The sequence below is a fragment of the Grampus griseus genome, assembly GCF_964374135.1.
Source record: "Grampus griseus genome assembly, chromosome: 8".
Lineage (NCBI taxonomy): Eukaryota > Metazoa > Chordata > Mammalia > Artiodactyla > Delphinidae > Grampus > Grampus griseus.
In genome coordinates this window covers 105057567-105122240 of record NC_139002.1, presented here as the reverse complement: position 1 = coordinate 105122240, position 64674 = coordinate 105057567, and the positions used below count along the sequence as shown (strand labels likewise).

Here is a 64674-nt window from a genome sequence, read left to right as displayed (position 1 = left end):
AGGAGGGTTATCTGGTTGGGTGTGGCCCTCGTTGTAATTCCACCCTCGGGTTTGTGTCCTGGTGTAGGTGCCCCTGGCAGGTCCCTCGCCAAAGGTCAACCCAGAGGCCTGGTCAGTGTGGCAGTTTATCCTTAGCTCTAGACACTACATGTATCCCCTAACTACCTCTCCCTCCCCCTTCCCCATCCCCTGTCTACCTGAGCTTGAGAAGTGTTGGCCAAGTCGCAAGAACCTATCCCAGACTCTGGACGTTTCACTAGTCCATAAGCCTTTATTTGGAGAGGGACGCTTATGGAGCTGTCCACCTCCCGCGCAGCACAGAGGCAGCGTTCTTAAAGCAGCCTCCCCTGAATGAGGGAGGGAGTGTAGAGTCTCCTCTGCCAATGCTAGTTAGGTGTGCCTGAGGCCAAAGCACCAAAGCTTGGTGGATAAGGTGCATAGTGCACGGGAGGGGTGTTCACATGTCTCAGGGCCACATATAGGAGGTGAGTGGGGCCTGGAAGCTGAGTGGGCAGGTACAACTTAGTAAAAGCAGAAACCTGGACGTTGCATCTTGTCCCTCGACTCTTCATCCGCTGTGGTATGACATTGAGGCAGTGGCTTTTCCTCTCTGAGCCTGCTTCCTTTTCTGTAGAATGGGGCAATAGTGTCTGCCTGGAGGGGAGATGGTTACTACTGACCCCAAGTCATCTGCTTCTACTGCTCAGGCCAAATGAGGCACGTGGGGCACTGCCAAACATTGTCAGCAGGCTCCAGAACTATCTAGAATTTGTTAAATGAGGGAGTGAGAGTAGGAGGACGAGGGGTTTAGTCTCAGATTTTCTTGGGATTTGTCCAAAGCCAGAGGCCAGGTTCTCTCCTGTAGGCAGCAGGAAGAGACAGACCTGGAGGGGTGGGAAGGATGGGCTGGGTTTGGGCCCACTCGAACTAACCTGGGGGCAGGGTGTGTGTGTGTGTGTGTGTGTGTGCGCGTGTGTGCAGCTGTTGTTGCTTCTCCATGACTAGAGTCCTGGGAAGCTACGGGCTGGACTGGGGCCTTCGGGAGGACAAGCAGCCCACCAGCTACTTCTTTTATGGCTCCTCAAGTCCAGGAGGCCGTGGTGTCAGAATAGCCCTGCCGCTCTGGAACAGACCTGGGGCCTTGGAGGGGACCAGACCTCTCCAACGGTTGGGGCAGGGCTATGGGAAGAGAAGCAGGGAGAGCACCGGGGAGCAGAGGGCACCACCGCATCCCCTCCAGCACTTTGCCCCTGCCCTGTGGCCCCAGCACTATTTGAAGTGGGACAAGAAGTAGGCAACGGGATAGTGGGGCCCGTCGATGCCCAGGCCCTGGCAGAGGCCCAACAGGCGGAGACGGGCCTCGGCCGGGCTGGGCCCAGCACAGGCCACACTGCAGTAGGGCTCCTCGTATTCTCCAGGCACAAGGGTCTCCTCCAGCAGATTGAGACGCAGCAGGCCCTGGTCATGAAGAGCCTGTAGGGTCTCGCGGCTGGCGGTGGAACTCAGCGCCTGCAGGTGCTGGGACACCAGGCACATGACACCCACCAGGTGGCCACGGGCGCGTGGGTGGGCAGGCAAGGCAGGCCGCAGGCCGCAGGCCACCATAGCAGCAGCGAGCAGCAGGTCCACACCATAAAGCTCCAGGATCCAGTCTCGCAGGTAGAAGCCACCCATGCGGGGGTTGATCTCGATGAGCCGCGGCCCAGCCCTAGTCAGCTTGAGCTCCACGTTGAAGACCCCATCCAGCAGCCCGCAGCCCAGGCAACAGCGGAAGGCTGCCTGCACCAGCTGCGCCTCCTGCTCCGGTGCCAGCCCAGTGGGCATGCAGGCCGCTGTCTCAGTGAAGCCAGGCAGCCGTGTGGGGCCATTGTCGGAGACGAAGGCAGCCAGCAGTCTCCCCCCAAACAACACCAGATCCACGTCGTGCTCGGTGCCCTCGATGAACTCCATCAGCAGCATGGCATTGCCCCAGCCCAGCCCGATGCCGGGGTAGTCGGCCTCGACCTGCAGGTCTCGGGCGATCCGGGAAAAGTGCTCGTGGCACTGTGACGCGTCCTCCACCAGCCGTACACCCACTGCACCCGCCCCAAACTCCAGCTTCATGACACCTGGCAGGGGCACCTGGCGGACAGCCCTGTCCACGTCGGCCTCGCTCTCCAATGGGCAGCAGGGCACAGCATAGAGGGAGGGTGCAGGCCAGGGTGGGCCATGGTGGCACAACAAGTGCAGCTGGGTGCGGCTCTTCTGCTTAGCCACGTGCATGGCGGCTGGCGGGTTGGAGGGCAGACCCAGCTCCTGGCAGAGCAAGGCTGTGAGCACCAGGCAGTCATCCCAGTAGGAAAAGCAGCCGTCTAGCTGCAGGCCGCGTGCCCGCACCAGCTCCGCCAGAACCCGTGCGTTCTCCTCATCCCTCTGGTGCTCTGTTATATTGAAGTGGATGAAGGTCTGCACTAGCTGGGACGCAAAGTGGTTGGGGTCTGAGTCCACCAGGTGCAGCTGCAGAAACCACAGGGCGGCAACACACCGAGATCAGCTTGTGCTGGGCGCTGGGCAATAGGATGGAGCCTAGAACATGGTCCTGGCCCTCAGGGGAGACAGCTTCACCAGTGCTACGCGCTCAAAACATATTTGTTGATGATTGAATAGAAGGTACAGAGGTGGGACACGTAATCCAGCCAAGAGAGTAGAGAAGGCAACCTAGAGGAGGCAGTGCTTAACCTGGGAGCTCAGTAAGGTTTAGCCAGAGGAAAGATGGCTGCAGGAGGGGGGGGCGGGTGTCATCTAGATGGGAGGGGTGGCAGAGAGGGCTGGTGGAATCTTTCCCACTGGCAGGCTCAGTCTGGCCAGGGTTTGTAGGGAAACCACCAGGGTTCGTAGGGAAACCACCAGGGTTAGGGCTTGGGACTGCTGGTCTGGTGTCCCGAGTGGCCTTTTACTCCTAGCAGGGACAAAATTCAGCTAGGGGCGGGAAAAAGTTGAGACCCCTAACCTGGACGCGGCGACAGGCCCCGCCCCTACGCTTGGGCTCCAGGCCCCCGGCTAGATTGCCCCGCGCAGGCCCCGCCCCAAGGCCAACACCGCCCCTGGCCCCGCCCCGGGCCCTGCCTCCACCACTCAGGCCGGAACTTTGAGCCCCGCCCCGCCCCACCCCGCCCACCTTGAGCCCGTAGTCGCGCGCCGCCTCCCACACGAACTTCTTGCTGACACCGCCCGCGCCGAGCAGCAGCAGCTGTTTTCCCTCCATGAGGCAGCGCGCCGAGCGCCGCAGCATCGTCTCCACCAGCGGCGCGGCCGCCGCCTCCTCGGCTGCCAGCCCCGGGCGCGGCGCGGCCCACAGCCCTTCGAGCGCGCCACACGCCTCCAGACACAGGCCTCCGTTCAGCTCCAGGGCCACGGGGGTCAGCGCGCGGCCGGCCACCGTCAGGGCGAAGTCCACCCCTGGGCCGGGCAGGGGGCGCGGGCTCAGTGCGGGCCGCCTTCGGGCCTCGGGCCCCCCTCCTCCCGTCCCCGTCCCGGGCGGCCTGCACTCACCGAGGAAGTCAGTGCGGACCTGGCGCCCGCCGCGCTGCTCAGCGCTCAGGCTGGCCTCCAGGGTCAGCACGGCGGCTAGCGCGGCCTCGGCCGCCGCCTTGACGCGCTGCCGCACGACTGCCACCTGCGAAGCCTCACCCAGGCCGCACTGGGCCAGCGCCGCCTCCAGCGTCCGTGGCAAGGAGCTCTGGTGCCGCAGAGGCCGGTCCCCACGGCCCACGCTGCACACCACCTGGGCAAGGTGCGGCTCAGGGGGCTGGTCCAGGAGGAGTCCTCCCGGGACTATCCCTGGCCCCAGCACACCTTCCCCTATGCCACGATCCAGGCCACAGCCCTCACTGGACATTCAAGTCCTGTCCTCCAATGTGACTTACACTGCCCGTCTGGTCCCCCTGGGAGGACTCTACCCAGGCTTCCAGGCCCAGCTGGGGCCTCTGCTCCCTAAGGGCTCTAAGCATGCTTGTTCCTAGTGCCTACAGCCCTGGGGGCCTGTCCCACCCTGGTGGGCTTAGCCCTAGAGCTCCCTGAGGGCAATGTTGAGTCTCTCCCTCTCAGCTTGGCCCAGAGCTGTGTACCTAGGAGGGTCCCTAAGCCTCTCTCCTAAAGGGCTCCAGGCCCTGGAGGTTTGTCAGGGACCCTGGGTCAGCCTCTTCTGTGGGGAAGAGCTCTCTGGGAAGAGGTTTCAGCCCTGGGCCCTGGTACCCAGCATGGGATACCAGGTAGGGCTCCGGATGTGGGAGGAGCACAGGAAGGGTTGGAGAGAAGGGAGAGTGTCAGACGAAGTCCTCCCAGAGACAACCAAAATCCTCCGCCCCCCCCCCGCCCCAAGATTTTGTCCTCTCTCTGCCCAGGGGCCCTCATCAGCTCAGTGGAACTGGGGCTGGGGTGTGGCAGCAGGGGCATGACCTGGACCTGAGCCATGCTCACCTTGCTCAGCAGGGGCTTGTCACCCTGTGTCCGACAGACCACAGCACAGATACGCAGAGCCAGCTCAGGGCCAGGCAGGGGGCTGCCTGGGGGAAGACGGTGAGGCCTGAGCACAGAGCAGCCAGGAGGCCGAGCCATGCTCTCCCTCTGGCTGGCACAGGTGGCTCTCACCTGGGAAGGGCAGCCGGGCAGGTGGGCATACAGCCTCCACCAGGACACTCTCCTCCTCCTCTAGTTTCTCCAGCAATGCCAGCACTGTGTCCACCACTGGGCCCAGCTCAGCTCGGGGATACAGACGCATTGCCTGCCGCCCCCTCCAGCGCCAGCCACTGAGCTTCATGGCTACCTGCAACAGGCAGGGGAAGGGGGCCTCCTCACCACCCCACGTACATGCAGGGTGGGACGCTCCTACCACAGGAGCTAATGAGTAAACTGAGGTAAGAAGGCAGGGGATTACCACAGAGATGGGGCAGTAGTAGGGCTCAAAGTTGGGAACCGCTTCCCAGCAGGACCCGGTAACCCTCCACGGGTCCCCTCCTGCTGGCCTCTGCACAACCTCGGGGGCAGAGCCTGTTACCTGCAGGGCATCACCCAGGGCCTCAGAGTGCAGAAAAGCCCCTACTTCCTCCTTCACCAGTGTCTCTTGGCCCTCTTTGCCATTCAGCTCCACCAGCCGTAGTCCCGGGCTGGCATCCCCTCCCCTCAGCAGTGCCGGTGGCTTGTAGGTGAAAGCCAGGGTAGCTGGTACAGCCACGTCACCCTGCCGAGCTAGCAATCGCCTCGTCAGCAGCCGGTCCTCCAGCAGCCGGGCCAGCTCGGCTGAGGCTCCTGTGGGGCAGGTCAGGTCGCGAGCGAGCTCAGCTGCCTCTCGACCCCGGCTAGGCCCCAGCCCCAGGCCTGCCAGGAAGTAGGTGGCGCGGCGAGGGGGGACAAAATCGTCCAGGAATGTCAGGCCCCCCGGGTGGAAGCTCACAGCCTTGGAGACCAGCAGGGCTGCCTCGCCTGGCTGCCCTGGTGCTGGCACCTTTGTCAGCCAGGCAGGGGACAGGCAAAGGAGCATGTTTCCTGTGGGCAGAGGGAGGAGGGTTGCTGGCCAGGGAAGGCTTAATGCCCCCATGCCCTCCACCTCCAGCCTGGGCCCCTGGGTAGTCAGGGGCAGCTGCTCCCAGAACCCACCCCCACTCGGAGTAGGGCAGCTGGCCCGGTGGAATGCAGGCAGTTGCCAGGGTTGGCGGGTATTTTGGGATGTGGCCGGGCCAGGGCAGGGCTGCCCTTTCTGTAGGAGGGGGTGGGGAACTTGGGCACACACTCACCCGGGCTCTGGACCCCACCCTCCAGCAGCAGAGACAGAAAGGTGCTGGGCGATCCCAGAATGCACAAGGTCACCTCCGCCCCAGGACAGCCTTGAGGAAGAGGACGTTGCCAAGCTCACCAGGGGCTCCCCTTGCTCTCTTTCTGCCCACCTTTCCCCACCCCCATAGCCCTGCCCTCACCCTTGGACCCCCAGGTCCTCCCCGGGTATCGGACAAGAAAAGTAAAGGGGACAGAGGAAGCTGGAGAGCAAAGGGGAAGCTGCCTGTCTACCTTGCCCTCTGAGGCTAGCTCCCTCCCCTCTGCAGCTGGCCCAGAAGGCACTGGAGGCTGGGTGACTGGAGACATGGGTTCTAGCCTGAGCTCTGCCACTGACTTTCTGTGTGACCCTGTGCGGTGGGGGGAGGAGTCTCTGCACCTCAGTTTCCCAGTCTGTACAATGGGGCCCAGTCTGTGATGTTCACACACTCTAGCTGTAAGCCCTCTGTCCACACAAAATCTTTTGTGGCTGCCTGATACATAAAACAGATAAAGCAGAGGAGGAATCCTGGGTCCCAGCTGCTAGCTGCCTCCACAGCGGCTGCCAGGACACTTCTGTAGAAGCTCTGGCTCCACAGAACATGGACTGCAAATCCCAGGGCTGGATTTTCCGGGGGTGGGAGGGAAGCCGTGGTCTCTGACTTTACTGGTGCCAGATGCCCTTTGAAAAGCCTGCCTTCCAGAGGTTGACTGGCCTTGTCTCCCTGGCTTCAGACCAAGCCAGCGCCTAGGGGAAGGGGCCGACCTTGACAGAGATGGGAAGCAGGCTGGGCTGCAGGTGTCTCCCTCCTCCTAGGGGTGCTCCCTCCCCCCAGGGGTGCCCCCCTCCATGGAACCCTCGGGCACCTGTGCGGGGCACCTGGCTGCGGTCTTGGGTCTCCGGAAGGCCAGCTTGCTGCAGACAGCTCTGCAGGAGACTGTAGTAGTAGACAGTCCAGGCCCGGGCCTCCGCCCCCTCGGGGGAGCCCTTGCAGTCCAGGGCCACGTCATGGCGCCAGGAACCATGGAAGCAGCCTGGGGGTGGCAGGCCAGAGCCCCCACCCCATGGGCCCTCCTCTTCTTCCAGGTCCTTGGAGTCCAGGGGGGAGTCACACTCGGGACCCAGCGGATCCAGGGACAGCTGAGGGAGGCAGAAGTGGTGGGTCTTGGGCAGGGTGGGCAAGGGGCATATTAAGTCACCCAAGGGTATAAGTCCCCCACTCTCCTAACCTTGGGCAGACACTGTCCTAGGAACAAAAGAGGATGGGTTGGGTTGGGTTGGGGGATGAAGGCCTGTCACCAGGAACATGTAAGTGGGAGTGCTTTGTAAACTGTATGTGCAGTGCCCCAGCGGGTGGGAGCAGAAAGCAATGCACTGCTGGCTGGATCACTGCCCCCTCATCCCACGCCCAGGTCTGCCCCAGCTTGGTTCAGAGGGGCAGAGGTTTTTTGCCGGTTTTGCTTATCGAGGCAGCCCTGGGACCTAAAACAGCCCTGGCATGCTGTAGCTGCTCAATGTTTGATGACTGAAGAACAAGTGAACGAATGAACCAAGCAATCACTCTTGGGCTGCTCTCTTTTCTCTGGCCTCAGTGACCCATGTACCACCGTGGAGTTCTGCTGAGACCTAAATATGTGGGTGAAGCTGGTCCACGGTCATCTCCAAGTAGCTGGAGAATCTACCATACGCCCAGTCCTGGGCCAGGCATTAGTAAGGAAGAAGCTGGTGCCCTTCTTTTCAGATGTTCTGAGTCATGGAAATGCTCACTTTAGATGAAATCTTACACCCTGCCCCTCTCTGAGGCTGGCTGACTCCCAAATGAGGCTGCTCAGAAGCTCACTGTGAACACACGTGCAGACACAGGTGGGCCTGTCCTCCGGGGGACAGGCTGGGCCTCCTTGGACAAGTCGTGAGGTTTCTTTGGGACTTGTGGGTGCCTGGTGCCTGCCCTGTCCCCCCCCGGGGTGCTGATGAGGCTTGGACCTAGAGAATCACCGTGGTCATTGCGAGACAGCATACTGCAGGCAGCCAGGAGGGCAGAGGTCTGGGCCTCAGACCTGGCCTGGAATCCCGGTTCGCCGGTGCCAAATTCTGAGGCTTGGTGCCCTTTCTTAGGAGCTGAGTCCCCTAAGAGCCTAGAATGGGTTCACTGCTATGTTCCCAAACTTAGAATGGGGCAGGGCGCATGGTAATAATAAGTTGCAGGTTGAATGAATGCCAAAGGGGACCAAGAGTGCCCGCCTCCCAGAGCTGATGGGGGAGAGAGGCAGTGCCTGGCACACAGCAGCTGCTTGTCCCATGGCACACAGAGTGGGCGGTCAAGGGGTGTGTGCGCAGCTGGTCACGGGTCTGTCCGCACAGACAGCCCCAGGGTTAGGCTTCTACGCGCCCCGCCCGATGCCGCCCTCCGGGCCCTCCCTCTGATTAGGGTCTTGGGCTTTGGTGGGGAGGGACCAGAGGAGACTCACCATCTCACAGGTGGAGAGGCTGACAGACTGATGGAAGAGACTGACAGAGAGAGACAGAGGAGGGAGTCAGGGCGGCCGGATCTCTACTGCAGAGCCCAGCCCCTAAGACTCTGGGTCAGAGAGGTGCCCGCGACCGCGTGCGGCTCTCCTGTCCCAGCCAGGAGGTGTCCAAGGCTGCCCCACCCCCACCGCAAGGAAGCAGAGGGATTGCTGACGCCCGGACCCCATGGGGCCCGCACCCCAAGCTCACACATCCCAAGCTGCGCGGGGCAGGGCCGGGGGTCCTGGCGCTCAGCCCTTCCAGCGGGGGGCGCGCCGGGTCCCCGCGCGTGTGTGCGCGCGTCTGGGAGGGGTATGCAGGCGGTGTCACGGGTCCCGCTGGGGGGCGCGGGCGCTCAAGGTCCCGTCCCCGCGGCCCCTGCCCCGCAGCCCCCTCCCTGGCTCTCCCCGGGGCGCGGGCAGCAGCCGGGGTACCTGGCGGACGGCAGCGGCTCGGCGGGGCTCTGCCGGGCTCGGCGGGCGGCGCGGACCCGGCGGGACTCGGCGGCGGCGGCGGCGGCACAGCGCCCGGCCGAGGCGGCGCCGCTTTATATAGAAGCGCCCGGGGCATGCCCAGTGCCAGGCGCGGGGCGGCGCGGGGCGAAGTGGCCCGGCCCCACTGTCCTCCAGCCGGGGGACCCGGCAAAACCTCCGCCACCCATCCTGAACCTGGGGTCCTGGGGGTGGGCGGGCCCGACCCTGCCAGAGGCAAGGCGCGGGGTGGGGGGGGCGGGCAGGGAGAGACAAACAGAGGGACAGGCAGAGGGACAGACAGGAGACCTTCGGAGACACAGTAAGTCGAACAGTGGGCCAGGTTCTAGCGGATAGCGATCGTCAGAGAGGGTCACAGACTAAGGGGCCGCGGTAAAGAAAAGACAGAGGACAGAGGGGGATAAATAGAGAGAGACCCATAATGGAAGAGAGATGGAAAGAGAATAGAGGGGGAGGGGAAAGCTGGAGCCGGCAGAGACTGGTACCAGGGCTTGCCCTCAGGGCTGGGGTAGCCAGGAGAGCGGCTGGAGCACACAGTCCGGAGCCCTAACCTTGGATGGAGTCCTGAGCTCCCCAGCACCCGGGGCCGCAGCTGTCTGCCAAGGAGCACTGTGCCGTACGGCAGCAAGCACTCCCAGAAAGACCTTCTTGAACAGGGGTCCCTGTACATCTGAGGGGTCCCCTCCTCATCTCTCCCAGCCCCTCCAGAGTAGTGGCCACTAGGTAAGACGCCCCCCACAAGGGCAGTCCCAGTTCCCTGGGGTACCCTCTGCCCTGCTGGGGGCCAAGAGGGAAGAGCGTGGCCAGGCTGGAAGTTCCAGTGGGTCTGAGCACAGCAAAGGAAGGGGCTTGTCTACACGATCTGCCCTGCCCATCAACACCCAGCTCAGCTGGACATCCACAGTTATACCCACAATCTCCCCAAAACGCACATCCTTACCCCCAGGTGCACCCATCCAAACACCCACAAAAGCACACCTCAAGAGACCTGGATCACAGCCACATATTCACCCCAAGAAACACACCCAGAGATTCATACCCTCGCAAGTGTCGCACTAGGTGGAATCGGATCCTAGATCCAGCTGTGGGGCCTGGGCACCTCCCCTTCCTGTCTGACTGAACCTCCCTCTCCTCCTGACTTAAATGGGTCTAGTTACCATCTCATAGGACTGCGGTGAAGATTATCACAGCAGCCTGAGTCCAGCACACGTAGGTTGTTGTTGCAATTCTCCCACCTCAGCCCCGCAAACTCAGACCCTCTCTCCAGGGACACCCCCCGATTGTTCCCTAGAGCCTCCTGGGCTGGGGGAGGGTACCGACGGCCCCGCAGCACTTGTGGAGGCAAAGGTGGCTGCTTTGGCCCCTTTCTACAACCGTACACAGAGCAGCCTGTGAGGAACCACCCTGTCTACCAGTGGAGGGACTCAGAGAGGAGAAGTGACTTACCTGGGGCCCCCCAGCCCAGCCCACATTCCCCACACAGCTTTCCAGGGCTGCTCTGGGCTCCCCAGCACCAGATCCACACTCCACTCCTCCCTGTGGCCAGCCCAGCCTCCTGGAATGAGGTGCGGCCACCCAAGAAGATCCATCCTCTTGCTGAGGGGGTAACCTGAGCTCCAGGGAGATCCACGGGAGGGAGCAGGGTTGGGGCATGGATGTCACCAAAGAGCATGAGATCTGACACTTAACAAATATTAAGAACCAAAATCCAACAGAGTAAATTTTAAAGATCTTATTGGCTTTATCCAGCGGTTCATGAATCGGGCAGCATCCCGTCCAGCAGACAGAAAGGAGCTACAAAGAAGTTGTGTAAAATGCAAGACTTTTATAGGCAGAAGGGAGCAGACACAAAGAAGTTATACTTAGGCAAAAAAGTGGGTTGGTTATTGCAAGATCACTTTCTTTTAGGCAATAGCAGGGGTCTATCAGGCAGATGAACCTGCTAGTGCTGGTCAGGCAATTCCTGATTGACTGGTTTAAGATACAATTTCCAGGAGAGCTGAAACTGTAATCAAGTTATCTCGGTTTGGTGACATGGGGCTTAGCATAAGTGACTCCACCTTGGGCCTCCTGTCTTGTTTTTTGCTTTTTTTTTTTTTAACTCTTTTTAAATTTTTTAATTTATTTATGTTGGCTGCACTGCCTTAGTTGTGGCATGTGGGATGTTCAGTTGTGGCATGTGGGATCTTTAGTTGCGGCATGTGGACTCTTAGTTGTGGCATGCATTCGGAATCTATTTCCCGAACCAGGGATTGAACCCAGTCCCTGCATTGGGAGTGTAGCGTCTTACCCACTGGACCTCCAGGGAAGTCCCTGCTGTCTTGTTTTTAACCCAAGCAGTGTAGCATCTGCGGACTCAGTTTTCTCATCCTCAAATGGGGATTATAGTGCATACTTTAGCCCAGGCTTGGCTGGACAGGGGGCACCTGGCAGAAGGTAGCAGTGCCAGCAAACGGTTTTGTTTTTCTGGGTTTTTTTGTTTTGTTTTGTTTGCGGTACGTGGGCCTCTCACTGCTGTGGCCTCTCCCGTTGTGGAGCACAGGCTCCAGACGCGCACGCGCAGCGGCCATGGCTCACGGGCCCAGCCACTCCGCGGCACGTGGGATCTTCCCGGACCGGGGCACGAACCCGTGTCCCCTGCGTCGGCAGGCGGATTCTCAACCACTGCGCCACCAGGGAAGCCCCAGCGAACGTTTTTTGACTTGTCCCAGGCACTGTACAGAGGACTTTATGTGCCATATTTCACTTAACCCTGTTGGGTAGCAGTTATGAGTCTCTGCCTTTTGCAGATGAGGCAATGGAGGCTCAGAGAGGTGATGTGATTTGCCCAAGGTCACACGGCTGGTGAGAGGCAGGGCCGGGGTCTTCCCTCTGCCAGAGTGTGTGTATACATGCACACAGGGCAGTGTGGTTCTGTGCCCGCTCCCAGACTGCCCTGGCTGGGCACCGGCTGTGATGGCGTTTGCCTTGTGGACGCAGAGAGGAAAATCAGGGTTGGGCAACTGCAGCTCAGCCCAGGGCCCTGGGAGTTGGGGCAAGCAGGCTGGCAGGGCAGTCTTGCTCTGTTTGTGCCAGGAGAGCCTGGAGGTCACCTGAGGCTGAGCTGGGCCAGGTAGGCGTGGGGTGAAGAGACGCAATCCCTGGGTGACTGCCCAGCTTGACTAAACAATAACCATCATAGAAATGAGACAGGTAGAGTGCTCTTGGGACTAGGGCGGGAGCTGTTATTATCCTATTATCTGTAGGAGGAGACTGAGGTTCAGAGAGAGCGAGAAGGCCATTCCCATGCAGGGACTTTGCAGGGAGTCCAAGCCTGGCCTCCGGACAGTGTGGGATGGGGGACTTATGGGGTGGGTGGCAGTCGAGATGGAGACCATGGCCCCCCACACGGGGGTCCATTTGCCCTTCCACTTCTTTGCTTGACCCCCACTCCTGTCCCCTGGGCTGACCCCGGCCGATGGACATCGCTGGGTGCCACCCCAGCTTTGGTCCCCACAGGCTGAGTACTCTCAGATGCGTGCCTTGCCTTCTCCGAGCCCCTTTCCAGGCAGGTCTGTAGGGAGCTGGGGCTGCTAGGTTCACTGGGTGTGGTTGTGCAGGTTGCTCACTGCACAAAGGTACCCTGCTGAATGGTCACTTCCCTTCTGTCCTGCAAGGGATGCATGTACCTGGGGGAGGGGCATCTTTTCCCAACTAGTGCACAGGAGCCATAGGGGGCTAGCGCAGCCCTGTGGGAACAGCGTGTGTAAAAAAGCGTTCCGACAAGGAGGGAGATGGTCGTCTTTTGGTCTGACCCCTTGGTTCAGGCTTCCCAGATGGATGGTTGATAACGGGACCTGCAGAAGGACTGCCCAGAAAATGCTTCCCTCAGTAGACAAGGCAGTGACTCAGCCCCAGCTAGAGAGGCCCCTGCTGGAGACCACCTGCCCCAGGGTCTATATCCAGGGGGAACGACTACCATATGGCCTCTCCTTCAGACTCAGCAGCCCTGGTGCCAAGGCTGCTGCTTTCCTGCTCCTCTACCTTCCCAGCAGAAGAGCTGAGCGCACGGAGGGCAGGGAGTGCAGGGCAAATCCCATAGACTCCCTGCAGGGTCCCCCACCTACCTGCTCCCAGCAGAGAGTCCATGAGACACCCACCCTAAGTCTAAGGCGTGGTCTAGCTGGCTCTGCCCCCCACTGTGATCCTGGGCTGGGCACTCAACCTGGCCATCTCCCCCTTCTCTAAAGAGGCTCTCAGTGCCACCTGCAGAGAGAGGGTGGGGGGGTCTGAGAAAGGGTCCGTGAACTGCAGGGGACTGTACTATTATTAAGCTCCAAGTACGCTAGTGGGGTGGGGAGTGGGGAGGGAGGGCTCAGGAAGCTCTCTTTAACTCACAGGAGCCCAGCCCCTGGCCCACACTCAGAACCCAGGCTGGGGCGAGACTGGGGCAGTGGGAGAGACAGCAGCCCCAGGATGGCAGAGGGAGGTGGGTGTCAGGTTCGTGGCTGTTGATGCGGGGGTAGCGGTGAACCTTGGGTCTGCCCAGGGCAGCAAAGCTTTGGCCCAGTTGCCTCCCCTCCTGAGCCTTAGTTTCCCCCCAGGTAAACTTCAGCTCTGGGTCTGGACCTCCGTGAGTCCCTCCTTCAGGGAGTGGGATGGTCTGCCCAGGACCCAGGGCCTGGCCAGTCACACAGTCAGCGCACAAGAGTATATGTGGAGGGGGCGTGTTCCTGCAGCCGTGGCCCTGTCACCAGATCTGAGGGTGCCAACACTCCAGCTCAGCCACTGAGAAGGATGGATCAAACGCTCCACCATTGCGACTTCCCTGGCGGTCCAGTGGTTCAGACTCCGGCACTTCCACTGCAGGAGGTTCAGGTTGGATCCCTGGTCAGGGAACTAAGAACCCACTCCACCATTTAAGTGGGACTGCAGACACTTTCTCCGGGTACTCCCCCTCCCCCCTTCAGGGGAGGGCACCCAAGGAAGCAGGAAGGCAGGGCACTGGGAACGGGTCCTGCAGGAACATAAGCCTACATCAGAACCAGCCCCGTTGTCCTGGCGATGGCTCCTGTCCCAGGCACCTCAGGTGCCCACGGGGGCAATTAGCGAGTGTGGGAGGAGTTTCCACAGTGGCAGTCCCCAGGGGGCGCGGCTGGGGCTTAGGCAGGGGGCAAGGGCTGGCGGGCCCTTCCTCCTTTGTCCGGGCACACTAGGCCTTTGTTCTCAGCGGGCTCTCTCTGAGGACGGGACCAGGACCATGGGTGGGGGGTGAACTTGCCTTAGAGTGCCCACAGCCCTGGGGGGAATCCTGAACCAGCAGGGAGAGGGAGCAGAAGAGGGGACAGAGTCCCACTTCTGGGCCCAGCATCCACTTGGGGAGACCTCCTCCCCCAGGTGCAGAAGCCTTCCCTGACCCCAAGAGGCTGGGCACTGCAGCTTACCATTGGCTCCTGGTGCTGGTGAAGACCTTCCAGCAGCCAATAGGCAGCCTCAGTGAGCCCTGAGGCGCCAGGGCTGGGCTCGGAGGGGCGGGGCTGTGAGGGGAGTGAGGGTTGGAGGGGAAGGAGCCACTGGTCCGGGGTTGATGCTGGAAGGCGTTCCATCTGACTGCATACGGGCTTCTGCTCAGACTTTATTCCAGGCCTCCCCAGGAGCCTTCGGGTCCCCTAAGCCCAGCCTGTGCCCCTAACCTCACCCTCCTTCAGCGCCAGCTTGATGCTTGCAAGGGCCCAGGCACCAGGACAGCTCCGTGGGCGGATGATGGGCCTGGGTCCTCAAAACCTCACTCTCTCACCTTCCTTCATCCTCGAGCCTGACACAGTCCACGGGAAAGAAGCTGAGGCATCCATCCCGGCTGTAAAGTGCGGTGCCTACTTGGAGGCTGGCATCCACCGTTCAGGCAATTGGGGTTGGGGGACCCTGAGTCTCTGGTACCCTCAGAAGTGGGACCTTCAGAATCGGGTGTCCAGGGAGGAGGTGGAGCCTCGATGGGACCTGGCGGGGCTCTCGATACGGGGGGCCCTGGACCGAGTCAGCAGCCCGTGGAAAGTCTTGCCTCGGGTCTGGGGCTTGCGCCGCGGCGGCCTGGGCTCCTCCGGGGGCTGAACCACGATGCGGGGCACCTCGGGCCTCGTGGCTCCCCGGGTTCCTGCCAGCTGCTGGGCCTCAAAGATGGCTTGGGCCCCAGGCAGGCGGGCCTGCGGCCTCGGGGGTGGCCCAGATGCCGACGCGGGCAGCTGGGCCAGCTGGGCCTTGATCTCCCGCTGCAAGTCCTGTTCGGACAGGGCCACGCTGTGCACCTGTGGGGAGCAGTTGATACTGAATCTGCCTGGCCTGGGGGAGGGCAGGAAGCGATGAGATCCCTGTGGGGCGGGCAGGACACAGCCGCAGGAAGTGGCTGAGGGCTGAGGGGCTGACAGACAAAGAGACTAAAGGAGCCACCGAAAGCCACTTGAGGCCTGGGGTTTCCACATTCTCTGCTGCTCAGAGGACAAGAACTGAGCCCCGGTTCTTACTCTGACTTCCCCCTCTGGGACTCAGTTTCCGCAACTGTGCAGGGGGGCTGGGCCATTGCAGAGGGCGGGCAAGGGGCACCCACCTGGGGCATGAAGACCTCCTCCTGCAGCTGGGTGGGCGGGATGGCTCGAAGGGCGCCGAGCGTCTCCAGGAGCCCTGGGCAGGCCAGGCGCTGTTCAGTGGTGCCCAGTGCCAGGCGTACCAGTGTCAGACCCACGCGGAACAGCACCTTCACACCTGCAGGCCGGGGGCTCACTCAGTTGGGGGGCCAGCCCTGAGCTTCCTCAGTCTGCACCTGAACCTGCCCTCAGCCAGACTCCTTCCACCCTCCTGCAGCTCTGCTGCCGTGACCCAATGACTGAGAGCACGGTGGCAATCTGAGAGCTCTGGCCAGCATGTCTCAGCGGCCACAGACACTTGTGGGCAGAGCAGCCTGCCAGGAGCCAGGGGCTACTGAACGCCTCACGCCAAGCCTTCTCATTCTGGGCCTCAGCTCCTCGTCCCTCCAAGGAGGGGCTGGGTGGTGACGTGAAGGCCTTTCCAGCTCAGACCTGTGGGCTTCTGATTCTAGAAAGATTCTAGCCAGAACTCCTCACCTCTAAGCCAAGAACATAGGACACACATGCACACAAACACGCACACACGCACACACACACATGGGTGTGACCTTGGGCCTGTTCCTGGAGCCTCAGAATTCCTTCCTGGTAGCCTCGGGTCTGCTGAGAACAGCAGTCAGGGGACCAGCGAGGTCTGGTGACAACTGTGACTTGTAAAGGGACAGCAGTGACTACTAACGGTGTCACCGTTATGAAAGGGAGCCTGAGGCAGAGGGCAAGGGTAGCTCAGCCACCCTGACGGGGGGCCCTGCCCTGCCCCGCCCTCGAGGTCTGAGTCTGCAGGGGAGGCCATGTAGATGGCAACTTGGACACCCGTGGCCAGAGCTCTAAGCCAGCCTGAAGCCAACTGGGCATACAGCAGGTGCTCAATAGATGTACTGATTGATTTCTACCATTTTTTGGTCCAACCACCCTGCTCTTGGCCTGGCACTTCTCCCATGTCTGCACCCCCACGTCAGTCGTCTGTAGCCTGGCCTCTCCGCCTCCACACTGGCCCTGCAAGTTTGCCTCTTCCATAGAGCAGCCGCGAGCACCTTTAAACTCTCCTCCTGCCGCCCCCCTACACTCTGGCACATCCTTTGTTTTATTTCCTTCACAGAACTTCTGACAATCTATAAATATCTTGTTAATTTAGTACCGTCGCCTCCCATCCCCACTTCCACCAGAATGTAGGTCTCACTCACTCAAGTGGCCCTGGCTTCCGGAGCAGCGCTGGCCTCCGAGAGCGCTCACCAGGGCCCGTGGGGCTCCATCGGCCATGCCCCCACTGTGCCCGCTCCCTGAGCTGGCTCACTGCTGTGATCTCTGCAGCGCCCCCCGACTCCAGCCCTCCCCCAAGCAGATGGTGCCCTCCCTGTGGTGGTCTCACTGCTGGGGGTGGGGGCTATCATTCATAACATTGGTGATCCGTGGCCAAGGGCTGGGCCGTTTCCCCAGAGCCACAGGGCGCTGTCACCCTCAGCACACCCCAGCACCCAGACCCCAGACCAGGACTGGCAGTGGCGGTGGGGCAGAGCAGAGCTGGCACCCTCATCCCCTCTGCACACCAGGCACCCGAGGCTTCCGGCCCCAGTTCCCACGCCTGCCCCCGCCCACCTGGCCAGCCACACACTCACCCTCACTAAGGAAAGCGTCCCAGACACGCAGCACCGTGGGGAAGGGCAAGGAGCGGGCGAAGAGGCACAGGAACCACTCGGGCAGGTAGAGCAGGGGCCCAACGCCCACCTGCTGCAGGTGCTTGTGCACACGCGGGAGCAGCCGCCGCAGCAGGGCCGTGAACACCTCGGCGTCCAACCGTACACCCTCCTGTGGCCACTTCCGTCAGCATCTCCACTCCCGGTCCCCAGGTCCCCACCCAGTCCCCAGGCCCCTCCCCACCCCCCGCCCAGGCCCTCCCCCTGTGCCCTCTGGCCCCATCCCAGCCTCTCACCATATGGGGCCCGTAGTAGCCAGGGAGGTAAACCTCGCAGATCTGTACCAGGCACCAGAAGGCCTCCTGGGGGCGGGCACAAGCCTTGAGTGCCCACCGCAGAGGGGGCCACGGAGGGGACCACAGGGCGGGGGAAAGGGGTGCAGGGGAGGGTCTGGACACCATCTGGGGTGACTCTGGAGCCAGGAGCCTGGACTCAGTGCTGGGGCTGGTAAGGAGGGGCAGGTCTTACCAAAAAGCTTCCTGTTGCCCAGATAGAGGCCAACAAGGGGTGTAGGGAGTTGGAAGTCACAGGGCTCAGGGGGTTGAATTTGAGGGTCACAGGGTAGGGGCTCACTGGTCAAGGCTAGGGAGGGTCCCAAAGTTCAAGTCTTGGGTTCTTGGGGTCACTGGGGTCAGGGATCATGGTCACAGGGTTCAGAATCAGAAGTCATGAGGTCAAGGTAATAACAACCAGACTCCTAGATCATTGGGGCAAATGTCAGGGCTCAGGGTTCCATGTTCCTGCAGTCAAGGTCGTTGGGTTTGAAGGTCGCTGAGGTTGGTGGTCATGAGGCCCTGGGTCACTCACTAGGACAGGTTTGGGTAGGAGTCAAGGATCCCAGGTCCCTGAGGCCAGAGTTCCTGGGGATGGAGGGGCCATGGGTCCAGGGCACAGGATTACTAGGTCCCTAGGTCATCAGCGTTGGGGGTCATGGATCACTGGGGTTAGGGGGTCAGGGTCTTGGGTCCCCGTAGCAGGGTTGAGGGTACTCACCTCTGGGGGCAGATACATGAGCAGCACGGCAGCCACAGGGCCCTGGGCCTGGCAGTAGCCCTGTTCCGGCCGATATAGGGTGTAGGCCTTGAGTACCTGGAGGAGCCCCTGCTGCCTGTGCCAGAAGACCCCGTTAGGGGCCAGTCCTCCGGGCATCCCTTCCCCACCCTCTGGCGGCCCTTTCCCAGGCCTCAGCCCCCTGAGGGCCTTGCTGGGTCCTCTGAGATGCAAAGATATAAAGCTGGAGCGGGGGTGGGGGTGGGGGGGGTGGGGTGGGGTGGTACTAGGCCAAAGCACCTGGGGGTTGTGGGGCTGGGGGTCCCTGGGCATCACTGGCCTCGTACCCGTGACCCTGGGGTGACACAAACATCTCATGCAGAGGGAACTGGCGGTGCAGGTCCCTGCCGATGGTCTCCATCCACTGTGGGTCCCCAGGGGCCTCAGCCAGTTCCTGTGGGTGGACAAAAAGGTGAATGTGAAGGCCCAGAGTGGTGAAGGGCCAGGGAAGGGAGGTGGGACCCCTGCCAGTTCCCTCACCTGATAAGTGTCACGGCTGTTCTGCTGACACACATGGGCCCCGCACAACAGGGGCCAGCACCGGGCCCGCAGGGCCGAGGGGATGCCTTTCCGGCACTGCATCTTTACCTGTGGGTGAGGCCAAGGGACCCCGTTAGGCCAGCCACACCAGCTTCCCCTGCTCCTGTCGGCAGGCCCCAAGCACAACCTGTCATCAGGCAAGAGCCACTTTGGGTAGCAGGGAGAAAAGGCAGGAGGTACTGGGACATGGGAGGGGTGAATTTTGCCTGGGTATGGGCCGAGGCAAAGGGGGCTGAGCCACGGAGGCCTGGGTGGGACCACTCTCCCCCTCACCTTCTTGTACCGCCGAGACATGGTTTTCTCCCAGTGTGAGGTCATCTCTACCCACTTCATCTCCCGCTGGCGGATAAGGTCTGCAGGAGGGTGACCTGGCCTGGGGACATATGGCACAGGTGTCCAGGCGCTGGGCAGCTGTTACCCAGAGCCCACATTTGCCACCCTTCATGCTACCTGGGTGAGCCTAACTCCTGGCCCTGGAGATCTCTGGGAATCTCTGGGGCGGGGTGGGGACCTGTCACCCAGGAGTTGCCAGTGGTTGTCATGGGGACAGGAAAGGATGTGGCTCCGATGTGGGTGGAAGCAGGAGAGACTGAAGGGGGTGTGTAGGTGTGTGTTGAGGAAGGGGCTTGTTGATTGTCCCCCAGGATAGGGACACAGACAAGTCATCAGGGAAGTTGGGTAGACAGAGTCCTAGACTAGAAGCCAGGAGTTGTGAGTTTGGGTCTGATTCTGTCTCTGATCTGCTGTGTGATCTTCCTAACTGTTTCTGGACTTGTCTTCCTGTCTGTACATGAGGAATGCAGAGGATTGGTGGGGGAAGAAGTGTGGGTTCTGTGATCTGGATCTGGGATTCCCGGGCCAGATTAAAAGGAGAAGAATGTTTGGCCCCAGAGGTGGGTGGAAACCCTCAGAAACTGGGAGTAAAAGAGACATACAGGAGCCACCCCCCACAGCCCTGCTAACCTTAGGATTCCATCTGGAACCTGAGAAGGGATGATAGTGGCTGAGTCCCCAGACCCGCCCAGGACCCTCGAGGTTGGACCTCACTCTAGAATTCAGCCCTCAGCTCCCACCCTTATTCCCAGCACCCCACCGCCCTACTCCATCCCTTCCCTACTTACCCTGGCTCTGCTGAGCTGCCCCCAATGAAGCCATAGCGGTCAGCCTGGCGATATGGGCCGGGCCCACTCAGCTCTGAGTCAGACCCCAAAGAGCTGGAGTCATCCTGCAGCTCACCAGGCTGCACCAGGTCCTCCCCCAGGGCCTGGGCCATGGTGCTGCAGACGCCTGATGCCATAGGCTGCAACATGTGGGGAAAGCCAACATGAGAGGCGGCTCCTAGCCAGCCTGGGGCCTGGGCTCCTATCCAGCCAGGCCCCAGCCCCAGGACCTGACTGCGTGGTCAGAGGGAGCAGATTTCAGGGTATCTCTCCAAGCCCCTTCTGTCCCCTCTTCTCTTGTGGGGTGGGGGTGGAGCATGGGCCCAGAAGTGGCAGAAAGGCCAGGCCCCTGTCCCCTGCAGCCCAGCTTACCTCCTTGCTGCACCTCACCTCCTCCTCTCACTTCCTCCTCAGCCACAGCTTCGTCAACCAGCCGGGGGGCCCCTCCTAAGTGCGTGTGGGGGGGTAGTTACCCCTTCCTGTCCCGGGCTCTTCCGGCCTGCCCCACTGGCCCTGGGCCATGGGCTCCTCCCACCATCCCGGTGGGCTGGGTGGGTGCAGGCTTGGGTTCCTGTGCTGGGTGTGATGCGGCCAGGGCCTGCCAGAGGTAGAGAGGGCAGGCTGCCTCCAGATTTGAGGTCACTGGCATGTAAAACACTCGATTCAGGGTCCAACGAGTATCATGGTGTATTTAGTGTTTGCTCTTTACAAAGTAATACTTTCAACATGCACACAATGTAGCATTACTATGCTACTCAAAAGGCAAGAATGAGACATTACAAAAAGTAATAATTTAGCATGCACCACAGGCAGTGTGGACCAAAATGAGCTCGGAGTTCAGCAACAGGTGTCTGGATCTACCTAGCCAGTCGCCCGAGGGCCCCAGACTCAGGAGGTAGAGGTCCTCCGTGAATTCGAGGCTAACTCTTACTATCTCTGAGCCTCAGTTTCCTTTCCTGCACTTCAAGGGCTTAATCTGCACTGTTTGGGGAGACCCAATGAGTTACCAATGAGGTCACACAACCTTCCCGACCAGGACAGAAGTGGGAAGGACTGCTTAGCCCTTGAAAGAGAAAAACAACTGCCACAGTACTTCCGACCGCACCTCCTCCGAACAGCCGAGGGTAACTCAAGGGCGGAGCTAGGCTTGACCTCGCCCCATGAAGCCCCGCCCACAGGGCAGGCTCCGCCCCAGACACACGAGTCAGTCCAAGTCCGGTCCCCTGACCGAGGCCCCGCCTCCCGGGCCGCCGCGACCCCTGCGCCCTGCGTCCGGCGGAGGCGCTAGAGCGCAGGGGCAGCGGGCGGGGCGGGGCGGGGCGGGGCGGGGCGGGGCAGGAGGCCTAGGAGGCGGGGCGGCGAGCCGGGGCGGGCGGAAGGAGCGCCAGGCCGGAAGGAGGCAGCGGGAGGGCGGGAGGCAGGAGCGGGCCCGGAGCTGCTGGGGCCAGAGCGGCGGCGCCGCCATGTCCGACAGCGAGAAGCTCAACCTGGACTCTATCATCGGGCGCCTGCTGGAAGGTTGGCCGGGGCAGGGGAGGTGGGCGCCGGCCGCGCCCTGGTCCCCTGCCCGGCCCGGAAGTGGCGCGCGGGTGGACTTGCCCCTCCCAGGACCAGCTTAGACTGGGCGGGGACGGGCCGCGAGGTCCCGTGGCCGCAGGTGCCCCCCTTCCCAATTGCGGCGCCCCTGGGAGGTCCGGGGTTGCTCCCCTTGCCAGAGCAGGGCGGGGGCGCACGGGTTAGCCAGGGCTCTTGGGGTTAGAAATCCGAGAAGCCTAGCCCCCCCAAGCAAGGGGTCCTGTGTTCTGAGGTTTTGGCAGGCCTCCGCGCACAGCAGTCCCCTTTCGAGTGTCTTGAGGGTAGTTGGGGGTCTCGTCCCTTGAGGCTTGAGGCGGGGGTCCCAGGAGGCTGAGCAGCAACAGCTGCCCCTGGGCGAGGCGGGGCCCGGGAGGCCCAGGCGCCCCCCAGAAGTGCCTACGGGGCCACCCATGTCACCCACCCTCTTCTCGCCTGAGGGTCCTGACGCCTCATTCCACTCCCAGTGCAGGGCTCGCGGCCTGGAAAGAATGTACAGCTGACAGAGAACGAGATCCGTGGTCTGTGCCTCAAATCCCGGGAGATTTTCCTGAGCCAGCCCATTCTTCTGGAGCTGGAGGCACCCCTCAAGATCTGTGGTGAGCCCCCTGCCCAGGCCCCTTTGTTTCCTGAAAGTGGGTACCCACCACCACCAGCCAAAGTCCCTGGATCTCTCCACCCTTGAGTCCAACCCTGGCCCTGGGTTCAAGTTCAGACTGCATCTAGTGCTGACCTGGTTCTCTGGGTCACAGGCGACATTCATGGCCAGTACTACGACCTTCTGCGGCTGTTCGAGTACGGCGGCTTCCCTCCAGAGAGCAACTACCTGTTTCTGGGGGACTACGTGGACAGGGGCAAGCAGTCTTTGGAGACCATCTGCTTGCTGCTGGCCTATAAGATCAAGTACCCCGAGAACTTCTTTCTGCTCCGTGGGAACCACGAGTGCGCCAGCATCAACCGCATCTACGGCTTCTACGATGAGTGTGAGTGGGCGGAGCCTCTGGGGCTGAAGGTCACCATTCAGTGCGACCCTCGTGTTGACCTGGTGGCTGGGGTAGCAGTGTTTGACAAACACCTGCTAGACTGAGTTCTGTGAAGGCAGGGCCAGTTCACGTCTCTCCGCCCTGCCCTCCTGGCATGGGTCCTGGCGCTCAGGAGGGACGTGGTGAATGGTTGCCGACTGAAGGGCTGCCAGCATTCTAATGCAGGGCCTTGCCTGCCGACACCCCCCTCCAGTGCATCCGTTACTTAAGCACTTAGGATGCCTGTCTGGACTGGACTCTCTTGGCCAGAAGCTGAGAGAGACCAGACCCGGTCTTGGCCTGGCTCTGCTCATGTGCAGGGGGGTGAGTGCCAACCCTGAGGTTGTTCCAGAACTGGAACTTGGGGGTTCCTGTGGACTCAGCTGCCTTAGAATTCGTCTTGGGAGGCAGTGGGGTGGGGATTGGCCCGGGGGGGGGGTTCCCTTCTTGCCTTCCATTCTCTTCTCCCAGCTGTGTCTGAACAACACACAGTGTGCCCTGGAAGGCCCAGAGACCCACACTGAGGGTGGGGCAGACAGGCCTTCTCGCGAGCCCTCTCCTTCCTCTGGGCAGGCAAGAGACGCTACAACATCAAACTATGGAAAACCTTCACCGATTGCTTCAACTGCCTGCCTATTGCTGCCATTGTGGATGAAAAGATCTTCTGCTGTCACGGGGGTGAGGGCGGCTCTGGGCCGCATGGCAAGGGAATGCTTGGGCAGGACGAGCCTGGCCACATCCCTGGGGGATTTGGGACAGAAGTGTTAGCTGAAGGACACATTCTCAGCCACCTGGAACAGCTCTCCCTGGAGCCCTGGTTTGGATATCACTTCTTCCACAAAGTCCCCCCGCACCCCAGCATTAGGCTGCACTCACTGTCATGTCGTGGCCTCGGTTTCTTGCGTGGAGTTTGCTTGTCTTTTTCCAGGGAACACTGTGCTCCTGGAAGGGACAGGGACTTGAAGAGGCAGAAGGCGATGAGCTCTGCCTGTCTAGGCTCCCAGGAATCCAGGAGAGGGCGGCGGGTTGAGGGAACAGAGGCTGATTGGCAAAGGCTTCCTGGAGAAGGGAGGGCCCTTGTTTTGAGGCTTGAGGAAGTGACCTGCCCCCGGTGCCCCCCAGGCCTGTCCCCGGACCTACAGTCCATGGAGCAGATCCGGCGTATCATGCGGCCTACAGACGTGCCAGACCAGGGCCTGCTGTGTGACCTGCTGTGGTCTGACCCTGACAAGGACGTGCAGGGCTGGGGCGAGAATGACCGTGGCGTCTCCTTTACCTTTGGAGCTGAGGTCGTGGCCAAGTTCCTGCACAAGCACGACCTGGATCTCATCTGCCGGGCACACCAGGTGGGCTGGCAGCTCTGGTCTGGGTGGCAGCGGGGGCCGGGCAGCAGCACCTGCTGAACTAACTGTCCCCACCCTCGTCCAGGTGGTAGAAGATGGCTATGAGTTCTTTGCCAAGCGGCAGCTGGTGACACTCTTCTCAGCTCCTAACTACTGTGGCGAGTTTGACAACGCAGGCGCCATGATGAGCGTGGACGAGACGCTCATGTGTTCCTTCCAGGTGGGGGTGGAGATGGGGATGGAAGGGGCGGGAGGGGCCCATGGCTCAGCCCCATGAGCCTGACCAGCTTGCCTCTTTTAGATCCTCAAGCCCGCCGACAAGAACAAGGGGAAATATGGGCAGTTCAGCGGCCTGAACCCTGGAGGCCGGCCCATCACCCCGCCCCGCAACTCCGCCAAAGCCAAGAAATAGCCCCCGTGTGCCCGCCCTCTGCCCCAGACGGTGGATTGTACAGAAATCACGTAGCTGTGAGGGTTCGTGCTGGCCCCCTAGGGCCGCCCATCACAGGGAACACGGAGCCTTGGTGTATTTTTCTTTTTTTTATGAATCAATAGCAGCGTCCAACCCCCAGGGCTCCTTCCACCTGCACCTGCAGTGGCTGCAGGCAGGATCCTGGGGCTGAGGCTGCAGCTCAGGGCAGAGCAGGGCCAGATTGTGGGTCCCCAGCCTTGCTTGGCCTCAGGGCTGGCAGCCGGATCCTGGGGCGACCCATCTGGTCTCTCGAATAAAGGTCAAAGCTGGATTCTCGCCATGGCGTCTGTCTCCCTTGTCCGAAATGCCGCGCCTGGCGACCTCTTCTGCCTAGGGCCACTTGGGAGGCTTGCTGGGCATGGGGCCCGAGCGAGGGAAACACCAGCCACACGCTCAGGTCACAGGGGCCTTTGGAATTTCCAAGTCAGGGCCAGAGAGTTTTGGAAAAGCAAGCAAAACAGTGTGTGCCGGGCACAGGGGATCCCCGAGGTGTACCCAGGATCTGAGGGAGGAACAGGTCCTGGTTGGCAGAGAAGGTGGATCAGCAGGGGCCAGCAGCCCCACCGAGGTTTTTTTCTTAGGGAGGTGGGCTTAGAGAACGCAGGCCCCCAACCCTGCCGCATGGTTGGATAAAGAGGTGAGGGGCCTCCCAGCAGGTGGCAGCTCGGCACCAAGACTGGGAACAGACATGATCGACTGGGGGCCGAAGGGAGACGACAGGACCCAGGCCAGTCACAGATAGCCGAGCAGGGCCTGGGGGAGGCGGCAGGACCAGCCAGCTGAGCTCCAGCACAGCCCACCTCTACCACCCACCCTGGAGGAGAGCTGGCCCCGCCCCTGGTTGGCGCTGGGAGATGGGGAGGCTGGGGCTTCCTCTGGTCCAGTCCTCCAAGGACCTCTCAGCTCAGCCTTCCCCCTCACTGTCTTCAGCCAGCACGGGGCTGGGCCCCTGGGGAGAGTGTGCAGGGGCCAGGATGGAGCCAAAGAACAGCGAGCGGAACTGGCGAGAAAACAGAGGAAGCCAAGTGAGCTCTGGAGGCTGCTCCCTCCGCCTCCCATCCCTGCCTCCGTCTCCAGCCAGCCCCTACCTTCTTGGGTGGGGGAGTCCCAGGCACTGTGCTGGGCTCGGTGTCATCTTCCTCCTCTGAGTGGGAGCCAGGGCTACAGTGGGGCTGGAAGCCAGGTGAAAGGGAGGTGGAGGGCAGTGTCCGTGAGCCCTCACTGCCCACGGTGGTTTCCATGGCGATCATGTACGAGTCAATGTCATCAAGGGCAAAGTCGTCCAGGTGGGGCGTGCTGTAAGCAGAGACGGCTTAGCAAGGGCAGGGAGAGAAGAGGGGGAACAGAGGCAGGGCCCCACCTTGGAGGGCTCAGCGGGTGGCTGCAAAAGCCCTGTGACCGTTGGTGACCTCTTGGTTTTATTACTTCCTGATTTGGTGGGAGGGGAGAGGATGCCTGGGGTTAAGTGGCTGCTTCCTGGAGGGGGTGGACCTGGAATCCTTTCATCAGAGTTGAGGTAGAGGCCTGAGGGAGACATCTTGGGGGCCGGTTTAGCTCAGCTGGGGGAGGGGAGCAGCAAGTTCTGTAAGCTGGGCCACCTGGGGCCCAAGCCCGTACCTTCCCAGGGGACAGGAACCGGAGCGCACTGGGGCCCAGGGACATGCTGGGCAGAGGGCCAGGCCAAACTTCCTCTGCTTAAACTACACTGGGCCCATCCTCCCCAACCCACCTGCCCTTTCAGCCACCGGCTTCCCCAGTCCCAGGCAGCCCCCCGCTTCCCGGCAGCCCTTTCCCTCCTTGGCCTGGGAGGAGGCTCGGAGGGGAGGCCTCAGCCAGAGAAGGAAGCCAGCCCGACCCTGGGGACACTTCCCTGGGTGGGGGGAGTCTCTGAGTACAGCTGCCCAGTAAGGTTGAGCTTGCAGGGCTGGGGCCCAACAGGAAGTGGGGGGAGGGGAGGCACTGACGCTGGAAGCAGCAGGCTCCCCAGGGTGCACAGAGGTGGGGAGGAGGAGTGGGTGGGGAGCGCTCTCACCTGTGAGCCTGAAGCTGAGGCGCTGGCTGCTGGAGCTCCGGGGCACGCAGGTCCTGGGGGTGCGGGTCCGGCTCTGAGAGCGTGGCCAGGACAAAGTGGCCGTCTAGCAGAGAGTCCTTGATGGCAAAGATGGCTGGCCTGGCAGGTGACGGGTCCAGGCAAGGTCAAGGCCCTTTGGCTCCTGGCATCCCAGATCCCTCCCCCGCCTGTCCTGAGGCTCGGAGTTACCTGCCAGGGCCATCGAAGTAAATGCTGAGAGACAAGTTCGCTGACTCGGCAAAGCTCAGGAGCCCCTGGGAAGGGAGAGGCAGAGCAGTGAGGCCCCGCACCGGGCAGGGAGGTGCGGTGGACCGGGCAGTGAGCGCGTGGCGGGCAACCTCACCCGGAATTCCTTGAGGCAGAAAGTGATGGCCACCCCTTCCTGGGCCTGCAGCTGCTGGAAATCCTCCCCCCCGATGCTCATCTCGGTCACCATGGCTTTGACGGTGCTGTCTGTGGAGACAGCAACAGGAGGAAACCTGGGCCCTGCCCCATCCCAGCCCATCTCTGCCCCCTGCCCCAGGCCATGTCTGGCTCCCTCACCTGCCTCCTCCTGGTAGCTACGCAGGATGATCCTGTGGCCACGGCCAATCCCCAGCGTCACTTCGGCCAGCGCAGGGGGGAAGGGCAGAACAGCCTCCCCCAGGACCCTGTGAGGAGGGCACAGCATCACCCCAAGACTCAGCCCCACCCAGTGGCTTCGCTCTCAGGATCTGAGGCGGGATGGTGACACACACCAATGTCCAAAGGGAACCAGGCCAGGCCTAGCATGCCCCCAGGGAGGACAGGAGCGGGACATGGTCCCTGCCCCGTCCAAGGCTCCCAGGCTGTCGTGGGAGAAGTCCACTTGCAAGAGACGGGGCGGACAAGAGCAGAGCCCACAGAAGACAGCAGGAAGCACGGGCTGTTTGCGCTGAACCAAACCGGGCAGGCGGCACCTGGCCACCCAGGGGCGGGAGACCATCCCCACACAGTCTGCATAAATGCGGCCCTCAGGGAGAGCCCTCAGATCCTTGTCTAGAAGACACATGCCGATAAACAGTTACAGGTGAAATAACATCTGGAATTTGCCTCAAAACACTTGGGACAGGAACTGGCGTCTACTTTTATATGAATTTAAAATTGCCCATAAGAAAAAGAGAAACAGGGGCTTCCCTAGTGGCGCAGTGGTTAAGAATCCGCCTGCCAACGCAGGGGACATGGGTTCGAGCCCTGGTCTGGGAAGATCCCACATGCCGCAGAGCAACTAAACCCGTGCACCACAACTACTGAGCCTGAGTTCTAGAGCCCGCGACCCAAAACTACTGAAGCCCGTGCGCCTACAGCCCGTGCTCTGCAACAAGAGAAGCCACCACAATGAGAAGCCCGCGCACTGCAACGAAGAGTAGCCCCCGCTCACCGCAACTAGAGAAAGCCCGCGCACAGCAGCGAAGACCCAACGCAGCCAAAAATAAATTAATTAAATTTAAAAACAAGAAACAACTGCTTTTTTTAAAGTTTTTTTTTTGTATTACGTCTAACAGAGACAAAATTATTTAAGTCAATAAATTTTTAAGGAATTTCACATGTTCTGATTCTTTCCACTGTCCATCACCTTAGTTCCTCCAAACTCATAATCTTCAAGATAAAATAGCCTTTTCAGAAATAAGCTGTCATGTGAGTCAGCCCCCAATTCTCTTAGCTGGGCTTCTTTGATCTCCAATGGAATATGGACACACTTCAGAATTCCCCACCTGTAATCTCTGGGATCCAATTTCCTCAAGCAATTTACTTTAGGACCATGTTTAGGGTCAGGAGGTGGATCTGCCTGGTTCTGAATTTGACACCCTCTAAAAATGTATTAGGTTCAAATCACATTCACTCCTAAGCCATCACACCCTAGAACAGTACAGATTGTTGGGATAGGCCAATACCTAAGATAAAAGAAGTCTGACTGTTTTTCCAACGATGTAGGTTTACGGAAAATGCCCCATCAGGATAGATCTCAACACAACTGCTCTTTTTAAAAAAGAAAGAGGGGCTTCCCTGGTGGCACAGTGGTTGGGGGTCTGCCTGCCGATGCGGGGGACGCAGGTTCGTGCCACGGTCCGGGAGGATCCCACATGCCGCAGAGCAGCTGGGCCCATGAGCCGTGGCCGCTCAGCCTGCACATCTGGAGCCTGTGCTCCGTGACGGGAGAGGCCGCAGCAGTGAGAGGCCCGTGTACCGAAAATAAATAAATAATAAATAAATAAAAAAGAGAAAGAAAAATCCTCAAAATACAGACCACAGATTGATTCCCTCTTTCTCTACCCAAAGGGATCCTGGGCAGTGCTGTTTCAACAGAACTCAGAAAAACAGAAAGTCAGGACCCAAATGGACCTTGAGGTTACCATGGCCTTCGGCTACCAAAAGAAAAGAAACACAAGACCTTGGGTTACTTGGATGCAAGTGGCACCCAGCGTGTGGGTGAGTGGGAGGAGAGCCAATCCCCTCTGCTCTTGTCTTCACCAGGGACCTTTGCATCTGCTGGAGTCTCCTGGGCCCTGCACAGCCCCTCTGATTCCCCAGAACAGCTCCATCTCTACAGCTGCTTATTCAGGCAGCCCTCCTGGACCAGGACTTCCCCTCCTAGCCTCCTTCCTTGGCCTCCTGCTGGGACCCCTCGAGGCTAGAGCCCAGCCAGGTAGGAAGAGAGGCTGCCCTTGAATGGGGATCATCCCAGAAGGATGACAAGGCCAGAGAAGGGTCATGAGTCCCTGAGCCACAAAAATTAAGGGACCTTCAAAGGTGTTCAGGCCAGAGAAGACTTGAGGGCAGGCCAGAGACCCGTTCTCTGACAGAGGAGTCAGGATGGGTCTGAGTGGTCAGAAAACCAAGTCAGACCTTTAAGGTGGAGAATACAGACTCCAGAAGACAATGAGGAACATGGAACAAGGGAGCACCCAGCCCCTCCTCACTCCAGCCTCTGCCCTTAGAGGAGCCAGCAAACTGGTTTGAAAGCAAACCGGGTTGGATAAACTCCTTGAGGTCTACAGAAACCCTGTAGGGAAAATGGAGGAGGTGCCTTCTTAAACTGACGGTTGAGGCCCAAAGAAGGAAGAGAGAAACCTAGGCCTCAGCTTGAAACCAGGGAGCGTGCTCACCTTGCTGGGGCACAGAGCACATGGGGGCACACGGCTGGGTCGAAGACAGCCTGCAGGGACTCGCAGTCCTGGAAGGACAGGTTGTGAGTCTTCCTCACCCCTGGATGGGCAGACAGGGTCTCAGTGGGCCTCGCCAACCTCCACCCCACGCCGCAAGGACGACCTGGCCAGCCAGCTGCTCACTCACCGTATTTGCAGTACAGCTGAACTACCAGGCGGCTGCTCCTGCCATTCAGGGAGATGCAGCATTTCTCCACGGTCTTCTCCAGCATCGCCAGCGAGCGGAAGACTGACAGGAACGACTAGGCGATGGAAACACATCAGCCCAGTGCCGCGCCTCCACCAGCCAGCTCTCACATCCCCTTAGGCTCTGGCCCATCACGGGCTCAGCACTGTCACACCAGGAGAGGACCTCCCACACACACAGAAATTTACACCCTTCCAGGCCTTCGTTCATACCGTTCCGCTTGTCTGGAATGCCTTGAAAGACCTGCTTACCTTTCAAGGACCAGCTTGAATGTCACCACTCCCTGCAGGTCCCTGGCAGAATCAATTAGCCTCTCCGTATCTCCCATTACCGTACCCTGTGGATGTCCATACTATGCCCCTGCGCTGCATTTTGCATTGGATTGCTCCTGCATATGTTTCTCTCTCCAGCTGGCACCTACTGTGTGCCTCAGAGCAAACGCACTAGTAGAGGTTCCTGGGGGAGTGCACTGCCACCGCTGAGGGAGGGGCCTCACCTTCATCAGGATCTTACAGCGCAGCGGGTCCTGACCAGGGGTGGCCGCCTGGTACTGCTGGAAGAAGAGCGGGGCAAAGAGGAAGCAGGCATAGGCCGAGCGGGAGGAGTTCACGGTCCGGAGGGAGAGCTGGGCCAGGAAAAGCAGGGAGAGGGATGCAATCACCTGCAATGTCAGGCCCAGCCCTCTGGCCGGCTTTTGCTCACACACTTGCCCTAATGTCCTCCACTTCCACCATCGTCTGCTGAATCCCTCCCTCTCCCTCCAATCAGCGGGTATCTTCTCCATGAAGCCTTCCCGGAGTGCCCCTCAGCACCGCTCCCGCAGCAAGGGCCCTACACAGCTTTCAGCGCCGACCCCACCCGCCCCCGGGCACTTCAGGGAGGGCAAATGCTCTCAATTCACACACTGGTCTGGGAAGATGACAGGGCTCAAGGTGACGTCCCAGCAACAGGGGAGGAAACTGTAACTCAGCAGACAAATCTGCCCACCGGCATCCTATCTGATGGGGGCGAGACTCGAGCCCAGGTTAGGGCTCCCTGTGGGAATCTCACCCCCCCCCAATACCGTGGCTCCTCACCCCGTCTTCCAGGGGCTCCAAGTAGAGTTCGTCCCCGATACGGGACAGGGAGTGGACGGCCTTGCCGAGCACTGCGGGGAGGAGAGGAGAAAAACACTGCTTTGCTGGCGCTTTGGGCCCTCCCATGTGCCCCCAGCCCCGGGCTGGCCCCAACTCACCCTTCACGTTGCTGCCCGTAACCAGACACTTCATGCTGCTCCCTGCGGCCGGGTTGTGAAAGGCGGCGGGCCCCGGACTGGACCCCAGCTCGCTGCTCCCCTCCGGGTCTCCCCTGCCGCCGCGGGTGCCCCGGGTTCTCTTCCCGCGCACCGCCCCCGGAAGCCCCGCCCCCGCCTCCTCATTGGGCCACACGCCTGCACCTCCGTCACGTGAGAAAAACGCTCGCCGGCTGCGCCGTCACGTGACAGAGTCCCGCTGCTGGCGGTCACGTGATCCGGGAGCGCCGGGCGCCTTCCTGGCTTGTCTCTTCGCGGGGTCCAGGGCCTCCCTCGGCCCTTCAGCGCCCCGGGTGAGCCGGGCCTGTCAGCGGGGCCCAGCGCGGCTGCGCGCCCGAACGCAAGGCGCTCAAAGAGCGTGGGGAAGCGAATCCGGAGATGTGCGGGCGAGCCCGCCTGGGTCACTAATTTAGAACGGATTTTCTGGGCGTCTGTCGTGGGTACGGGGTCGAAGGCAGACCGTCGCACCCAGTCCGAGCCGGGGACACGCACAGAAGCAGCAACCACTGGCACTAAAAAGAAATTAAAGCACGTTGCGGCAGGATCCCGGGGTGGGAAGTGGCTGTTCGCTCTGGCTTCGAGGATCCTGCGTTGATCCCGAAGAAGAGAAGATTCTCCGGACAGAAAGGGGTAGAAGGGTGTGGCTGGCAGGGGAAGGTGAGAGTAAAGGCTCAGCGGTGCATGGGGCTTTGCCCCCGTTGGGAGGGAAGTGGGTCTGTGAGAGGAGGGGTGAGCGCTGCCAAATGAGGAGGGTCACTAACGGGAAGGGCTGGAAACGTTTTCTGAGGTTAGACGCATGCGTATGTGGCCCTTTGAAAAACGACCAAGGGACTGTGCCGAAGGAGGGGCTTCATCGGCGGGCAGGTCTTCCCCTAGCCCTGGGCCTCGGTCCTCCGCTGCGTGAACTGGAAGGGAAATCCTGGAGGGGCTCCCTGACCTCTAGTTCCCTGCAGCACCCAGTGTGCTTTGAAGGGCCCTGGGCACCACTGCGTTCCTTTAGGGCCCATCTGGACTTGCCCCTCTGGTACTGTCCCCAGTGAGGAGGCCATGTTTGTCTGTGGGCCCCTTGCCCTCCTGCTCCTGGCCTGCAGTCCTGGACCCCACTTTGTTTCTTCCTCTCCTTGCCCTCAGCTCCACTCCCTCACCAAGTTTCCCTGGAGCACTGGGAGAGGTTATTCTTGCCTTTTAGCAGGGTCTGTGTAAATGGTACTCCCTCTACCCAGGCTTTAGGTCAGTAAACCTGGAGTCATCCTTGACCCCATGCTCTCCCGCACCCTACATACTGCAAGCCTCCAGCGAGCCCTGACTGCTCTGCCTCTCAAACAGATGGCAACTTCGTCCTTTTCTCCCATGTCCACTGCCATCGTCCTGGCTCAGGCCACCATCATCTCTCACCCGAATGACTGTGGGAGCTCCCTGGGTGGTTCCCTGTCTCCTCCAGTCCACTCTCCAAGCAGCATCAATGTGACCTTCCTAAAATGTAAACTGTGTCACGCCCCTCCCTGGTGTAGACCCTGCAGTGGTTCCCAACTACTATACTTGCCGTCAAATCTAAACCCCTTGGGGATTCCGTGGCAGTCAGTGGTTAGGACACCGCACTTTCACTGCTGAGGGCATGGGTTCAATCCCTGGTGGGGGAACTAAGATCCAGCAAGCCGTGAGTCCTGGCCGCCCCCCCCCAAAAAATTCTAAACCCCTTACCCCAAACCTGCAGGAAGGAGCGGGCCCCACCCATCTCTCCACCTGTCTGTGGCCTTCCTGTGCATCAGAACTGGCCCCATCAGTTCCCTGAACGAACCACATCCTTTTCCACCTTGGGATCTCTGTAAAGCTGTCCCCACTACTTGGAACGCTCTTTCCTCTTCTCATAGGCTGGCGCCTTCTCTTCCTAGGGCTCAGCTTCAGTTGCCCATCCTCAGATAGGCCTTCTCCTCTTCCCCCTCCACCCGCCACCCCCCACCCTGCATTGTCTAGCTAAGCCCTTGCTCTGGGTTATCCACAGCACTTCTCCCAACTCAACATTATTTCATAGTGTCTACTTCTTTAATGCCCCTAGTTATGTCAGCTCCATGAGGGCAGGGACCTAGTCTGTTTTGTTTGTTACTGTATCCCTCTACCTCCCGCAGGGCCTGGCCCTCAGCAGGTGATCAGTAAGTATGCGTTCAGTGAATAGGTGTGTGACCCAAGTGTAGCCGAGTTGCCTCTGGTTCCCTCGTAGCACGTAGCATGGTGCTGTGATGAAAGGAAGAAAACTTCCAGCCTCTGCCCACAGTCCAACCCTTCCATGAACAACAGCTGTCCCCCCACATTCTGTGCAAACCCCTGCCCCCCAAGGAACCTAGCATTCGTTATTCTCTTCCTTACTTTCCTCCTTCTCTCTGGATCTCGTCCTCTCTCTTTTCATTCCAGTGAAAATCAGCAGAGCCTTCATGGCTTCTCCATCTCTTCCCCACAGCCATTGCCGGAGCAGCCCAGCTGGAACAGAAGATAGATGCCAAAGCTCCCTGGAAGGCAGGGAGGGGAAGGTGTGACTAATCGCACACCCGTGTCTCTGCCCCTGACACCTATGGGACCAGTAGGGTCCTGTGGCATCGAGGTCGTTGGAGCAAGGCCCCGGGGGAAGGGAGAGGGAGATGTAAACGCTTTAGGACTTTCTCTTTTTTTTTTAATATTTATTTATTTGGTTGCACCAGGTCTTAGTTGCTGCGGGCGGGCTCCTTAGTTGAGGCATGTGAACTCTTAGTTGCGGCGTGCATGTGGGATCTAGTTCCCTGACCAGGGATCGAACCCAGGCCCCCTGCGTTGGGAGCACGGAGTCTAATCCACTGCACCACCAGGGAATTCCCAACGCTTCAGGACTTTTGATGAGTCTTTCTTCCACTGCACGCACACACCTGCCAAAAGTTGGGAAGCACCTGACCCTTCTGAAGGGTTCAGACACGAGAAAAGAGCCCAGAGCCAGGACTCGGGAGTCCTGGGTCTCTGGTCTGTGCTTCAACGATGACTTGCTATGTGACTTTGGGCGAGTCCCTCCTGTCTCTGCGGCTGTACAGTGTGGTTGGTGGCACGAGATACTCACTGAGGTCCCTCCCCACCTTGACGTGCTGTGATCCCGAGGGGGCCCTTCGGCTTCCCTGAGCCCCTCACCTAGCCGCAGCTCTGGAGAGGAGCTGGAATTGGCAGGCCTGCTTCCCCCAGGCTGTGGGGCTGGAAGGGAGCTTTCCCATCGGAGGCCAAGCAGCCTCTCCAGGCTTGCAGTTGGCGTAGCCGAAAAGGCCCTTCAGGTCCAGAAGGGAGAACACACAACGGCGGACGAGGACCTTGCGACTCTAGCCCTGCTACAGACAGCCTCAAGCAAGTCGAGGCCCTTCTCTGAGCCTGTTTCCTCCTTGATAAAATGAGGGGGTTGGATGAGATGCTCTCTCAAGATCCTTTCAAACCCCACATTCTTACAGTCTTCGCCATACCCCACAGTAGAGGTGGTCTCCTTCAAGTACACAAGTATGTGATTGTGTGTGTGTGTGTGTGTGTGTGAATATCAGGGGTGGATATGGAACGGATGAAGGTGGTTACCATTTCAAACTTTTAAACTAATTTTCTGTCTGGAAATATCTTCCGTTCAACCACCGCTTCTCACTCAACTAGTTACGTTTGAAATCGCAGAATCCTCAGAGCTCAGTAATTCGTTCATTTAACACGTGTTAGACACGCTTTCCTGAGTGTAGGAAAGAAAGCACACGACGAAACTCCCTGCCCACGTGGGCTTCCACTCGACTGGAGAGAGACAAACCAGAGGGCCTGACTGTGCCAAAGCCTCTGGCAGAGCCTGCTGGGCTGCGCACACGGGAGACGGGATTTGCCTGGTGACTCTGGGGTTGCCGAGTGGGTAAGGGAGCTCTGAGCTGCTGGGGGCACTGAGCTGCTGGGGGCACTGAGCTGGCGGGGGCACTGAGCTGGTGGGGCTCTACTTGCCCACCTATCATGCCTTTGTGGCACACCAGGTGCCTCGAGCCCCCAGAGGCAAGCCCTGCCCGGGCCTTTCTTGTTCACTGGCATTTCTCCCAGCAACCAGAACAAGCCTGGCACATAGCAGTGGTTTAATAAAGAGGTCAGATGCCCCAAGAGTATAGGGTTCAGAGAGGTTACAAGACTTGAAGCCAGGGACTTCCCTGATGGTGAAGTGGTTAAGAATCCACCTGCCAGTGCAGGGGACACGGGTTCGAGCCCTGGTCTGGGAAGATCCCATGTGCCGCGGAGCAACTAGGCCCGTGCGCCACAGCTACTGAGGCTGCACTCTAGAGCCCGCACGCCTAGAGCCCGTGCTCCGCAACCAGAGAAGCCACCCCAAGGAGAAGCCCGCACATCGCAACCAGGAGTAGCCCCTGCTCGCCGCAACTAGAGAAAGCCTACGTGCAGCAACGAAGACCCAACACAGCCAAAAAAAAAAAAAACATTATTAAAAAAAATAAAGCCCTTAGTTCACACGGTCAGTGTTGCTGTTACTGGGATTGCTGTGTCCTAGCACCCCCATCTCTGGAGTGACCCCCTCATGGTATTCTGGGGTCAGGACCAGGGACAAAATACATCACCAGCACGGACGAAGCCAGGGTGAATCCATTCTAGGAAGTGAGAGGGAAATCACCCCACAGAAACATTACAGAGGAAAGTTCTGGAGGCCAGGAACTGGAAAATACTCAGAGAATTAGGGTTGGGGTAAAAGTCAGCCCCAAGAAGAGGCGTGGGTGTAGGCAGGGCTGCATGCCGCCCCTTGATTCTGGGCCCCCGGTGTGCCCTCTGCCGCACCAGCTAACTGGAGGCTGCCATGAGGTAATGGCTGTGCCCGCACTGCTAGGCTCCAGGCACAGGTCAGAGACCAGGTCCCTTCAGACTGCAGGGCTGAAGGTGGAGGGAGATGGGATGGAATTTTTAAACCTGCAGATGGTAAGGGGAAGCTCAGGCTTGTTCACCAAAACCTGGCATGCTGGAGTTACAGGGCCCCCTTGGAGCACAAGTGAGGTAAGTTTAGGACAAACGAAAGGCAGCGTGCTTCACCCAGCAGGGGAGGACTCCGATGGAACTCATTACCCCGAGATGCGGTCTTGGCTGGAAGTATAAATAGCTTCACAAAAGGTTTAGATAAATCTGTGGTTGACAGCTCCATTCATGGGTTAGAAGGGAAGGAAGCTGTTTGTGGCCTGCGGGCCCGCAGGGAAAGCATCAGGGAGGCGACCTGGCCTCCCTGAGACCACCCCTCGGGGCCTCTGTTGGAGGCCGGCTTTGGACCGAGGGAAGCTGGGCGGCAGTGTTGGTGTTCCTACAGCCTGGAGCCCAGCCTGAGTCCCCAGACCCTTTCCTCAGTGCCCCCATCCCTCGCCATCCGCTGTTTCGGGAGCCATGGGACCACCCGCTCTGGGGAAAGCGCTCTGTCCTGGCTGTCCCCTAAGGGACCAGCAGAGGGAGACAGACACCGTGTCCAGTCCCAGCTTCCAGCACAGAGACCAGGCTGGTCTGCCCTGGGGAGGGCAAGCAGGCACCCGAGGGTCCCAGCTCTGTGTCCAACACGGGGCTAGGCGCCCAGAAGGCATCCTCTCTGGCCAAGGTGGGCTTCCTACAGTGCCGGGGTGGGGGGTGGGGGGAAAGGAGAGACTTCAGAGAACTGGGGGCAGGGCGGGGATGAGGCCCCTAACTAAGAGCAGGGTGGCTCTGGAACCATCTTCCCTCTGTCCCCGCAGACCCCCAGCCCCTGGCGGGCAGGGTGTGGTCTCCGTAGGACCATGCTGTTCCGCGGGCACATACAGGAGATGCTTCAGAAAGCCTTGAGGGGGGGTGACTGAGTCCTACAGGCCCGAGTGCCAGTTCCTCCCGGCCCAGGAACCGGTTCCAGGCCAGGTGTGGTTCCACAACTCTGGCTGCTCGGTTTCTCCCCAGCCACCCTCAAAGTCTCCCTTGACATCCCCCTGACCTCTGACCTCTCCCTTCTCGGCACTACAGCCGTTCTCACACCTGTCCGAGCTCTTGAGTCCCTGTTTCATTTAACAATGAAATTTTCATTTTGCAGCCGTCAGCGGCTGAAACCGACACGTGCTCAGGGCGCTCTGCCGAGGATCACGAGGTGGACCTCGGAAAGGAGGCTTTGAGGCCCGGCGAGCTCCTCACAGACAGATGGGGGCCGGCGCCCGGCACAGCCAGGGTGAGCTGTCTCCCCAGGTCGCTTCAGAGCTCACTGTGCCCTGTGTCCATCCTCCCCGCTCCGGCCGGCCCTCCTCCAAGACACTGACCCCCTATGAGGAAGCTGTCTGGGATGCCGAGGCAGACGCTCAGGATCGTTTATCGTTGGAGGAAAGCTGAGCGGCGGCCCAACTCCAGAACTCTCTAGAGTTCTGTGTCTGTGCCCAGTGCGGGGAGTCAGCATGGGGGTGCTGGGGACAGGCCTCAGGAAGAAGGCAGAGTGGAAAGAACAGAGTAGGTACAGACAGACAGACTTGTAGACATGGAGGCTTGCAGGGGTCGGGGCACATCCTTAGCAGAGAAGGGAGGATAGGGCCTGGAGGGCAGATAATGATAATATTTAACCTTGTCGCGTGTTAAGTGCCAGAGATTTGACTTGTGTTAACTGAGGAAGGCATCATTATCATCTCCCCTGTCTTATGCAAGAGAAAACTGAGGTGTAGAGGGGTCAAGTGGCTCTCCCAAGGTCACACAGCTGGTGAAGGCGGAGCGGCACCCTCATGTGCTGCCAAGCTCCCAGCGGTGCTGGGACAGCCCCCCAGAGGGGCCAAGTGCAGTCTGTCCTCTGACACCCACCCCCCGCCCCCGGGGCCCCTGTGGAACCCAGACAGTCTGGAGAAAGCCTGAGAAGGCTGAAGGAGGAACACTGGCGGGAAGGAGGGGGCAGAGCGGAGGAGCGGCAGTGACTCAGCAGGGCAGGATAAGGATCCTCCTGCAGGGTAAGAGAGAGGTAACCCCGCTCCTCTGCCGGGGTGCCGGAGTCCCAGAGCCCGAGGCATGGGGTGTCCAGGGCAATGGAACATCCCGGAGAATGGCGGGGGAGCTGCTGGCGGACTGGGGTGGTGGTGGAGCCCCTGAGGGTACCCCTCCTGCCCCTGTCTTCCTCACACAGCCATCACCCTGACATCCTTGCAGACGGGGAGCCAGCCCAGGTAGGGCAGGGGAGAGGCAGGCGGCAGGACCTGGTTCCTCTCCTCGGCTGGGAGGCACGGGCTGTGGGCGCCGTTTTTCTCGGGAGGCCTGAGCTGGGCCAGGTGTAGGTGGGGGATGCAGGACTATTGCTAAGGTAGGAGGAGGCCTTTGGCCCTGGGGTTTCCGCTGACATCACAGCCAGCTCAGGGTGAGGCAAGGCCCTCTGGGCTCCTGACCCTGGAAGAAAGGGGAAAGTGCACTCCCTGCCGCCTTTCCTCCCCCTGCTGCCCTCGGTGGCCCCTGTGCCTGCACAGTCACGCTGGAGCACGCGTGCGTAGTGGCAGAGGGGCGCCCCTCCCGGGGTGCACGTCCGCGGCGGCTCGCTTTGCAGGCCACACGGTCGGTCGGGCCCTCAGGAGGTACAGCCTTGTCCTGACTCTGTGTGCAGGCAGCCGTCTGCCTTCCAGCTCAGTGCTCATTCCATGATTCAGACTCACTGCTCTGCTCGCGGAATCCACAATTCCAGCTGAGGGGACTGAAGGCTCCCAGGCTGGCACCTCTCACCGACCCAGGAGGGCCACGTGGCATGGTTGGCCCAGTTAGTCGCGTGTGGCGGGTCGCGGGCAGGAGAGCCCAGGTCTCCTGCTCCAGGCACATGGGGACTCTCTGTCCCAGAGAACGTGCTCGTGTCCTGAGGAGAGAGACCAGGCGTGCCCCAGGTTAGATGCCTCATAGCCAGGGGGTGCTCTGCACGCGCTGCCGTCTCCGCATCCAGCCTCTTCTCCTTTCAAGAGTCCCTGCGCCTGCGCCGTGGGGGCAGTTAAGGGGGCGAGGTGCTCAAGGCAAACGGTCCTCAGTTCCAGCCCTCGTTCTACCTCCTGGTGTGACCTTAGACAAGCGACTTCACGTTACCAAGCCTCAGTGCCCTCGTGTGTAACATGGGGAAACTGCAGGTCTTATTTTCTAGGGTTATTGTAAGAATGGAATGAAATCATTCACAGAAAGCCTTAGCCCAGAACCTGACTCGTGGTGAGAGCTCAGTACGTTTCAACACCTGTCATGAGTTAAGCCTGAGGCGCAAAGGAGCAGTGTGTCGCCAAGGAATGCCAGGCGTTGCAGCAGGCTGGCGGAGTCTCTGGGGCCGGCCGCTGCCTCTCCTGCCTGCGGCACAGGCCAGCCTCTGCCTCTTGACCCCAGGGCCTCTTAGGCCTCCTCTCTGTGTCCCTGGCACCTGGCACAGAGTAGGAACTCAAGGAATGTTTGGTGAACAAATGAATGAATGAGTGAATGTCCTTACTCATCTCTGTGGGCTTCTCCAATACCACACTGCTGCTCACCCACCAGGAGGGGACTGGACCAGAGGCTTCCCCGGACACCCCAGGGGTCAGGGCCCCTTCAATGCCAGTTCTGCATCTGCATGGGACATGGGGCCTTTTGGGCATATAGAGAGCCTTCCCTGGGGATGCCAGTTATGGGGGGAGGAGGGGAGGCAGGAGGGAGGGGTGGAATCCTAGCCTGTCCCTGAGCCAACACTGACTCACCCCCAGCCCCTTGGAGGGCAGCTCAGTCGTCTCTGGGTGCCAGCCCTGCCCCCTACCCAGACACACCCTTTGAGGCCTGACCTGCCACCCCCTGCGGATGGTAAGGATTGAAGTCTGGAAGGCCAGAGAGGGCATCAAAACAGCATCCTTATCAGCTCACTGATACTCCCACCATCCCATGGGAGGGGAGGCAGAGGTGGTCACAGCGCATTCCGCCAAGAGGTGGTGGGCTTGTCCCAAGGCCCGCCGCCCAATTGGAAGCCTGGCATCCTGACTCCCAGCCCTGCCCTCTGCCCTCTGCCCACGGCAGGCAGCCCCGTGACCTACGCCCTTCGGCCTGTGGTTGGCTGCCGCTGCCCCTCCTGCCATCCAGCCACATTTCCATCCAGAAGCTCCACCTCCGCCCAGAGCTCTCCTTCCCTCATCATCCTCTGATCTCAGTTTAGTAGTGTCCCTTGTCACAAGACTGTGAAATTCTTGAAGGCAGGGGTGGGTTTTCCTTGTCTCTCTGTCCTTTACGGGACCTGGCACCCAGCAGGGGCTCAGGAAATACCTGTGCAACGCTTCGTGGGACAGATGGATCTGGAGCTCAGGGGGCCAGTGTCTCCTCTAACCTCTGCCCTGCCCCCAGCAGCAATCCCAGATCGTGAGAGCTGGCAGGGCCCCAAACAAACATCCCTTTCTGAGAGCCACAGGGGTGCAGGAACTTCCCCAAGTTCCCCAGCTGGAAATCAGAGGGCAGCCACCTGTGCCCACCACCCCACAGAAAGCCTGGAGGGGCTCTCGCTGCTCTGCTTCTCCCTTCTCCCCGCAACTCCCTCAGCCCAGCCCACTTTGGGATTTGGCAGAATAAAGGCACAGTCTTTTTTCTAGCCCCTACCCCAAACCAACTGGCAGCTCCTAGCCTGCTGCCTTTGCCCAGACAGAGGGGCAGAGGGGCACTGGCAGCTTGGAGACGGGGAGTTGATTTTCCCTTTGGCAGTGGGGAAGATGGGGGAGGGGAGAGGCTTGCCCCCCACCCCCCACCCCGTCCCCGCCAGGTGAGGGGAGAGGGCAGGGATGCAAGTCCAGACAAGAGGCAGAGGGAGAACACGACTTCCCCAGCTTGTAGGGTCACGGCATCAAGCCCGGGGCGGTGTGGAAAGCCAGTTGTCCCTGCACCCAGCTGGCCTGGGTCCCCACTTCAGAGCTGCAGCCCTCGGTTCCTGCAGACCGAGGCTCTCTCTCTCGATTCCCGAGGTGAACATTTGCTGGCGGGGGTGAGGGCATGGGAAGCTTTCCTCCCCTTCCACTGCAGTCTGCTCCTCTTTGTGTCTCCTGCCCCGTCCCTTCTTTTCTCCCTCCTCTTCCCTCAGCCCCCCCTTCCTTCGGCTCCCCTCTCCCTCTTTCCCCTTTCTCCCCTGGCCCCTCCTCCTCTCCCGTGTTGGGGCCGCTTTCTCCCTGACTCAGCAAGGTGCTTTATAAGGTGCTGAGGGGCTCAGCCAAATCCAAACCACATTGTCTGTGCAGACACTCTCCACAAGGAGCAGGCTGCACACCAGGGGAGAAGGACTTGAGAGGCTCCCTTCTCCCCCTCCCGCTCCCCTTCCTTCTGTGGCTCCCTCCCTCTGGAAGGGTGGCTGCTAGGGGACCTCCTGGCCAGCCTCAGTGCCAGTCACCCCCTGGGCATCTGCCTCCTTGACCTTGGCCTGGGCATCAGAAGATCTTCGGGCTCACTGGCCAAGAATGTCATTGAAACTCCACAGCATTCTGGCTGGGGGAGGGGTGGGCGGGAGGCCCCCCCCCAGCACTTTTGCAAAGGGCCCTTCCAAGGCAGGTTTCATCAGAGCTGCTCCTGACGCCCCAGAAAATCCCCTGCCCCCAACCCCCCGCCAGCTCCCCTTTCTCAGCTCATTTTCTCCTCGTTTAGGAAATGAAAGAAAGCGGAAAAAAAAACCCCAAAACAAACCCAACAACAAAGTCTGTCCCACTCCAGTGAGGTAATTGAAAACAAACTTCTTCCCCACCCCCCCACCCCCCCATCCCAGTTCTCGAAGTGCAGAAAAGGGAAGAGCTGCCCTGGGAACCCAGCGCTGGTCATGCCCACGCTGCCTGCTCTGACCCACAGGCTGCAGGGGCTATGGCAGGGTGGGCAGGGTGTCCTTCCTTCTCCGGTCGGGGGGGAGGGGGGACCCAGGGCAGGAGTGGTGAGCACAGGCTCCGATGCTATTCCAGAGAGGAATCACCTCTCAGGTCTGGCCCACCACCTCTCCCTCCTTGAAACAGCAAATAAACAACAACAAAAGCAACGTATTACCAAGTGATTTAATTGGCGGTCCGGTTCTAGAGCACTCAAGCCTTGGAGACCAAGTGACCGTCCCCCAAGAAAAGTCACAGAGTGGGGATGTCTGCAGGCCTCCAGATGAGAGCTGTTTCCTTTGCACGCTCCTTGGCAGCCCTCTGTACAGGGAGGAAGGGAGACCCTCCAGGGAGGGTCTGGGCTACGGGTCCCCTAGGAATCCCGCCCCGGCAAGTCCCAACCCAGGCCTGAGGGAAGGACGCAGGGAGAGCACTCCACACTCAAGACCACCCCCACCCCAGCACCGGAAAAAACCTACAACCCAAACCCCAAAGGCAGGAGATGGCCAAATGGCTTCTTGGGGAAGCATTTCACAAGTGGGGACTCTTGGTCTGTCCATCGCCTTGAATTCGAGCGGTCCCGCTGAGTCACCCCTGAAGCCTCTGGTGTTGAAACTGGTCCGGTGCCTCGTGCTGATTAATGAATTACAAATCCCCCACCCATGAGCACTCTCCTGGAGGCTGGGAAGAAGAATGAAGAACCCTGTGAACTTGAGGGAAAAACCCTCAGCCAAGTGCCCTCTTCTCTCCTCCACGCTGGGCAGTGGGCCTGTGTTGCCCTCTTCTTGCCCCCCACGGGGCATTGTGAGCCGGTTAGTCACCTGCCCCAGCCCCGGAGCCTCGCTTAGCCTCAGCTTTTGGAAATGGGACAGGCGGCGGGACAATAGGCAAGGGGGGCGGTCAGCCCAGACAAAGGGCAGCAGGAAAAACACCATCACTTGCTTCGAAGCCAGCTCGCTGGCATTTGGGAGGATGTGTCATTGCATTTACTCAGGGGGAGGGGGAGGGGGAGGGGAGGGAAGGTTAGAGACTTGGAGGCAGAGGTAGGGTGAGAGCTGGGACCCCGCCGGGCAGGGGGCAGGCGCCCCGGGCCGACACCGAGGGAGAAGAAAAGGAGAGGCCGGCTCACTCCCCTGGCTCTTGGGAGTTTGCAGAAGCACTGATGCCCTCCCGCCCCCTCCCCCAGGGAGGCCCAGGGTGGTACCGCCGCAGCCTCGCCTCACCTCACACCCCCTCGGTGTTGTGGGAGGGAGAGGAGCCCCAGAAGCCCTCCCTTCCCTCCTCCCCCCTCCTCCCCCCACCCCGGGGAGGGCCGCTACAATTTGTGGTTACAGCTTTACACGTCAGAAAAAAAAAGTTTGCAGAATGTCCCACACCGAAAAAAAAAAAAAATCCGAAACCGAGCGAAAAAAACCTGCGAGTGGGCCTGGCGGATGGGATTATTAAAGCTTCGCCGGAGCCGCGGCTCGCCCTCCCACTCCGCCAGCCTCCGGGAGAGGAGCCGCGCCCGGCCCGCCCGGCCCCCAGCCCCATGGACCTCCGAGCAGGTAGGAGCCAGGCGTCCGAGGCCCCGGCCCCCGCCCCCGCCCGGGAGCCGCGAGATCCGGTTCCAGTCCTTCCCCCTGGGAGTCCCGAGCCGGGGCCCGGCCGGGGAGCCGGGCGCTGCCCCCGTCCGCGGGGCTCGGGCCAGGGGAGGCACGGCCGGGCGCCTTCGAGAGGGGCCGGGCGGGGACGCGGCATTCCTTGAGTCCGCTCGGCGGGGAGCCCCGGCGGCCCGCAGACCTGGGAGGCGGCCACCTGGAGCCCGGCGAGGCGGGGTCGCGGGATCCCGGAGGAGAGAGCCCCGCGCAAAAGTCGGGGAGAGCGCGTCCGAAGCGGGAGCAGGGCTGCGGGAGGGAGACGCGGCGCGCGGGGAGAAGGGGGCCGGGAGAGGAAGAGGGAGGGAGGGAGGGAGGCACGGGGAGCCCGAGGCCGGGCCGGCGGGAGGCGAGGAGAGGCCGACACCTCGGGCCGCGCCGCTCTCCCTCCCCGGCCCGCCGGGAGGGGAGGGCGGGAAGGAGGGCGGGCGAGAGTAGAGAGGAGGGCGGAGGGCAGAGCGGAGCCTGGCTGGTCCGGGCCGGGCCGCGGGAGTCGCGGCTTCCTCGCTGCGCGCCGCGCGGCCGGAGCCCACCATGCTGCCCGCAGCGGGGGAGCCGGCGGCAGGTAGGGGCCGGGCGGCGGGGCGGGAGGCGGCAGCGAGCCCCCCGGGCCGGCCCGCCGTGGCCTGGGAGTGATTAGTGCGGGGGGCGGGCGCAGCCCGGCCGGACCGGGCAGGAAAGTCTGTCACCGGCCGGGGAGCTGAGGCAGCGGCCGCTCGGCCCCGGCAGCCCGCGGGAGGGCGGGCGGGCAGGGCAGGGAATTGACGCGCGGGAAAGGGCAGCGGCCCGGCCGAGCCCGGAGCCCGGCGCCCCGGACCCCGCCCCCGCCCCCGCCGCCGGGAAGGGAGAGACCGGGCGGGAGCGGGCCGGGGGCGGGGCCGGGGGCGCGGGGGCCACACAGGGGGAAGGCGCCGCCGCTTCGGGGAGGGGGCCGGGAGCGAGAGGTCACCGCCGAGGGTGAGGGCCGGCCGAGTTCTCGGGCCGAGCCCCTCGAGGGAAACCCCAAGTCCCCGGGCCTCGCCAGAGTGCCCTCATCCCTGCTCTCCCTACCTTCCTTCCCAGCAACTCCACACTGCGCTCCAGAAGCCCTCCCCAGACTCCCAATCCCAGAGGACGCGTCCCTGTTTCCTCCTGCGCCCGGCCTGGCCCTCCCCGCTGGGGTAGGAGGGGGCTGCCAGGAGGGGAGGGGGCTGGAGGCTTGGCTCGGCAGGAGCGGTCCGAGCCTCGGAGAGAGGCTGTGGGTGCAGGCACTGGACCCACTCCTCTGTCAGGCGCTCTCTGACCCTGACCCATACAGGCTGACACCTCTGAGCTTTCACTGTCCCCACGGACCCCCTCCCGGCTCCAGGAGCACACAACTGTTCCCCCCGCCCCCGCCGTAGGACACAGGGATACATCCCCCTGACAGATCAGACCCATTCCCCCCACTGGCTCAGACACCCTCGCTGCCCTGGAGCCAGGCACTCAACCAGGGGAGGAAACGGGCATCAGGCAGAGGTGGCAGCAACTGTCACCCAGCCGCCCCAGAAGTCTCTCCTCCCAACTGATGTAATGGCTCCCTCTCCCCCTGCCAGAGCCCTGCGCTGGGCCCGTTCACACTTCTGCACACCACCCCTCTGCACCAGCTACTCCATTAGTGACACTTGACATTCCTCCCCACAATCCCACCTGCCTATTCACACCCTGGCTCCTGCACGCTCCCTCTGAGCCCCTCCCATACCCGCTGGATAACAACACCTTTTCAAGCACACCTACACAATTGCCGGACTCTTTCCTTCATGTTGCCCCTGTGCCTGCCTTCTGCTGGCTGCCCAGCTCCCCGGCTCCACCCAGGGTCCTCTTGCAGCACCATCCGGACCCTCTGGCTCCAACAAAAGCCCAACTCCTGGATGGGAATGGACTCCACAAGGCTGGAAGGCTGGCCCGCCCATCTGTTTCTTTCCCTGGGCCTCAGTTTCTTCTGTCATTTAGGCTGGACGAGAAGGGCAGGGAGGGGGCTGCTGATGAGCACAGCAGAGGTGGAGCATCACGTGGTCTGGAATTTCACACGCACAGTGTAACCCCTTCACACAAGCCCAGTCACCGGATGAGCTGGTGACAAAGTGAGGTCTCCTCACTTCTGGGCCCGTGTGTACCCACTCACTAAGCCGATTCTCAGTTGTCTGGGGGATAGGGAACCAAGGAGAGGATGGAAGGGAGAGAAGGAACAGAGGGGAGGGCAGCCAGCCTAGAGGACAAGGAAAGATGGGCTGTTTCTTTGGGCCCTTCCCTGAGAAGGGGGGCTGGGAGGTGACCCCCAGGGCCATTTCCTGGATCTCACACCACAGTGGGCCCACCACCCCCTAAACCACTCGTCCCCTCAGTGCACCTCAACAGACCCCTCCAAGGTCACCAGGATGCCAGTCCTGGTCTGGCCTTTCCTCTGGCTCCCACATTCAGCCCAGCACCTCTGGAGCTCTGCGATGCCTCCCCGGCTCCTACCTGTTAGGCTGATGGCTCTTAGCCACCAATCCCAGGTGCACGGTCTCCTGGCTGACCTGTCCTACCCACCCTGACTACCCTGGCGTATTTGCACTGCTGAGCACCCTACCTTCACTGCGTGAGGTCAGACTGGGGGAGACAGGCTGAGGGGGCAGCTGCCTAAACATGCGTATACGGGTATGCCTGCCTGTGTAGCCGTGTCAGGGTGGCCATGCGCTTGCATGGGCTGAGTGTGTGTGTGTGTGTGTGTGTGTGTGTGTGTGTGTGTGTGTTCATGAGGGGGGGCCTCGGTTCCCAGGGCCCAGGGATCTGGATGGAATTAGGGGCTGGCCCGGGCGGGGGCCAGGATGGGGGGTGGGGGGGCCGCAGCAGGAAACGTGAGCTGCTCTCATTAGCTCCTCACGTGCTCAGCTGGATTTATAAACACAGGGGAAGACGGGATGTAAACAATCAGTGGGCAGCAGCCAGAGGCAGAGCTGGGGCGGGGGCTGGGCGGGGGGCCAGGACTCCGGGAGGGGGCCCAGGAATCAGCCCCCGGTGGCCGGTCCACCTGCACACCACGAGCCTGGAGAGGGCTTCAGGATGCCCACTGGGCTTGCCCTCCTAGGAACACAGGCAAGTGGCGAGCTGTGCTGAGTTCCAGTGCTCACGACTAAACCACAGGTGTTCCCTGCCCCGGAAGGCTTTCAGTTCTGCTGCCTAAGATATGGGACATCTTGCCCAGAGTGGAGGCTGTCCTAATGGAGTGTAGAGCCCTGTCACCTTACTCCTCTCCTGGCCTCTTCTCCCTCTGGATTTCTGAGGCTCCTTCCCTCTTTCTGGTTCTCTCCATGGGTCAATCCCTAAGCTCCTTCAGCTTCCCCCCCCCGCCCCCCCCCCCCAGCCTTCAGTGACACAGTTACCTCAGAACTGAAATATTCCTGGAAACACCGGCCTTGTCTGGTTAATTTCACGAGCCGTTTTTCTGCCCAGATGACTTCGTTCTTGTTTTTGCATAAGGCTTCTCCCCCTGCTGTCCCTGTATAGGGAGCCAATCCTCCCCAGGGATGTCCCGCAGGGCCCAGAAGGGGAGGGGGCAAACAAGGCCCAGAGCTGGGTTCCTGACCCCCCCTACCCCCCCGCACCACCGTGGGCCAGGCAGAGCCCAGTCCCAGAACTCTGGCTAGCAAGGCTGCCCGGAGCAGGGTGTGGGGTAAAGAGGCGAGCCTAGTGCTCAACTGCTGCTTCAGCTGGGACCCTCGGCCTTGCCACTAACTGCGAGAAGAGACCAGGCTCAATCCTGAAAGATACCTCAAGGCTGCAAGGACTGCTGCCCACCTCAGCAGGTCTCCAGCCTCTGAAACTAACCCCACATTGTACCCAAAGGATCCTGGAGGTGACTCAGCCAGATAGCCAGGCTGAAGGCAGCAGAGGAGAAGGGCCTGGAGTTGTGTTGGGATGTGAAGAACGGAGAATAGGAAGGAACTCAGAGAGTCAGCAAGAGCTAGGGGTGGAAAGGAAGAATGAGGAAGGGACCGTTTGGGAGGGAAGCCACAGGCTGCAGATGGGGAAGAGGAGAAGGGGAGCCTGTCTCCCCAGGGAGCAGTTATGAGCCTGATCCTGCTTTCTGTCCTAAAACACACATGGATGGGGCGCACACTCACTCACACACACACACACACACACACACACACACACACACACACAGCCTAGAACCAAGAGCCCTCCACCCGAGAGGGCAGGGTTCCTGAGACTAGTGGCAGCCCTGCTACTGCATTCTGTCAGTGAAGCCAGCCAGGAAAGCATCTGAGAGTCAGGACTGAGCAGCTGCGCCATTGCCAAAGTTCCCACCTGAGCCCTGCACTCTCAGAGACATTCCATAGAGTGTGACTCCTAAACCCCTCCTCGTTTGTAACCCTCTCTAAAGCCCCGACCCAGTGTTACGACTAAGTCTGAACCTACCTAGTCTTAATACTTTCTTAACTCCACACTTATCTTAAGTACAATCAAATTGTTAAACCCCCATCCAACTTATTTCTATCAAAGCAACGTATGTCATTGTAGAAAATTTGACAGTATATAATGTAAACTATACGGGGTTTTTTTGTTGTTTGTTTTTTGTTTTGCGGTACGCGGGCCTCTCACTGTTGTGGCCTCTCCCGTTGCGGAGCAACAGGCTCCAGACGCGCAGGCTCAGCGGCCATGGCTCACGGGCCCAGCCGCTCCACGGCATGTGGGATCTTCCCGGACCGGGGCACGAACCCGTGTCCCCTGCATCGGCAGACGGACTCTCAACCACTGCGCCACCAGGGAAGCCCTATAATGTAAACTAGAAGAAAGAAACCACTCGTGATCTCACACCTACCCAGGCTCAAAGCCCAAACTAGCCCTACTCTTGCTGACAGGCCATGCATCACCCCATCTGACAGCTAAATCAACAAATTCATAAACCTTAGCCCCAGCCAACCCTCTGCCTGCCCAGACCTAACCACATCCCCCAGCTGGACTCAAACCTCAACCACACTCAGTCAGCCAAATCCCAATAAACTAACCTGAAGCTTTGAAAGGAACCCAGTCCGTAAACCTAACCTAGCTCAATGCCAATTATAGCCTTACTCTACCCTAACCCTCATTGCCACTGCCAGTCCCAATGCCCACTGACTCCTGGCCTAGTGCTCTTGACCTTGGACCTCACCTAAAAGCTGGGAAAGTCATGTTTCCCAACTGCCTAGTCTGTCCTCACAGCATTGACCCCCTGGCCTCTGGTATCCTGCGGGGCCCAAACCCTCCAGCACCATCATCAGACAAGCCCTACTCGGCAGATACATCATATTCTCTCTCTCTCTCTCTCTCTCTCTCCCCCTCTCTCTCCCCTCCCCCTGCCCCCTCTCTTCGCTGCAGGCAGATCACCGCAGATCACCGGGTCTCATTCAGGTCACACTTTTCCCCATCCAATACCCTAGAGGAGAATGGGGCAGATCTCCACGCTGCAGCCAGCCTCTCAGAGTGACACTAAATCTCCTTCAGTCTAAGTCGATCCTACACTTTCCACACCCGGGAATCAAATCCCAGAATGTACCCACCACCGCCTGCCGGAGCCAGCCCCGTGTCCTTCAGCCCGCCCCTGGTGGTCCACAGCTCCACCTTGCCTCTGACCCTGGTGGTTTGACCCTATGTCCTGCCTCTGGCTCAACTCCCACTCCTGGCCGCCTCTGGGGCGCCCCTCTCAGGGCTGACTTCTCTCAGTTTGAAGCTCTGACACGTGCTGTTTCCCAACCCCTTGGCTCCCCCTAAGCTGCAGTGGGACCCGGAGGGTGGGAGAGGAGGCCGAGGTACACCTGGAACCTGGGAATACTGATCCTGATCCGCAGTCCCTTGGCCTGGTCCCCCATGTACACACACACACGTACGCATGTCGGCACACATAGCGACTTAGCTGACGCACAAATACTCTCCAGTACCTCCTGGTAGACACACAGGCCAAGTCCTCTTCCTCAGACACATACATGCCTCCGTGCACACACTTTCTCAGGCCAGGAACACTCCCCTCTTCCACTCCCCGCACCTCCCATCTGGTGGTCCACCCTCACCCCCTCCCAGCCTATGGTGGGGACAGACACCTGAGGGGCTGCTAGCTAGCTTCCTTGACCGGGCCGGGCCACCCTCACGCGTCTCGCCGTCTTGTCCACAGGGGACTCGTGGGGGATGCTCGCGTGCCTGTGCACCGTGCTCTGGCACCTCCCTGCAGTGCCAGCCCTCAACCGCACAGGGGACCCGGGGCCTGGCCCCTCCATCCAGAAAACCTATGACCTCACCCGCTACCTGGAGCACCAGCTCCGCAGCTTGGCTGGGACCTATGTGAGTATCCAGGGCAGCTCAGGGGCTGGGAGTTGGGTGAAGAATGGGAGTGGGGGAAGAGAGGCCCACCGGTGGGGGTCCTGGTGAATGATGGGGTGATGGGGAGGGCCTGTCCCCGCCCTTCCCTCTTAGGGAGGGCGCCCCTCCTCCCCATCCCTGGCCCCAGGACTAGGCATGTGGGCAGGCCTCGCACCCGCCTTGGCCCCTCGCCCTGCTGGCTGCCGGCCCAGCCGCCCGCCTCCCCCTGGGGGCCGGGGAAGTCTCCTCTGTTTACACCGTGTTGTGGTGTCTCTCGCGCACGGGTGGGGCTGGGTGGGGATGGAGGGGCCCCACCTCCCGTGCCTGTGTTCCAGCTCGTCTCTGCCCCAGACCTGGGGCCCTGCAGCTCTGGACCCATGGGCCTCCCTTCTGTCTGCCTCTCCCATCCTAGCTGGGCCTCCTAGGGGGGACTTGGGGGAAGGGGGCTGCAGGGAACCCAGGCCAGGAGTGGCAGGGGGTTCAGGGTGCAGTTGGACCCTGTGCCATAAGGATCTGGGGGCGGTCCAGAGGTGCTCAGAGAGCCCAGGAGGGAAGGCAGGAGGGTCAGGGTTCCGAGGACCGTGGGGAACTGGCCCCTCTTCCCGTGTTCCTCTTCCACATCCCAGACCCTACTTTGGAGCCAGGGAAAGAAAGGGGAGGAGGGTGGCGGGGGGAGCTGGCTCCGGCCCCAGGATACACCGAGGAAATGAGTTTGTCTCTGTGCTTGTCAGCGTGGGAACCTCCCCCGGGCCCTTGCCTATCCCAGGCCTCGCCCCTCGCTTCTCCCTTTCTCTCCCAGCTGAACCATCTCCCTCGCCCTTTCCCGGGGCCCCAGGCCTCTCCCCGGAGGCTTGGCAAGGCTCTCTCCTCTTCCCCAGACTGTCCTCGATACCCTTCCTCCTGCCCAACTTTTGAGATGGCCTCACTTTCTTCCTTCTGCCGCCTCGCGCCTATGAGCGCTTCTTTGGGGGCTTAGTGAGTACCTTGTCCCCTGCCCTTCAGCTGGTGGACCATGTGTGCCAAGGGGCAAAGGCAACTCGGATGGTCATGAGCCCCTCTGCCTTTCCACCCAGGGCAGCTTGGATGCTCACGGGCCCCTCTGCCTTTCCACCCGCTCTTCCCTCTCTGGTTTCCCGTCCAGAAAACCTTTGCTTGACTGCTACCCCCCTAGCTCCCGACCCTTTTTCTCCCCGGGCTGCCAAATCTCTTGAAGGAGTGGTCTGCAGCCTCTGCCTCCACTTCCTCTCCACCCACTCACTCCTTAACCCCCTGCAATCTGGCTTCGAGGCCACTGGAACGGTTCTCTCCAAGGTCGTCAGGCACCTCCTTCTTGCCAAACCCAATGGCATTTCTAAGGTTCATTCTCCTCGCTCTGTTTTGCAGCCCCACTGCTGAGCGTTGCTGCCTTCTTGAACTCCTCTCCTTGGCTCTGACTCTCCTGGTCCACCTTCACCTCTGCAGCCTGGCCTCCTGGGTCCTCATGGCTCCTCTTCCTCTCTCTCCCAACCCCCACAGTGGGCGCTCTCCCAAGGCTGGTACTCTCAGCCAATCAGCGCGTCCTTCCTGAGTTTCTCCTGCGTGTTATTCTCTTTCTGCACTTCTCCATAGGAGAGCTCATCACCCCCATTGCTTCAACTGTCACCTCCATGCAAATGACTTCCCCAGAGAAACTTAGGGGAGGCCCGAGAACAGAGAGGCCTAGCGTGGAGGTGGGGCCCGTGTCAGGGGACACAGGAAATAGCAGCTTTGGGGGCAGGTATCTCCCGGCAGGCAGGCGAGCTGGCTTCTCCGCCCCTCTCCCTCCCCATCGCCCTCTCCTTTTCACAGCTGAACTACCTGGGCCCCCCTTTCAACGAGCCTGACTTCAACCCACCTCGGCTCGGGGCGGAGACTCTGCCCAGGGCCACTGTCAACCTGGAGGTGTGGCGAAGCCTCAACGACAGACTGCGGCTGACCCAGAACTACGAGGCCTACAGCCACCTCCTGTGCTACCTGCGTGGCCTCAACCGCCAGGCCGCCACGGCTGAGCTGCGCCGCAGCCTGGCCCACTTCTGCACCAGCCTCCAGGGCCTGCTGGGCAGCATCGCGGGTGTCATGGCAGCTCTGGGCTACCCGCTGCCCCAGCCTCTGCCCGGGACTGAGCCCACCTGGACGCCTGGCCCTGCCCACAGTGACTTCCTCCAGAAGATGGATGACTTCTGGCTGCTGAAGGAACTGCAGACCTGGCTGTGGCGCTCGGCCAAGGACTTCAACCGGCTCAAGAAGAAGATGCAGCCTCCGGCAGCCGCGGTCACCCTGCACCTGGAGGCCCATGGCTTCTGATCCCTGACCTTTACCACCGTCTCTTTCCCCTCCGCCTTCAAGCCCTGCTCCCACTCTGGGAGGGAGAAAGGCGTACACCAACACTTGTTGAGCCAGGAGACAGAAGCCATGAGCCTCTAGCCCTCCCTGGACTGGGAGGAGGGTGTGATGCAATAAGGCCCATCCCCTCCCCGCTTCCCTAAGTCCTACGGGTCTGGGGAAGAGGTGCAATAGGCCCCATCCCATTTCCACAGGACGTGATGCTCAAGGGAACCCACAATGGTTCAAGTTGGTGCAAGGCTCTCACAGCTTCCTGCTCCCTGCCAACCACTTGCCAGTGCCCACCCAGCCCCTCAAGTGGCACTGCCAGGAAGCGTGCCTGTAGGGCAAGGAGGGGGCCACCATCGCATGTGCCTTTCTGGGGTGAAGCCCTTTGGCTGCCCTGCTCTCCTTAGATGGGTGTTGCTCCCCTACCCCCAAATAACTCAATACATCCCATTCAGGAAACAAACACAGTGGCAAGTCCAAACAGGAAGAGATGGGATCAAAAATGGAAGAGGTGGGATCTGCATTGGAGGTAATACTGAAAGCAGAGGGGCAGGGACAGACTGGACCCAGGAGTCCCCAAGGCAGTCGGTGGCACAGGGTGGCAACCAAAAGGACATTGCCTTGAATTTTCTTGCCAGCCCCAGGGTGCCTCCAATCCGCCCCCTTTCCCAGGGTATCTGTGGGTTGCCCAGGCTGGGGAGGGCAGCCATAGCCACAGCCACAGAACTTCCCGTAAGTTTACATTGCAGTAGCATTTCGGGGTGCGGGGGGCAGCTCCCCCAGGCCCTGCCCCCCAGCCCCACCCACTCATGACTCTAAGTTTGTTGTATTAATATTTATTTATTTGGAGATGTTATTTATTAGATGATATTTATTGCAGAATTTCTATTCTTGTATTAACAAATAAAACGCTTGCCCCAGAACGTCATCTCTTTGCTTGGCCTTGCCCCGCCCCCTGGCTCTCCTCATTGTTCTCCGGGCCTTCCCGCCTCCTCCCCCCCCCGCCCCCCCCCCCCCCCCCCCCGCCCCGGCCCTACACCTGCTGGTGGAGGGCCAGAAGCCCAAGGGTTAGCTCAGGAGATGCCAAGAGCTGGGGAAGAGGCTCTCTCCCCTGTGTCCACTGGGAAGACATGAACACAGCAGACTCCACTGCTGCCCCTCCACCTACCCCTCCTCTAGTCCTCCCAAATATCTGTCTGTCGCTTACCTTCCTTCTCCCAGCCTTTGCTCGTCTACCTCACTCTGGCTTACTTTAGTGGTCTTATGGGTCTGTCCCCCTGCACAGCTGTCCTTCTGCCCTCCGGTGCTCTCTCCGAGCCCCGCGCATCTAGCCCTCAGCTTCCCCAGGACGCCCACCTGTGGCCGGCTGCCGGAGTCCCTCAGCAGTGACCCTCACGTTCTCAATACCTTCATCTCCCAGGGAGGGTGACAGACTGGGGCCAAGTATCAAGTCTCCGCTGTGACTCTACACTTTTCTCTCCAACATAAAACAGCCGATTAGGGGGAGAGAGAGAAACTCATATTGGACCGCGAGCAAACGGGACAGATGCTGTTTGAGGGATGACCTGAGATCAAATCCCAGGTCCGTAACCTACCAGCTGAGTGACCTTGAACAAATGATTTAAAGCTCTCTATTCCCCAGTTTCCCCATCTGTAAAATGGGAATAATCAATACCTTTATAAGAACGTTGGAAAGGAAAAGAGAAACAACGAAGGGAAGATGCTTGGCTGAGGCAGCGGCGGTCAGTAATCACAGATGACTGATGTCTGGCGTGTCGGGACGCTCTAGTGAAGAGCCACTGGGTAGATCGATGGGCTAACTGCTCCCAGGTAATACGGGGATACTTTACCAGGGCCTCCTGGAGACAGTGCCCTAAGCAAAGGAAGCAACAAATGATGGTGATGTCAATCAGTTGACAAATATTTTAAAGACCTAATTACTTGCCCATCACCGTGCTAACTGGTGTTGGAGAGCCTAAAGAAGTCCAAGGCTTGACTTGGCTCCTGCCCTTACAGAGCCTGCAATCTCTCTGGGAAGAGAGCGAGCTTACCTGAGCCGATAAGAAACAAAAGCACGCTCACATGATGTGCACTGGGAGATAGTGACAAGTGCAGAGCCACCAGAAGAGGGGGAGCTGGGAGTGTAGGTGCAGGAGCGACAGGACCTGCTTGTGGGCGGGGTGAGCCAGGCTCTGCCGAAAGTCCCTGAGTCACCTGACCCAAGTTGGGGGGAACACATCCACCCAGAGGAGTCCAGGCAGAGATGGCTGCCCAGGTGTGGCCAGGGGCAGCTGCAGGCCCCACCACCAGCCTAACTAGATAGAAAGGAGAGGGCCTCTGGGCTGTCTCCATCCAGAGGCTGTGCTGTGAGGCACCTAGCAAGGGGCTAAATGGGATACAGGGAGAAGGAAGGTACGTCCCACGCTACGTACTGTGAGCTTCCTGGGGGCAGATTCTGAGTCTTCCCCTTCTCTCTGTCCAGCACCCAGCTCAGGCTCAAGCTCAAGTCCAAAGAAGGTGTTCAATTAGTGTGTTGAACAAAATGTGGGAAGAGGGACCAGCCCCCCCATCCCCCCATCTTCACCCCCTGCCAAATGCTAGAATCCAAAGCAGAATTTGATTAAGTGCAGAAAGACGCAGGCAAAGTACTAGTTAAGTCAAGAAGGAGGGAGTGATCGCATCCAGTTAGGCGAGGGCCCTGCTGGTCTGCTGGGCCGTGGGCCCCACAGGGCAGGAAGTGGCGTCTGAAGTCCATGCTGTACTCCCAGTGCCTAGGACACAGTAAGTGCTTCCGCGTGGGACCTGATGCCGTTCTTGGAGGATGGGCAGGACAAGGGCTGTTGTGTCTGCCTCCCTTTTAAGCAGGTAGCATCTAGCATCGTGAGGGCATCCCTGCAGCATTTTAGCACAATGCTGGGCACAGGATAATGTACTCGATACTTTGATTTAAACAGATTTAAAGAGTGTCAAGACAATAGTGCGTGAAAAGCCAAGAGAAGAGAGTCTCAAGGAGGCAGCTGATCCGCAGTGTCAGATGTCCCAGGAGAGCGGAGGGGAGGCGGGTGGGGGTGGGGGTGGGTCTCCTCCCTGATTACCACCTCTCTGGTAATCAGGGAGTCACAGGCCACCTTGGCAAGAGCAGTTGAGAGACACCGAATTGTGAGATTAAAGATGGAGATGGTGAGAAGAAAGTCGGAAGGGTAAATCTATTCCCTCCGGAGTTTGGTGGCAAAGTCAACATCTAGAGGGAGCAGCAGGATCACGGAAGGTTGTTTGTTTGGTTGGGTTTTGCTGTTGCTGTTTTTTATAAATTTATTTATTTATTTATGGCTGCGTTGGGACTTTGTTGCTGCACGCGGGCTTTCTCTAGTTGTAGCGAGCGGGGGCTATTCTTCGTTGCAGTGCACGGGATTCTCATTGCGGTGGCTTCTCTTGTTGCGGAGTATGGGCACTAGGCATGCGGGCTTCAGCAGTTGTGGCACGCGGGCTCAGTAGTTGTGGTGCATGGGCTTAGTTGCTCCACGGCATGTGGAATCTTCCCAGACCAGGGCTCGAACCCGTGTCCCCCGCGTTGGCAGGCGGATTCTTAACCACTGCGCCACCAGGGAAGTCCCCTGTTATTTTTTTTAATTTTTGTTTGTTTGTTTATTGGTTTTTTTGTGGTACGCGGGCCTCTCACTGTTGCGGCCTCCCCCGTTGCAGAGCACAGGCTCCGGACGCGCAGGCTCTGCGGCCACGGCTCACGGGCCCAGCCGCTCCACGGCATGTGTGATCTTCCCAGACCGGGGCACGAACCCGTGTCCCCCGCATCGGCAGACGGACTCTCAACCACTGTGCCACCAGGGAAGCCCCCTGTTGTTGTTTTTAAATGGAAGAGATCAGAACATGGTGCTGCTGTGTGAGGGGTGGTGGCTGGAGAAGGATTGGGAGGTTTGGGGAATGGAATCAGGGACAAACAGAAGAGAATCAAAAGGGTTGCTGGGTAGCCATGTGGCACCAGTGATATCAGCAAACACATCTCTGTCATGGACTCATCGGCATGACTGTGACATTCCCTGACATTTCCTATCAAGCCAGAGGTGGGGACAGAGTGAAGAGAGGCTATTGCCCAAGGCTGAGGACAGGCAAGCAGGGATGGCAGTGAATCAAAGGGCGAGAGACTCTACAGGGCTAGAGATTGCACTCTGAGTGGCTGCCAGCCCAGCGCTGCATATGCCTACAGGGTGGGGAGTAGAGGGAACCAGTGGCAGGGGTGGGGGGCAGGGGGTGGACGCAGAGGGGAGCCTGGCCAGAAAGGGCATTTCAGAGTCTGAGTTCTTGAACTCTCCCCCCACAGCTCCCTACTGATGAGGTCAGGGGTGTGAGTCCTTCCTTTGGGTTTGGGTGCTGTGGACCACCAGGCGGGTAGCTCCGCATGCATGACAGCTCATCAGGTTTTCTGTGAATGGGTTTGTCATTTGTTCTCCATCCACAGCTGCTTCAGGAGAGGTGATGGGTTTTCATTGGTTATCTTAGGTTCCACCTCTCAAGTACGGTCTCATAGTCAGGCGCCCACGTACACAGAGGTCAATTTAAGAACCTGGGACACCTAGGGCCCTGCAGAGTCACAGGGGGAAGGGCATTATCTCTAGAACGAACGCCTTCTGCTCCCAGGAAGGTTAGGGAGAGTGGGAGAGAAGGAGAGAAGGCCCTCCTCCCTGTCACCTCCAGATAGCATGCTGTGGAGGAGAAATCTCATCCTCATCTTGGGTGCCTGGGAACATCCTCATCTTGGGTGCCTGTGTTTGAGAGGATGCTTACAAGATGGAGAACTGTCACTTGGGCGAGGCAACTTCTGGGGTGGGGGAGTGGATAGAGTAGAGGCTCTGCTGGGGGGCGGCAAGGGGGTAGTCATGCCTTGCCAGCTTCCTGCTTTTGCAAAGACTGACCCATATCCAGGACTTAGGTCCCCCTTGGTATGTGGGGAGACTCATTGAAGCACGCACCACACACACACACACACACACACACACACACACACACACACACATTCCCCACTTGCCATAGCCATCCCAAGTGGGGAAGGGCCAAGGGTGGCCCTCGTTCCCCTTAACCTACAGGGCAAGGGCTAGTGATCCAGGCCTGGCTGAGCGCTCTGATGGGTGGCTCCCCCTTAGCTCCCCCTTATTCTCTGGAGCCACAACTGTCCCTGCCTTTGTTCCTTCAATTCTTGAGCTCCCTGACTCAGCCTGGTTCCCCAATTTCCCAGCAGTGGACAAAGCCGTTGTCAGTAGGCTGGGGGTAGGGGCATTGAGGGAGTAACTGTGAGCTTTAGAACCAGAGCTCTGGCCCTTTCCCCAAGCTTCAGCATCCCTCAGCCTTCCTAGTTCAGAGGTCACCTCTAGGCCCCTCTCCAGTTTGTCCTGATCGCCAAGCCTAGGCTGATGGGGTGGAAACTTAAGTAGGACCTTCCTCCCAGCTGGACAAAGTCTGACACCTGGTGGCCAAGGTGAGGAATGGCCGGAAGGGCCCCTTTTCAAACCTCCCTAGGATTGCCCTAGAGCCAGGAAGGCCAAGGTGAAAGGGGAGGTGATGGGAGGAGGTTTGGGTGGGGTGTTTGGGACAGAGCAGAAGAGACGTCCAGCAGCAAAACACCCAGACCTAGGGGAACTTTTGCCTTCCGCCCCTTAAGCCCACGGGGCCAGAGAGCCTGGAGCAGGAGGAAGGAGGGTGTCTGGGAGGGTCAGGAGGGACCAGGAGGAGCTGCCTGAAAGAATTTGCCCCACAGGGTGGAGAACGGGGCCAAGGGTGGGAGTCTGGCGCCCAGAATCTCCAGCTCAGGGTGGGTGGCAGGGCCTGAGGGCCTGAGGAAGGGGGATGCAGGGAGAGGGAAGGAGAGCGGGCTACGCCCCGCACCCCGCTGGGCCCCAGGCAGCTGATTCCCTCCCTCCACCTGCCCCCACCTTCCTAGCTCTAGCTGGCTCTCCCCACAGGCCCCATTGTGACTGGGGGAAGGGAAGGGACTCTTAGGGCACGTGCGCAGTGCTGAGGCCCCCCCATCCTGCCACATTGTCTGAGCTAAGCCAGGTCTAATCCCCCTTCCCCTTGGAGCAGTCAGTGGTGGGCCTCAGCCCTAAAGAAGGTGCTGGGATCCTGTTCCAGTTCTTTTCTCTCCTTTTCTCTTGCGTTCCCCCAAGACTCTGGCCTTGGCTGTGAGGCAAGGGCCTTGAGTGTTCCCAGGCCAAGGTGCAAAGGTCACTCCTGCCAGTCTCATCACCAGCCTCTGGGGATCGGGGCTGACAAGGAACCTACGCCTGGGAATCGGAAAATTTCCTGAAAGAAAGAGAACTTAACCCCCAGGTCAGACCTCTGGCCTGGGCTTCCAGCCTGAAGCCTGAACTGTGTGTGACAGGACCCAGGACAGCAGTTTTGGGGATAGGCCAGGAGATTGCCTGAATAGGGATAGGGGTTCCAGGAAGGAAGGTTAAAAGTGGCAGACAGGGTTGGGGGAGTAAAGAGGGAAAAGACCTGAGGGTGGGCAGGCCAAGGTCTGGCCTCGTTGTGCCAGCACAACTTAGGACTTCAGATGCCTCGTCGGGGAAGGATACCAACTGGACAGCGATGGCTCCCAAACCCCTGGGTGCCTACTCCTTCGAGCCTTGGGGCTTGATCCCACTGCTGCCCGACTAGGTGAGGGGGGCAACGCTGCCTGTGGGGAGTTCCCTCAACTCCAGGCCGGAAAGCCAGTCCTAGGGTGCCTGCACTTGAGCGGATGACCTGGACTGGGACAAGCTGAAGGCCAAGGGACACATCTTCCAGGCTGAGTGGGAGAGGCTAGCGGGGCCTGGGCCAGGCAGGGCTGTGGGCAGCTGGCAGGGATGGCCCAGACAGTGCCCAGAGAGCAAGCCAGGGTGCCAGAGAGGAGAGGGACTAGCTCAGGCGGCAGTGGGAGCCGCTGTGGCCGCCCAGCAGCATACCCCATTTCACGCTCCCTGGGCGGTGGCAGGGCCCCACGGCTATCAGCTTTCAGAGGTGGGAGGGACCAGGAATGAGGAGGGGTCTGCCCCACCCATGGCTCCCTACTCCCTCAGGGCTTTGTGGGCGCAGGAGGTGGGTGCCACACACCTCCAGACACGCCCTCTGAGGAGGGGTGGTCAGTCCCACAGAGCCTGGGCACCATCCCTCCCTGGAGCGCTCTGTGCCCGACTGGACCCCACACGGAAGCCCTTCCCAGGCCTGGTGGAGAGGGCCTCCCTGCTTCCCTCCCCAAGGCAGCAGGGCCCCTGTCTGCCTCAGCGTGGGCCCCACATAGTCCAGGAGGCAGAAGGGGGATTAGACCAGGCCCAGCCCAAACAGTAAAGCAGGGAAGGGCCCTCCAGCCCCGTGCAGTGCACCCATGAGCTCTCCCTCCTCCACTCCGCCCTCCTTCAGGAAGGGATGGGGAGAGCCAGGCGGGAGGAGGCCCCTGAAGACATGGCCGGCTCGTTCCAGCTCCTCCTCTTTGGTGGTCTACTCTCCAGAGCCTTCTCCTCCCATGTGCCCACAATCCTCCTAAGGCAGAGTGACAGGGGGAAGGCAGAAGCCTCTGAGCAGGCCCTTGCACCCCGGGAAGGAAGAACTGGATGGGATCTCTGGAGGGCGATGGGGCTGGGCTGGGCCTTACACTGATTCCCAGACTCCGGATGGCCGGCGCTTTCGCCTGCCGCCAGGAAGCTGGTGAGGAGGAGGCGGGTATAGGGGTGAGTCAGCGATGACAGGAGCCCAAGGGACAAAGGTCATGGGTGGAGAATTGAGAGACGCTGTTTACAGCAGCCCACCTCTTCCAGGAGGTCTTCCAGTGCTAAGCCAGCCTCAAGGTCCAACCCACTCTGACCCTCTCTTCCCCCTTTTCCTGTTTGTTAGGAATTTTATCCTGGCACTGACAATGTGTGTGTCCGTGTGCTTGCCCTTTAGCCTGTGAGCTCCTGGGGAGCACGGAGGGACAATGGTTTTCTGGGGCCCCACCATTGCCTGTGACTATCAGTACTTCCTACTTCCTCATTTTATCTTGTACCGCATGGCTTGCGGGATCTTAATTCCCGGAACCAGGGATCAAACCCTCGCCCCCTTCAGTGGAAGCTCCGAGTCCTAACCACTGGACTGCCAGGGAAGTCCCCAGTACTTCCTACTTTCAAGAACCATTTCTATCTCAGTAGAGTAAGTATGTGGGAAAGTGCTTAGCACAGTACTCGGCTGTGCGTGCCATATATGTGTCAGGTTTACTGTTGGTATTTTCTGCTCATACTCTCACATTGGGGTGGATTTTACTGACGAAGGACTGGGGATCCAAACGCACTCTGGCCTCCTGCGCGGTGTGGAATCTTCCTGACTAGAGGACGGGTAGGGGCAGGCTGTAGGACCCCAGGAGAGCCGAGGAGGCGAGCACTCGTCTGGACTCAGAGTGGGCAGTGTCTCTGGGCGTAGCTTTCAGAACCCATGGGCTTCTCCGGGGAGGTCTCCTAGGGCCGGTGGGGGTGCCGTGGGAGCCGGGAAGGGGTCGGGATGAGCCCAAACTCTCTCCGGACCTCCAGACCTGCCCACACAACACTCGGTGGGCCAAGGGGCGGGACTGGAAGTCTCCGGCTGGGCTCTGGGGAGTTACACACCGGCCATGGGGATTAGTGAGGCTGAAAAGAACATTTGCCTAGGAAGGGAAAACGGGAAGTGAGAGGCTGAGGATAACACTCTGCAAGTCCCCAGAGACCCGCTGTAGACCAGTGGGGGGGGGGGCAGGAGGAGGTGGTGCAGTCTGGCGATATCATGACAGGTCCCCCACCCCAGCCTCACCCCTTCTCCCCCAGAACACAGCTGCATCAGATGCCCCGCCCCCTCTGCCTGCACCACCTGTCATTGGCTGGGGATAAGCCCTGCCCCACAGAGGCGGCCTCCCATTGGCTTAGGTCTTTGCTGTTTGCATGCCTGTGGGGGTGGGGGAGAGGCGTCATTCCTTGGAACCCTCGGACTTCCTTTCTGTTTGTCTGGGTCATCCGTCTGCCCATCGCTGGCCCCAGGCTTGCTCTCTGGCCCCAGCCCTCTCTCACTCTCTCTCTCTCTGCAGCTGTCTCTCTCGTGCCCGCTGGCCTGTCTCTCCTTCCCGGCAGTCGCCTCCTTCTCCGCCTGCCTGGGTGGCCGCCATGGGCCGGAAACGGCTCATCACTGACTCCTACCCTGTAGTGAAGAGGAGGGAGGGCTCCGCTGGGCACAGCAAGGGGGAGCTGGCACCAGAGCTAGGTCTCTGAGGTGTGGGAGGGCGGGAGGAGTGGATGTGAGGGACACGAGAGAACGTGGGCAATGGAAGGGGAAGTGAAGTATGTCCTCTGCTTCCTACACCAGACCTGGCAGTGGACAGCAGAGGCAAAGGGGCGGTGAGGGCTGGGGAACAGTGGGTCAGCTGTGAGGCAAGGGGCAGGGGACCAGCCCGGCAGGGCACAGGCTTGGGCAGGCCTGAGGAGCAGCATGTCATTGCAGGGGAAGAGCCCCAGCCCCTGAGCGTGGATGAAGCGGAGATGGAGCTGCTGAGGCAGTTTGACCTGGCCTGGCAGTATGGGCCCTGCACAGGTGAGAGCCCCCTCAGGCCCCGAGAGCACATCCCGGAGCCAGTCCTGCCACCCACTCGGCACCCAAGCAGCCCCAGCCCCTGCCTGACCCTCTCAGCACTGTGTCTGGAAACCAGGGGTGTGGAGGTCCTGACACACCCCTCCACCCACACTCTCTAGCCTGGACGCTTCCCTGCCCCCCACGAGGCCCCACTGTCTTCTTTCCACCCCCGCAGGGATCACACGGCTGCAACGCTGGCATCGCGCAGAGCAGATGGGCTTAGAGCCTCCCCAAGAAGTGTGGCAGGTGCTGCAGACCCACCCCGGTGATCCGCGCTTCCAGTGCAGGTCAGAGGCCGGTGGGGGGCTCTCAGGGGAGCCAGGGACTTCTCCAGGCACCGCCTGGCCCTGGATGGGGGCCGTCCTGACCGGAGGAAGAAATAGGTGCAGCCTTGGGGGGTCCTCGCTGAGCAGGCAAGAAGGTTCTACAAGGTGCTGCGCTCAGGAGGCAGAAGCTTGCCTTAATACTTATCTCTGAGCTAATGGTGGAGGAAGGGTACACTAGGGCCCAAGGGACTATTTAATACTGAGAGGTTGGCCAAGGACCAGAGGCCGTGGCCAAGAGCTGGGGCTGGTGAGAGCCGATCAAGAGACTTAACTGATGCGGGTTTTTCCCTCCATCCCACACCCCCTCGCACAGCCTCTGGCATCTCTATCCCCTCTGAAGCACCACCTTAGACCTCCCGCCCACTACTTGAGGACCTCGAGACACAAGCTAGAACCAGTTGCTGCCCCTCGGCTCACCTCTGCTGTGGAGAACATTTGGCAGGAAAGAGGTTCACAGTGAAGGGAAGAGGCTGAATGTGGAGGTCCGACCAGCAGGCTCCCAGTGCCCCCTCTGAGATCCGACACAGCCGAAGCCAAGCACCTCCTACGTGGAGAGTGGTTTCTGAGGACGAGGACCTGGCCATGACCCTTCTGAAGCTGCCACGTGCCTGACCTGAACACTGTGGTCCTTGGGATGATGTGGCAAATTAGGCACAGCTTTGGGAAGAACCAGACTCCGGCAGAAGGCAGAAGACCGAAGAGGCAAAGATGTACTCCGCACCTCAGGCTGGGAATCTGAGGGCAGAACTGGCTGGGCTTACGGGGCGAGGGGTTCACTAGTGCTTATCAATAAAGAACTCTGAGCCTGGGAGCCTGACCTCCAGTCTCGTAATGTGGCCCTGCTTGGACGGGCAGCACCCAGAAGGTTGATAGGTAGGAGAGAACTAGCACCATGCTTTCCTGCAAGGTGCGTGTGCCTCTTCCACTGCCTAACCCTAGACCTGAGAGGAAGGAAAGAGAGACACCTTAAAAAAAAAAAAACCAACAGTCAGTCTTCACAAGCGCTGAGCAACCTCTGGCGCCCCCTGGTGGCGCACACTATTCTAGCCACCTTCCCTTACCAGCCAGGAAAACCCCACTGGAGCCACCACCTAGCCTGCCCAGGGCTGCCCACCTCACAAAAATGGGTTCTTTGTCAGAGCAGGATCCATGGGGCCCATGACTCATAAGGTCCAGACAGACATACACATACCCAGCAAGCACCTGTACTTTCCCACATGGGGGCCACCTGGATCCAAAGCAGGGTTGGGGGAGCGTTTCAACCTGCAGGACCTGCTCAAAGATGGCCATCATCTGAGGAGCTTTGTTAGGGAACTGGAAGGTCCTGGGGATGGAGGAGAACTGGCCGTATTCAGAAACAGCGCTTAGGGGACCCTGGGACATACGACGTGGAGAACGGAATCAGTACTCCTTTTAATGGTGTTACTTCATCTGATGCATCAGCCCTCCATCCTGGGGCAGGCAGAGACAGAACTATTAACTCCTTGGGAACAGGCCTAGAGGGCAATCAAGTGGCCTTTTTAGTCCCCATTTTACTGAGTACTGACCATGCCTCAAGTACTTTAAATGTATTATCCCTAAATTTCCTAAAAGTCCTTCATGGTAGGTTTTACAGAGAGGGAAACTGAAGCCTAGACGGTTGTCCAAAGTTGCCCAGAAGCGCCAGCAGCAGGTATGTGGTGGCGCAGAGACTGGGGCCGTGTGCACTGGGCTCTTCCCGTCTCCGCCGTGGCCCCTGCCCGGCTGCTGAGCACCTGCTGTGTGCTGGGCTCTAGAGCTCCTCTGGGCTGTTAGTGGTGAGGAGATGGACAACAACACACACGTAAATATGATGTCAGGCGGTGGTCAGTGCTGAGCAGAATTAGGGTGAGAGGTCAGAGAATGCCAAGGGTGCTGAAGAGGTTGGTCGGGGGAGGCTCTCCAACAGGGTGGCATCGGGCAGGCCGAAGGGACAACAAGCACACCCTCCCCAAGGCAGGCGTGTTTCCAGACTGGTCCAGGGGCAGCACGGAGGCCAGGGACCGGGCAGAGGGAGTGAGGAAGTGGGGGGCAAATGAGGCCAGAGAGGTAGCAGGTTGGTCCCACAGGGCCTTGTGGACCGGGACGAGGAACCTGGATTTTATCCTGAGTGAGAGAGGAAGACACTGGTGGGGTGGGTCTTAAGCCAACAAATGACAATCAATCTTATGTCTTGAAAGCATTACTTTGGCTGTTGGTAGAAACCAGACTGTGGGTTTGGGGGAAGAAGAGGCAATGAAACCACTCAGGAGGCTGCTGGAGTTGGCCTCGTGAGAGGTGATGGTGATTTAGCCCCGCGTGGGAGATGGAGGTGGTAAGAAGCGGCCAGCTTGTTTTCTTTCTGTATTTTGAAGGGGAACTAACTGACAGGACTTGCTGATCAGTTGGCTGTGGGGTTTAAGAGAGAGAGGAGCCAAGGATAACTCCAAAGGTTTTGGCTTGAGCAACTGGAAGAACAGAGTTCCCATTACTAAGATGGGAAAGATTGCGGGAAGGGGAGGGTGGGGCAGGGAATTAAGAGTTCAGATTTGAGGTCTGTGACACATCCAAGCTGGGGAGTAGGCAGTGGACATGCAAGTCTGGAATTCTAGGGAGAGCTCTGGGTT

At 60.1% G+C, this 64674-nt stretch overlaps 6 protein-coding genes across 7 annotated transcripts; 3 read left to right on the top strand and 3 right to left on the bottom strand.

The window, feature by feature from the left end:
• Positions 1-1269: 1269 nt before the first annotated feature.
• CARNS1 (carnosine synthase 1) lies at positions 1270-8807 on the bottom strand (the record flags this gene model as incomplete). Its single annotated transcript, XM_082659152.1, has 10 exons — positions 8731-8807; positions 8257-8296; positions 6655-6928; positions 5772-5861; positions 5036-5523; positions 4630-4804; positions 4459-4544; positions 3532-3763; positions 3158-3438; positions 1270-2496 (listed from the first exon to the last, which is right to left on the bottom strand). The coding sequence occupies exons 2-10, from the start codon at positions 8257-8259 to the stop codon at positions 1270-1272; spliced, it is 2856 nt and encodes a 951-aa protein (XP_082515278.1). The 5' UTR covers positions 8260-8296; positions 8731-8807.
• A 5591-nt stretch (positions 8808-14398) lies between these two features.
• Positions 14399-20269, bottom strand: TBC1D10C (TBC1 domain family member 10C). The gene is made up of 10 exons (XM_082659610.1): positions 20218-20269; positions 19807-19985; positions 18959-19058; positions 18626-18733; positions 18433-18539; positions 18089-18203; positions 17332-17397; positions 17018-17207; positions 15368-15522; positions 14399-15068 (listed from the first exon to the last, which is right to left on the bottom strand). The coding sequence occupies exons 2-10, from the start codon at positions 19980-19982 to the stop codon at positions 14721-14723; spliced, it is 1365 nt and encodes a 454-aa protein (XP_082515736.1). The 5' UTR covers positions 19983-19985; positions 20218-20269; the 3' UTR covers positions 14399-14720.
• Positions 20270-21224: 955 nt separating this feature from the next.
• On the top strand, positions 21225-24530 carry PPP1CA (protein phosphatase 1 catalytic subunit alpha). Its single transcript, XM_082660838.1, has 7 exons — positions 21225-21363; positions 21885-22016; positions 22170-22400; positions 23013-23117; positions 23562-23785; positions 23868-24002; positions 24084-24530. Exons 1-7 carry the CDS (start codon positions 21309-21311, stop codon positions 24192-24194), a joined length of 993 nt encoding a protein of 330 aa, XP_082516964.1. The 5' UTR covers positions 21225-21308; the 3' UTR covers positions 24195-24530.
• Positions 24531-24671: 141 nt separating this feature from the next.
• Positions 24672-31064, bottom strand: RAD9A (RAD9 checkpoint clamp component A; the record flags this gene model as incomplete). Of its 2 annotated transcripts, XM_082660837.1 has the most annotated exons (11): positions 24672-25254; positions 25343-25550; positions 26287-26424; positions 26515-26579; positions 26669-26778; positions 26869-26975; positions 29451-29550; positions 29638-29752; positions 30194-30322; positions 30774-30844; positions 30932-31064. In XM_082660837.1, the coding sequence occupies 11 exons, from the start codon at positions 30963-30965 to the stop codon at positions 25159-25161; spliced, it is 1173 nt and encodes a 390-aa protein (XP_082516963.1). In that variant the 3' UTR covers positions 24672-25158. The 2 variants fall into 2 exon arrangements, with proteins under 2 accessions (XP_082516963.1, XP_082516962.1); XM_082660836.1 differs by lacking the exons at positions 30774-30844; positions 30932-31064 and having other exon boundaries at positions 30194-30481.
• A 12108-nt stretch (positions 31065-43172) lies between these two features.
• CLCF1 (cardiotrophin like cytokine factor 1) lies at positions 43173-53021 on the top strand. Its single transcript, XM_082660988.1, has 3 exons — positions 43173-43334; positions 49576-49742; positions 51588-53021. The coding sequence occupies exons 1-3, from the start codon at positions 43319-43321 to the stop codon at positions 52080-52082; spliced, it is 678 nt and encodes a 225-aa protein (XP_082517114.1). The 5' UTR covers positions 43173-43318; the 3' UTR covers positions 52083-53021.
• Positions 53022-61054: 8033 nt separating this feature from the next.
• On the top strand, positions 61055-62861 carry POLD4 (DNA polymerase delta 4, accessory subunit). Its single transcript, XM_082660597.1, has 4 exons — positions 61055-61358; positions 61596-61685; positions 61900-62011; positions 62364-62861. The coding sequence occupies exons 1-4, from the start codon at positions 61262-61264 to the stop codon at positions 62386-62388; spliced, it is 324 nt and encodes a 107-aa protein (XP_082516723.1). The 5' UTR covers positions 61055-61261; the 3' UTR covers positions 62389-62861.
• The last annotated feature ends 1813 nt before the right edge of the window (positions 62862-64674 follow it).

Bases quoted from the DNA above. Each gene is read 5' to 3' on its own strand.
- CLCF1 (XM_082660988.1), top strand. The intron at 49,743-51,587 runs GTGAGTATCCAG...TCCTTTTCACAG, and splicing joins GCAGCTTGGCTGGGACCTAT to CTGAACTACCTGGGCCCCCC.
- PPP1CA (XM_082660838.1), top strand. From the start codon at position 21,309: ATGTCCGACAGCGAGAAGCTCAACCTGGACTCTATCATCGGGCGCCTG. The intron at 22,401-23,012 runs GTGAGTGGGCGG...TCCTCTGGGCAG, and splicing joins CTACGGCTTCTACGATGAGT to GCAAGAGACGCTACAACATC. The intron at 23,786-23,867 runs GTGGGCTGGCAG...ACCCTCGTCCAG, and splicing joins TCATCTGCCGGGCACACCAG to GTGGTAGAAGATGGCTATGA.
- POLD4 (XM_082660597.1), top strand. From the start codon at position 61,262: ATGGGCCGGAAACGGCTCATCACTGACTCCTACCCTGTAGTGAAGAGG. The intron at 61,359-61,595 runs GTCTCTGAGGTG...ATGTCATTGCAG, and splicing joins GGAGCTGGCACCAGAGCTAG to GGGAAGAGCCCCAGCCCCTG. The intron at 62,012-62,363 runs GTCAGAGGCCGG...CCCCTCGCACAG, and splicing joins GATCCGCGCTTCCAGTGCAG to CCTCTGGCATCTCTATCCCC.
- TBC1D10C (XM_082659610.1), bottom strand. From the start codon at position 19,982: ATGGCATCAGGCGTCTGCAGCACCATGGCCCAGGCCCTGGGGGAGGAC. The intron at 18,734-18,958 runs GTGAGGGGGAGA...CCTCACCCACAG, and splicing joins TGTCTCGGCGGTACAAGAAG to GTAAAGATGCAGTGCCGGAA. The intron at 17,398-18,088 runs GTGAGTACCCTC...GCCCGCCCCCAG, and splicing joins TCATGTATCTGCCCCCAGAG to GAGGCCTTCTGGTGCCTGGT.